Source organism: Phaenicophaeus curvirostris, chromosome 1, assembly GCF_032191515.1.
Source record: "Phaenicophaeus curvirostris isolate KB17595 chromosome 1, BPBGC_Pcur_1.0, whole genome shotgun sequence".
In the NCBI taxonomy this organism is placed as follows: domain Eukaryota; kingdom Metazoa; phylum Chordata; class Aves; order Cuculiformes; family Cuculidae; genus Phaenicophaeus; species Phaenicophaeus curvirostris.
Genome location: NC_091392.1, coordinates 63,517,410 through 63,589,498, shown reverse-complemented (window position 1 = coordinate 63,589,498; position 72,089 = coordinate 63,517,410). Strand labels below are relative to the sequence as shown.

General features: G+C 39.6%; 1 protein-coding gene across 1 annotated transcript; it reads right to left on the bottom strand.

Moving 5' to 3' along the window:
• Positions 1-18,745: 18,745 nt before the first annotated feature.
• On the bottom strand, positions 18,746-64,271 carry PKP2 (plakophilin 2). The gene is made up of 13 exons (XM_069859994.1): positions 64,060-64,271; positions 55,761-55,873; positions 52,540-53,234; positions 46,591-46,729; positions 43,321-43,528; positions 38,223-38,400; positions 29,446-29,563; positions 27,802-27,963; positions 26,780-26,953; positions 26,019-26,172; positions 23,573-23,762; positions 22,472-22,559; positions 18,746-20,947 (listed from the first exon to the last, which is right to left on the bottom strand). The coding sequence occupies exons 1-13, from the start codon at positions 64,253-64,255 to the stop codon at positions 20,879-20,881; spliced, it is 2,484 nt and encodes an 827-aa protein (XP_069716095.1). The 5' UTR covers positions 64,256-64,271; the 3' UTR covers positions 18,746-20,878.
• Positions 64,272-72,089: the final 7,818 nt, after the last annotated feature.

Here is a 72,089-nt window from a genome sequence, read left to right as displayed (position 1 = left end):
AGAGTGTGTGTGCATTTGCTGCTTTTTGTTTTTAATTATTGGTAGTAAATATGCTTCAGGAGTGAAATATGTTTTGTCTGGAGAAGTTTGGAAGTGCTTTCTCAGGAGAAAAGTAATTAGAAAGGTTAATGCAATCCACTCTGTAAAACACCTTAAACTCATTTGCTCAGAGTTGTGAAGTAGATGCTTTGTTCAAAAATTATGTCAAATTAGCCCTATGGAAGTCCCGTTACTGTTTCTCAAGTACAGAAAAAAGGTAAATCAAATATACATCCATTTTAAATACTGAAGACATGGTCTGCTTGGAAACATATACAGTGCCCCATGCAAGCCACAACTATTTTACTGCGTGCTTTGTTTCACAAGAAAGTTAGGAGGCTGAAAATTAGAAATGTAGCTTTTCTGTATTAAAATGACAGATCTCCTTGGATAGGCTGTGTAGGAATGTACTTCTAACAGGATGACAGAATCAATACTGAAAGCCCTGACCTACAAGTCAGTTCCTTGTAACAAATGGAGACCATCTTTGGGAACAGTTTCCTGTTGAGGTAAAGAGACAAAGACAAGGGGTTGCCTCTGGCTGAGAAGAGCTAGCTCAGTTTTTGCAGAGGTTTTCAGGACGGCTAATATGTGCATATATAACTGTAAAGGGCCTCATCCAGCTCTTTTTTTGGCTTTTGAATGATCTGTGCTAGTCCATGAGAGGCTGAAGTGTGCTGGGAGTCCAGCCCAGCAACAGTCACACTCTTGTTTGATATCACCAGGGCAGTAAACCAGCTTCTATCAAGGTTGCTCTGGCACAGCAATAGTAACACTCACCTGATGCAAATCACATCCATGACTTTCACTCAACGCCTCCTTCTGCCTATCTGGCTATAATTTGGCTGCAGTTCCAACATGCAAAGTTCTTTGCAGGATGTTATAACCCAGATGTTTCAACCAGAAGAGGCAGAGGCTGGTGCTTAGTGGAAAAAAAATGTTAATTACATATCTCAAAGCTAGATAAATGTGACTTTAAAGCACAAAAAGGCTTGTTCAGGTACTGGGGTGGGCATGCCTCGAATTTGTGGTGACCCTGCTGTCGGTGCTGATGTGGGATGAATCGCTGGAGTGATGGATGTGCAAAAATTATTAAAACGGGAAATGTTGAGTCCTGTGTATTACTTCCCTTTGAGTTTAATAGTTCCATCTGTCATTTCAGTTACAACAGGTTTGTTATCTCTGCAAATAATTTTTCACTACCGAAAGCATAGCTATCCTGCTGGGGTTAAGGCAGAAATTTGCAAGGAACAGAGGTAACTTCGGGGCTAAGACAAGAGAAGCTGTTTCTCAAGAAAGCATTTGAGAGGAATTAATGCTGCTCCATGTGTTTCTTAATGATTGCTTGAGCCAAGATCTTCTATGTTTTCTCAGACTGAGGGACAGCAGCATAAAAGATCTGCATTTGATTCCCTTGTTCTATACACTCAAATTTATTACTTCCCTTTTGTCTGACTAAACTCAAAGATATATGATATAGGAAAAGCTCCTTGGCATAAATACAGAAATACATTTCAGTCTGAGACACAGTGAGAAAACTATAGAGGCAGATTTCTTGATTCAACTTGAAATCTTAATATTATTGTTTCACTTCTCCTATGACATCTTTACAGGTGACCTTAATGAGTAATATTCTGTTAGCACAATAAATGCATTCAGCTCAGGTATGCTGGTGAAGGGCCTGGCCTTAAGCTCTCCTCCCTCAGTTGTGATGTGCTAATAAGACAGCAGCCCAGTACCTTTCCACAGTTTCCTGTTTGCATTTTTTAATTTTGTACAGCATTCTTGGCTTTTGAAATGGGATTTATTTATCTTCTGTCTCTTCTAGCTGAAAACATGAAAACACTTGCGCTGGGTTGTAATGCCTTTCCCAGTAACCCTCTGTTTGGCTACACCTTTCCACGGTTCGAGACCAGATGAACTTGCCTTGGCTTGAAAAAGAGGAAAACCCATCTCCCTGATCTCAATCCTTCTCTCCCTTTTCTCCCGCAAGCTCTTCACCATGAGAAATGAGGATTGTCCTCTGCAAACTCAATGTGGGCTACCCATCCATGGTCTGCCTGGCTAAGGGGCCTTCTTCAAAGTCATGCTGGCTGTAGTTATTTCTTTCCTTTAACTGGCATTTTGCGCTTCTCAGAATCAAAGTTTACATACAATTTACAACCCAGCCAGGTTGCCTGTAAAAGTCCAGTTGCTGTTATGTTTGTAGATAAACTGCTTTTATTTCCTCAGCAGTAATATTGCAAGTCGAATAGAGAACCAGAGTCAAAAGTGTCTTTTTACTGGCTTAATTCCTCTCTCTCCTCAGTTATACATACTTGTTTTGTGGGAAACAGAAGCATGTTCCAACAGCAGCAGCTCTGGCCCCACTAAGTTTTTCTCATTCCCCACAAAGACTCAAATTATCAGTATCAGCGGAAAAGACTGTCAAACTGTCTCAGGGGAGTTTCACCTATCAAAAGTGTTGTATAACAAAAAGGAATAAGAGTATCTGGTTAAAAATGTGTTTACTCTAGGCTGAATGCATTTTTTTCTTTTTCTGTTTTCTTTTAATGGTGGTATTCACAACTGGAATAGGGGTACTTGCAAATGAAGCAGCAGACAATAGTCCTTAACTTTTGATTGGTGAACACTGATTTTACTGTCATAATTCCTCTTGTTTTACTTGGATGCCTACTCATCAGAATCAGAGACCCTGTGAGATCCCAGAACAATACTCTTACTTTGTTATGGGGTAGCTTGTCAGTTTTTATTTCCTAAATATGTTTCAAGTTACGTCCACACCCTAAATGCCTTTAATAGTTAGAGTCTGTTATGTCAAGGCTACTAATCTTGATGTCAAAATGCTCTTGGGTTCAGCTCATGTTCACTGGAACTGCCTTATGTGGCTACATATCCTTTTGCAAAATTCCTGGAAAAGTGATGAATGCGTTGGTGATTAAGAAAGCACGTGATTCCACCGTACTGAAGAAACTAGGACTTGTTCAAGGAAGGGTGGGGGTTAGTGGTACTTTGTTAACCAAATGTTTCCATGAGAAGAAAGCTATTACCTCTGGAAATTTGCTATTTGGCAGCAAAGGAGTTCTGATTAATTGTTCTTGGCAAATTGCTCCTGGCAGCATTGAGAAAGGCTCATGAACAGGATTTGGTCCGCCCAGTCCCTCCTGCAAGTGTTCTGGAAGTATTTAGTCTCTGTTTGTTTTTTTTTGTTTTGTTACCTTGAGCCTAAATATTTATAGCACCATCTGTGAAAGAGGGATTGGCTGATCCTATCACACTGAACTGTAGAGGAACATGTTGGTATGTGCTCTGTAGGCTTCTAGGATATGTGAGCAACAGAATTTTAACTGGGGCTCTCCCACCCCTGGAGTGTGTCACCTCTGAGGTCACTGGGGACCTGCATGCATCTCTGATCCTTTTTATTTTTTTGTGTCCTCTTTGGTTTTGGTAACACAAAAAAGAAAAATCTAGAAGAAGAAGTTATATTTTGTTCCGACCAAAATATAACTTTATTTTTCAATATCTTCAAATGAGATGCTTTTTCCTTTTCTTGTAAATCTTAATTGAAACATTTTTCAGAGTGTCTGAAATGGTGGTTTCTTACCTGATGCTATTGAGATGTGTTTTATAAGAGAAATCACCTTTTTTTTTCTTTTTTTTTTTTTTCCCAGGACAAATGGGTTCATCCGAATTAGGATTTGCTCTGCACGGGGAATGTGGGAGTGCATGTCCAGCAAGTAGGGAAAGCTCTGCAGATTTGAGTGGAATCAGGGGTACCGAACTGCTTGTGCTAAAACAGGCAGATGGGAGCAGAGGGATGCAGCTCTCTTCTCCCTCCACCTGACATGCTAAGGAGGGGCTCCTGCAGCCCAGGCTTACAATGCTGGCTGGGAGTGCCTCTGGTTTCCCCTCCATCAAGCGTCTATCATGTGAAGTGTTGGTTTGTTGGCTATCCTGTATTTCAGGAGAGCAGAACAGCCCTTGGAGCTGTGTCTCCTCTGCAACACAGCTCCAGAGGAGACAGTGGACAGCAGAGCAAGAGGCCTTAGTGTGGGTCTTCTTCCTCTCCTCCACCCTCTGTCCATGCACCTGACTTTGCTGCAGCTGTTGCTGTGGCTGCCGTGATAGGTAAGGGAGCAATAGGTGCAAGGTCCTGGCAGCAAGGCTGGATCCTTTCATCAACGACTGCTAAAACATATTGCCCTCAGCCTGCCAGGTGTGGCAGCGGGGACAGTGCCAGGTGAGTCACTGCATGCTCCTTGATGGCACTTCCTAGGTGGAGGCCAATGCCTTTTCCTCCTTTGAGCAAAACCAGTGTGTTGGTCCCAGCAGCAATGAAGGGCTGTGCCTGGCACGGGCGCCTGGGAGGAGGGTGGCAATGCTCTCCTCCTGCTGTGGGGATTTTCTTTACAGCTCTGAATTCACAAGGATGTGTTAGTTTCTCATACATAAACTGTGGCTGCCGTAAAGCACAGGAGAGACTTTCAGTGGAAGTTACATGTTAAAAACCAGAGTAATCCCAGTTAAAACAAGGTTGAGGATGGGTGTGGCTTTCCTGTCTAGAGTTCAGCTGGCCAGCTGTAAACGAAACAGCTCCAACAGCCTTTTATTCCTAAGTGTAATCAGATATCGCTCAGCAACTGTAAATACAGCGTGCTTTGCAGTGCTAAATCCCAGCTATAGACAAAAGACTCAGGGCAGTGAAACTGTTAAGCAATTCTGGTGCATACAGCACAGAGATAACATGGAATTACGGCCCCATGTAAATATGAGCTTTTAACTCCTCCGTGCTCAGGCAACTGTGGATTGTACCTTCTTGAGCAATGTCCACCCCCTGTTCCCATTCCACATCTGAAATGGCTGAAGTCTGCACAGCTAGGTCAGGCTGCCCTTGAGTGCTTTCTCTGTTTCATTCTTCTAAGGCTTGTTTAAGAGAACTGTGGGGGCACTAGGGAAGTGCAGTAGCACCAGTTAGTGATGTTTTAGGCACCAGAATTTCAGATTTTCTCCTGAGTGGCAGGTATAGGTGAGGGGAAAACACACAGCCTGACAAACAAACCTTTCTTTTAATGAAAATCCAAATGCTGATTCTTTTTTTCTCCACAGAAATTATCCTAGCAGGTCCTGGCAGTAGCAGTAGTTCTTTCTTAGGTCAGCTTTTGGCTTGGACACCTACGCTTTGCTCAAGACTCAAAAAACTAATTTAGTTTCCTAAAATCCTGTTGGCTCTTGTGGGATGACTGCTCTGACTAGGGAATAGCAGTGCATAGCCTGCCTATGTTTGAGATACTGTACTCTTTTGCAAGTCCTCAGCTAACACAAAGTAAGAGCTTTCTTTGGCCAGTGGTTCAGAACACGAGCTTTAATTTACCAGGTAATATTCAAACAGCTTAATTTTGTGGCTTGCATGTAGTACACGCTACTGCAGCTCTTCCAAGATTAATGAAATAATGGACTATGATATGTATCTTTATGGCTTGTTTGGTGGTTGTGTTCCTGACTCAGCAGGCAATCTAAGAGGATGCTTCCTGAAATTAATTACTTTTGGGGCAATTAACATCATCCATGATCGAGAAACAATGCAAGCAACAAGGCTTCTGTTTTTTCTCATCTCCCTGGGCCCTGAGTCAAATAGCTTTAAGCAAGAGGAGACTTGAAAAGGATGACTCCTCTTGTTCTCTGAAGGAAAGAGGAAGGGGGAAGCTCATTCCAGACTTTAACATATGAGATTATGACCCACTTTCCGGCTCACCACATGAACAGAGCATGATGGTGTGGTATGACAGGCATGCACGCAAACATTGAGATATTCTTTTCCTGGAGTGCTTGTCTTCTGATTAGCTAACACTGCGTTTCATGGGACCTGTCTCAATCTGTTGTTCCTTGAAAGACCTGAGCTGCAGGTGTGGCGTCATAGACTGTCCAACAATGAGACTGGCTGTGTACCTGCGACAAGACCTAAGTACCTAAAAGGTCCTTAGGCACATAAATAAATTACAGGAAATAATAGTAAGAAAGAGGATAGCTAAGAAACCCACTTACTGTCGTGGTCTTCATTTCTCTTGAGGACTGCAGCAAGAGCCATCCTCCTCTGATGAGCAAGGTGCCCGTCAGGTGAAGCATGTTGGAGCCATAGCCAATGCCAGATCGAACTGTGTCAGAGCGTCTACGGGCAGAGCCTCAGCCTCCCCTGGCCTGGTGCCACACATGCCTGACGCTTAGACAAGCTTCCTGGAGAATCACAAAGGCTCAAAGGCGTGAGGCAAGGGTGGTGAAAAAGAAGATCTGAGAAGGAGGTATTGAACAAATGCCAGAATTGGTGGAAGAGAAGGCAAAGGGAAAGTATAGTAATAAGGGAGGAACCAGCAACCATTTAGGTTGGTTTAAACTCTTGCAAAACCACACTCTGAGGCAGCAGTGACATTCAGATTGAGATATAGGATTTCCCTGTCCTGTACAATGCTGTTGTGTGTCTCTGACTTTGTTGTCCACAGTAAACATCCTTTAGCATATGCTTTGGGCTTTTAAGTGCTGAATAAACTGCTGAATTATCATGTCTTGACTAACCTCGCTAAGGAAGCATTGCAAATACTTGCAGTTTACAACTAGCTGAAAGCGAGTCAGCAACCAGATCAGGCTGGAGAGGCATTCTTGACAAAGAGAATCAAAGTACAATTAACCAATGGTCATAATACCTTCAGGCAATCTCTCTTTGGTTTCATCCATTTGTTTTTTCTCTTTCAGTTCAATTCAAAGTCAATTAAATCTCACCTAGAACCACAGAACATCTTTTTACTCAATGCCCATCTTCTCTTTTTGAGGTTGTGTGAAGATACCGTGGTGATGGCAAATCAGAGAGTCTGCTTGCTTACTGTTACTCCAGTTTAATTTCACAAGGGAGAAGCATTTTTTGAATCTGAGTGACAGAAACCATTGTGAGATCACCTAGTAAATCCTTAGCAGCTAGTGTATTAGGTGATTTCAATCTCTGTTCTTATTTATTGTTGGAATGGAGGTTCATATATCATGTCAGAGATTAGGATGGCCTGACTGATCTGCAAATTCCTGGCTTGCCTTTTGACCTCTCTAACGATAAGCGTTATGCTTACCATCTTGTGGTCCTTTTGAACCACACCACTTGTCCTGGCGATAATTGGCTATCTCCAGAGATTATTTCCTTTTAAGTATTTTAGTATACATTTTACTAGACCCTGATAACTGTAATATATACTTTATGATATTGATGATTAATTTATTTTTCATCGAATATGTCTTGTTTCATTTGTCTGCTTTATCTTAGCAAGATTTTGCATGTAGCTCAAGGGTTCTCTTAGAGAGTTGAAAATGAGCTTGCATTTGACTTGACCAATTCTGATTTAATACTGGGACTAAAAAGAAAGCAGTTAGGCCACTGAAATTAGTAGAATTCAAACTTCTTAGGTGGCTATATAGCTGGATATGGAATCATAGAATGGTTTGGCTTGGAAGGAATCTTAAAGATTATCCAATTCCAAGCCCCATGCCATGGGCAGGGACACCTTCTACTAGATCAGGTTGCTCAAAGCGTCATCCAGCCTGGTCTTGAACACCTCCAGGGATGGGGCTGCCACAACTTCCCTGGGCAACCTGTTCCTGTGCCTCACCACCATCCACAGTAAAAAATTTCTTCCAAATATCTAATCTAAACCTCCCCTCTTTCAGCTTAACCTGCTATAGGCCTCGCTGGAACAATTTTCTTCATTTAGTTTTTCAATTTAGAGCTGGAAAAGCATATAAAGCTCAGGTGAAATAAAAGTACGAAGAATTATTTGATTAGCACAAACTCTAAGACAGCATTCCTTGCAACAGGAAACAAGAAATATGAGCAGATCTCAGCTTCTGCAAAATAATTTCTGCAATGATACAAAAATATAGAGCTGAAATGCTCTGTCTGAAGATCTGATCATTTTAATTAATCTGCCTTCTTCTGTTTTGGCTAAGCTGGAAATGTAGGTTTCTTGAATGCTTAGAAGATGGTTTTAGTATTGTCATTAAAGTAGCTACATTTGCACAAAGCATTAAATGCTTTGAACAAGAATGAGAAGCAGTTTGCAGTCAGGATCTCCAGACAGTACTTAAAAGAACAGTGGGATTCTATCCTCCCTGGCAGGCAGACCTGCCTGGCTGTGTGTTCCCAGGGGAGAGCAGCAGAATCACAGCACTGGCAGGTTCTCACCATTGAGGGTAGTGAAATGCCACACTGACATTTCAGTGACAGCCCCAGGTACAGATTTCTATACTGGAGCTACCTACGAAGACAGCATTGCTTTTAGGCAACCTCCCTTCCAAACACACATACACATGCATGCTTTGTGGGAAAACTTGCTGGCAGTCTGGAGAGCCAGAGGGTTGCTCTGACACATTGACACATCCCCGGTGCAGTCAATGTAAATTTTTTTCCCCCCTGGAAAAGTTCAAAACTGGCATCTAGGTGAACAATAGCCTCTTCATCATTTCACACATTAAAAGAATCCATTTTCTTGTATTGTTTTTCTGATTCCAAAAGAAATACATTTTGGAATGCTATGCTTTCATTTGTGATTATTATTCTCATTATGAAAAGGATGTTCTGAAATACAAAGGGGTTGTTTCTAACAAGGGGTTCTGTGCCCAAACTCGGCTAGAAAAACCAGCTATTCTAGTTTACCTGAGCTGTTTACCTTTCTAACACTCATTTGTAATATGAGTGAGAAACAAGGCCTTGTCGTTTTTCTGTATTTGCATTTTTTTTAGATGACAGATAATTTGCAGAGCTGGTAGGTAGATCCGTCACTGCTGCTTTTGTCCTTGTGGAGTGGATTTAAAAAACAGTGTTGTAAATGTGCCATGTTCTCACTTTTCTACAGGTAACTTTTGGCACGGGTCTTTATTTTGTGGTCGTAAATGTACTGCAGACATGTTTTTATGACAACATTCAATATGTAGCAGAATCTTAGCTCTAAACTTGGCACCTAAATGCCTCCTTCCAGGGTTGTGTGGATGGGTTGCCAAAGTAATTTATCTTCAGCATTTATCTGTGCATCTGGCCTGCTTTTGGAATGGGATGTGCCTATGCAGTGTGAAATGAATTTACAACTGAAACACAATGTTGAAATGTAATAAATTAAAGCCTCTAGCCAAATGAAACTTGTGATTGCTATGTCATGTTCAAATGAGAGAATGTCTTGGGCAGGTTCAGCATTCTGCCAGAGTTGCAGAACTGCATAATTATCCTGTGTGGTTTTTAATATTGCTAAGAAAAATAAAGTGCACTGATCTTTAGAACTACAGCCTGCTGCCAATAAACAGCTAGCATATAAGTGTTTCAACCAGATGAAGTATTTGTGAACAGAAAAGCAGGATCTAAAATTGCTGTTGCCAATACAGGCTGAGTTAATTGTAATGTAGTGTGAATTCTTGTGGATATAGGCATTAGACTGTCATTAAAATTAAACTCTTCCTCTCTGTTCCAATGCACATGCAGCATATGCTGGAAACATGAGAGGACAGACAAAAGTCTAAGTTTTCTGCTGGTCTGTCCTAACTTCCAATGCTTGACTTTTTTCCTGTATTCCTGAGTACATTCTTCTTATAAGCAATGTACGTAAATTTGTAGAGTCACACACAAACACACATATATAGAGAGACAATGGAATTCAGTGTGCCTGAATTTCACACCTTTCTAGAAACGACCTAGGCAGTATGAAAACTCTCTTGGCTCTGAGCTAGCATACTGCATGGGGATGCTCCTAAAATAAATGTGTGGGAGTTGCTGAATATATTTCACCTACATTTGTATGTCAGAAATAATGAATCTCAAACAAAATATATTTGATAGTTGTTTGACCTTGAAGCTTGAGTAACACCCAACTAACTCCTGAAACTGCTGCGCTCATGGCAGTCTGAGTGCTAATGAACACAGGTAGTGCTGCTCTTTGTTATCAAGTTTGTTTCAAAGCTAGGTACTGAGTAATCTTCAAGTATAGGTGTGTGAACCTCATGAGGTCCAACAGGACCAAGTGGAAGGTCCCACACCTGGGTCAGGGCAATTTGCAATTTCAATAAATGATGGCGATGATGTGATTGAGAGCAGCTCTGCGGAGAAGGACTTGGGGGTGCTGGTTGATGAAAAGCTCAATATGAGCAGCCCAGGTTTGTGCCCTGTCAGCCCAGAAAGCCAACCGTATCCTGGACTAGATCAAAAGAACCACGACCAGCAGGTCGAGGGAGGAGATTCTGCCCCTCTGTCCCTCTATTGTGAGATCTCATCCGGAGTATTGTGTCCTGGTCTGGAATCATCAACATAAGAAGGATATGGAGCTGTTGGAACAGGTTCAGAGGAAGGCTACAAAGATGACCAGAGGGCTGTGGAGTGCCTTCCACGTGAGGACAGGCTGAGAGAGTTGGGCTTGTTCAGCCTGGAGAAGAGAAGGCTCTGAGAAGACCTTATAGTGACCTTCCAGTACCTAAAGGGGGCCTACAAGAAAGCTGGGGAGGGACTGTTTACAAAGGCTTGTAGTGATAGGACTAGGGGCAATGGGTATAAACTGGAGAGGGGCAGATTTAGACTAGACTTAAGGAGGAACTTCTTCACGATGAGGGTGGTGAAGTACAGGAAGAGGTAGCCCAGGGAAGCTGTGGCTGCCCCATCCCTGGAGGTGTTCAAGGCCAGGTTGGATGGGGCCTTGGGCAGCCTGATCTAGTGGGAGGTGTCCCTGCCCATGGTAGGGGGTTGGAACTAGATGATCTTTAAGGTCCCTTCCAACATGAACTATTCTATGATTCTATTCAGCAGCCAAAGTCAGATCAGGGAGATAGCAAGCACCAAAATTTTGTCTGTCCTAACTGTAAACAAATGGTGTTAAGTGGCAGATTTATCCATATACTTGTGGTCTTTCTGGTCTCTTGAAAAAATTCTCCAGGTCTTTGGTCACATGAGACACAATTGTGTAGTTTTCCTAATCTTAGTCTGAGGCTGAGTCCAGGATGCAGGGCTGTCTGCATCAACCTTGTTTATACAGCTGAATGCAGGCATGTTAAGCTTTAGTACAGATGGGTTACCTACACATTTGGAAAACCTATGGTTTATATTTTTAATAATAAGAACATCCTATATGTTATTAAAAAAATACTAACCAAATGCATTTCAGTATTAACTAATGCCTGCACATTCTATAACTGTAAATTACACAGATCTTCCATTTCTTATTTCTTTCAGCAAGGATAAGAAGGTGATGTACAGCCTTGTGTCCACATGTACTTTATGCTCAGGAGGGCTCCTCAGAGTCCATTGCTGCTACAAGACATCAGTAAAGAGCAGCTCCCTTCCAAAGTGATGTATCTACTGAAACCAGAGAGGACTATCAAAACCCCAAAAAAGCAGCAGATTTTCAAGTTAGTATACTACCACATAACTACATTTTTTAGTGAAACATTTGATTGATGCTGCTATTACTGCCTCCAGCTCCACAGGGTAAGTGAGTATTGCCAGGAATGGTGATTGCTTTGTTTCTAAATTGAAACATTACAATGCTATGGATATTCCCATTGCCCTGAAGAACAGTTTTGGTAGTATCTTTGACCTTTTTTTTTCCTTTTTTGTGGCATACAGCTCTGCACATTCATTTCATATTCATATGGGCTCCTATCAGGCACTGAGAATATTCCACTTGGCGCAACTATGGTCCTTTTAATAAGCTTTCTCAAAGTATTAAAAGGCTGCTTCAACAACAACAAACACACACATTAGTGCTTTGTTGAGGAAGTGGCACAGATTGTCATCACTGGAGAATAACCTTAGGTGGACATTTTAAAGCAGAATGGAGCTATGTCCCTATGGTATTTGAGATGGCAAAAGTAAGGCTGATTCACTGGCTGCTCTTGTAGGGAAGACTGGTTGTTCTGAAGGGCACAAATTTCATAACAGGTTTTATTGATGCCAGGACTCTCTAACTGATGTGATAGGTGAGCAACAATAAATACATTACCTTTATGTGCAGGAATTCAGTAAACTTTTCAAGAACAGGTAAAACTCGCTGGTCCTTTCCTGTAGCACATTCTGAACCATAAGATTTATACAGAGCACGAGGTTTGAGCACAGTGGTCAGGTTGCTATTTCCTCTGTACTTTTGTGTATGTAGAAGCTTAGGTATGCAATATTAAAGGGTAGTTTTGTCCTCAAGTGGCAGTCTGTGATGTTTTCTTAAAGTGCCTACGTGCTTTAGGAGTAAAAGTCACAAATTTTATGTGACTCATGATGGCAACGAGGCTTCTTAAAGCCTCAAACATCTTGAAAAGAAGACTCCAGGGCAAAGTTTTCCCGTGTGACAAGGTTCTTGGTGATTCCTATACACTTACTTCTGATTATTCAATAACCTTTTATTTGGACTCTGAAGGGTAGCAGGAATCTCAGTTTTGTAAGGCCAGGACTAACTCTTGTTTAGTAATTAGTGAGGGTTAGTTCATATATTTTCACAGAACTATAACTGTCAATACAGCATAACCACAGAGATATGGGTCTTTTAGCAGTTACTCCTTAGATTTTTCATCAACTAGAAAGGAAACATAGGATTTACTTTGTGAATAAACCCCCACCAACTTCATTACTGCTGTTGGAATAGAAGATTACTGTGGTGTCCTGCCTTGGGGGCATAACAAGTAAATTATTTCAGTATGAAGTTCTTTCACATGATATCTTAAAGACGGGCCATTCCATCCTGAGCTGTGGGATCTATTCTTTCCTTCCATATTGTTCAGCATTTAGTAAGTGATGGATGCAGTACAAATTTCACACGTCTATTAACTGCTAACCAAAGGCTCAAATATTTTCTCATTCTCCTTACCTAAGTAGGAATTAGGTGTCTAAATATGATTAAAATGTAGGCTCAGCCTCCATGGCCACTTGATTAAACCATCAATTGTTTATACCTAGGTTCCCAAGTAAGCTAGAATTTCTAACTCACAGCTGTCCAAAAAAAAAAAGCCAATTAAAACTGATCTCTAATTTGTATTAATTACAAAACTAAAAGCAAAAGCTCCACAGTTTCAGATGAAGTGGACTTTACAGGAGTTGGAACTGACTTTGATGTGGGAGCAGAGATGGGACTGCTGGATTATTTGTGCTCTCAGCTGTGTCAGTGAGATGTCATCCTCAGAGACTGTCTGCTAAGCCACAGTAAAAATTCTTTGTATTTTATAGCATGTTTGCAGTTTTCAGCAAGCCTGTTGGACAAAGAGATTCTAAAAATACCCAACGTTAATTAATTTATCTTGGAGGGAGGCAGGTGAAGAATAATAGTGTGCTTAGTTTAGGAGGAGAGTTATTGTTAAGTCTCAGAAACAGAAAAAATGTTGGGAAGAGCTTCACAGAAACCCTCCTTTTCTTTTCCTCCTCATCTTCCTCTTCTTACCCTGAAATAACTATTGTTAAATGACATGAATGTAGAAATTAAACTCTCCCTCTCTGATCAAGATGCCTCTGCTTAGTGGACAGCAGCGCATATTAGTGTAACTATAGGCTATTTCCTGTCCTTTTTCTGAAGGCAGCAGGTCATGCTGGGGCTTTGCTTGCAGCCAGAGCTAAACATCCTGGGGGCTGCCTGGGATGAAGGAAAGAAACCTTGACAGTGACACTGTTAGCAGGCAGGAGAGTGTCATCCTGCCCAAACCACAGGGTCATGAGAATTTAACAAGAATTTCATGTTTAACTGGAAATATGTTAAAAGATTGCTTTAACTTGAGATATTACACTGATTTTTATTTTTTTATTTTTTTTTTTAGCTGAGTGTATACAGAGAAAAAGTCCTAGCTAAGGCCCTACAACCAGACTGCATGAGCGGAAACAGTGACAGAGCAAAATATACCTCTGCTGCAGGTGGTTGGTATAAACTCATGAGATAAGGGACCATTGTCCAGGGCTACAACTTATTTACCTTTGTTTCCTTTCCTGGCTGGGAATCAACTAACCGCTGTTTGCTGATGTTAATGGAAAACCTGAGAGCAGTCATGCACTTCCCAAGGATTTTGCCAATCTCAGTTAACATGACTGTTTGATCGATGCTGCTAAATGTGTTTTTCCTGAGGAGTGGATAGCAGCCACTTGCCTCTGTGCTGCTCGGAGACCTCCCAGGCTACCACGCTGTGCCCACCCCGAGTTTGTTCAAACAATCCTTGCCAAAACAGCCATCCCATGGGCCACATGACTGCTCCATAAAGCCCCTCATGGGCGTCCCTGCTGTGTGGTATCCTACCCTGCACTCTTACGGCAGGTGCAGTTTGCCAGCCTGCAGCAGATGTGGCTGTACAAGAGAAAAGCATCAGACCACTGCTGTTTTCTCTCAGCTCAGTGTGCAGGACTTCAGAGTACAGGAAAACACCTGCAGGAACATTACAGCTACACAAAGCATCAGTTATTGACTTACAGGTTTTAAGTATTTTCAGGTTGAGTAGCAGCACCATTAAAAAAAAAGGCTTCAACAATGCTGCTTGCTAATATTTATATACTCTTCATCAGTGTGTATATTATCAGTCCTGGGATTTTCATCACAGCTTCCTTTATTTTAAAATATTCTTTAAAACAGCAATTATGATCCTATTAATAAAATAGCATTTCAAGGTTACACGTATCACATGTTTAAAGCATCTTTTTTTCCTAGCACCAGAAAATTACTGAAGGATCCATATTTTAATTTTCAAAAAGACAGACTAAAATTCCTGTAATCCCAGCTTTCATTTTAAGCACAAAATAGGAGCTGGGTAACACACCTAATCCAACATGCTAGCAAACAGAGAGGGTTGACAGCCCACATGGCCTCCTGGTCCCTTCTTAAGGATAAAGGCTGCCTTTGAAAGCCTCCATTGTCCTCTATGCAATATCATAGAATCATAGAATAACCAGGTTGGAAGAGACCCATCGGATCATCGAGTCCAACCATTCCTATCAAACACTAAACCATGCCCCTTAGCACTTCGTCCACCCGTGCCTTAAACACCTCCAGGGAAGGTGAATCAACCACCTCCCTGGGCAGCCTGTTCCAGTGCCCAATGACCCTTTCTGTGAAAATTTTTTTCCTAACGTCCAGCCTAAATCTCCCCTGGCGGAGCTTGAGGCCATTCCCTCTTGTCCTGTCCCCCGTTACCTGGGAGAAGAGGCCAGCACCCTCCTCTCTACAACCTCCTTTCAGGTAGTTGTAGAGAGCAATAAGGTCTCCCCTCAGCCTCCTCTTCTCCAGGCTAAACAACCCCAGCTCTCTCAGCCGTTCCTCATAAGGCCTGTTCTCCAGCCCCTTTACCAGCTTTGTTGCTCTTCTCTGGTCTCGCTCCAGAGCCTCAACATCCTTCTACGTGGTAACTGCAAAGCGAATGCAAAAATAACCACAGCACAAAAACACTGTATTGCCCACTCCAAATATGCTGTCAAGCAACATCTTTATTACAAAGGGGAAGTTTTATTATGAAAAACGGTATTTCCTCGTTACACTATCTCCTCACTTTCAGTTAGTTTTATTCTATAAGTTTTTATTCTACAAGGTCTGTTTTAATCTGATTATGCATTGTGCATGCCACACCCAAGGTTCTTCAGTCTTAAAAAGTTGCGGGGGGGATTACACTTGTGCACAGTTTTTATTTGGTCTATGCCCAATGTCCAGTTATTTACGTTAAACTCAAGTGTACTCGTGTCCTGGAGCACAGTCCTATTTCCAGGCAGGGTTCCACACCAATACTATGACATTACTGACTTATTTTGTTGTTATTCCAAGCCAAATGTGGTTATCCTGGCTGGGGCCCGTTATGTTATTACCTTTATGAGTTTCAGAAAGTTTTTGAACTGAAAAGATATTGCCCTCTTAGGCAGCCACTAAGAAAGCCTCGCTTTCACTCTTCATTTTTCTGTATTCACCCAGTGGCTCAGCCTTGGCTATTTAGATTCCTGGTGAATACACAGTAAGACATATTTTTGAGGTTCAAAAAATGCCCTTAAACTTCTCTGGAATTGAGGGGGACTTTCAATCTCTTATTTAAGTAACAGGGGGCTCCCAGATGTCTAAATACATGCAAGGCACTAGTGGTATCCTGAGTCTCAGAAAGTGAGAGCAGACTGAGGACTCCTGAGGCCAACGGCTTTCAGTGTGTGAGTAATGGGATCTTGGCTCACAGTCCTACAGCTGATTACAGCCTAGAGTCTGCAAAATGCAGGCAGAGGTAAGAGAGGGCTTTGTGCAATTTTGGAGGGAATATGTGGTCATCATGGAAAGAAGAGCCTAATGACGAGCACTGTGTTTTCAGCTGATGTCCCTGTCCCCTTTCATGGTCACGGTGCTGCCTGCCTAGTGACCAAGGGCATAAGAATGTTCAGAAGGTCCTGATACCTTAGGGGGATTTGCAGTATTGGCTCTAAATTGTAGCTGCCAAGGACACGTAAAGCAAATGTTTGCTTCCTCTTTTTCACGTGTGTGGATATTTAGACTGGTCTGAGATATTACTAAGAATAATAAGGGAATAGGAGCTTAGGGTGAATAATTGGAAAATTTGTAACAAATATTTCGTTCCTAAACTTAAATTATTCACAGTCATGCCAGACACAGCACAGAAGATACAGCTGAAGAATGGATGCAAGCAAACTCTCATTTCTGATCCTGAGCTGAAAAATACCTCTACAGCATGTAATAAAATGGTTTTGGCTCTGAACACATGAAATAAGATAAAATGAGCTTATTTCCTCATCATATGCAAACCCATTAAAATATCCAAAGCATGACTGTAGAGAATGGCAAAGCCCTGTTCTCTGTATACTACCTGCAATAGCCCCCTTGTTGCCTTTGGTGTATTTGAGCAAATCTCCCTGCTGGGTTTGCACTGGGCAGATGCTGTGCAACATCTAAAACAATATGCTAGGTTTAGACTCAACAATTATATTAACACCAGATTCTTTGAGCCTTGTTCTTGATGTGCTGTGATGTTGAGCTCAAATGTGCACTTTCTCCAGTCTGATTTCTGCTGCTGTTTCCAGATGTTAGTCTCACATCAAATGATGCCTTAAGGTCATGTTATCTTCCTCATGGGCTCAGTCTAGGATGTGAGTCAGGAATGTAAACTGAGGTTTTAATCAGTAGCAATTAAAGTAAAAGAATGGGAAAGCAGCTGCTGCTGGAGTTGAAATAGCTTAGGAAACATCAGTCTCATCACTTTGCATAGCTTGTGTGATTCACACTGCAACTGCACTTATTAGGCTGTATCATGAACTGATCCTCCCGCACCCAAGAGGGCTGTGAAGTGATAGTGTCGGTCTTTTTGGTCTTGAACCCTAAAGACAGGAAAACACAACACTGCTGGCCAGCTGGAACCTAATGACTAAGCATGGTAACAAGTAAACAGGCAGGCAGAGATACCCTCAGCTGGTATTCTTGTATCATGGCTCCTGATGGTGCCAGTTCATTTCATGGGTTGAACCTTTCATAATATATAGCATGTTCCTACTCGAAAGAACACTTCCCCTCCCCTGGAAAAAAATAAGAAAAAAGTAACCTAAACCCTGTGGTTTTGCACGATGTAATGCAATATTTTTACATAGCTGAATTCTATTTAGCAAGGGAGGGAGGAAAGACACCATTAATATTTATGAGCAATGACAGTAGTAAAACCGTAGGAGGATGAAATGGGGAAAGGAATTACTAATTCTCTGGCAATGAATTAATGTATATATTCCATGGTATCTACTACAACATTATCCATGCTAATTAGAGTTTCTAATAAAACAATTCAGTGAAAGGTGGTTGTATTGAGTTGTGGTTAAGGAACTATTTCCAGACAGGAAGTCCTGGGGTCGGTTCCTGGTTCAGCCAAAGACTTTTGGATTCCACCCATTTTGTTTAAATTCAAAGTCACAAATCTCTCTGTAAAAGAGCAAGCAGGGAGGTTATATTTCCCAAGATCACAGTGAGGATGATCCTAATTATGTTTGAGATCTCCAGTGGTGATACGGCCCATGGTAAAGTTTATTGGCAAAGACCAATTAAACAGGGGTGAAGGCACAGGATGCCAGGTGCTTTGATAGGTCAGCAGTACTGGACAAAGAGAGCTGTAACAGTTTTTTCATTTAAAAAGAAATTATCTGCCAGAGCACTCTGATGCCAACAGGAGCATTGCACAGTTTGCCTTCAGAAACACTCCCCTGTTGTAGATAAGTCTAAGTCCCTGTACCTAGATTTAATGTAAAAATTAATTTGCCCTTTTAAAGGAAGGGCTAGGGCTTGAAAATAAATTTGCTGCACCCCAGCAAGTAGGTTCACTAATAAAAACAAAGACCAAAGACAGTTTTTTTGCATTATAAAGAAAGCTTTATTATTTCTCTGACTAACGTTCCTTGCTTTCTTTGGACATCTGCTGAAATGTCTTTGGTTGTGTACAAGTAGGAGATCAGTTGTAAAAAGGTGTGTCATTGTTTCTCATCCCTATTTATAGCTTTCAGTTGTTGCCAGGTCTGATATTCTTTGCGACTTCTGAACACTGCTTTGATTTTAAAGGGGCACTGTCAACAGAAACAACCCAAAAAGTCTGCAACTTATTCTTAAGGACTTCTTATGGGGAATTAATTTTTATTGGAAATTAGCTATACTAAAGTAAGGCATTTGAAAATGTCCAGCATTGGGGTTTTTTCCTTCTTTTTTTTTTAAAAAAAAACCAACACCCCAGTGTGGGAGTTTCACAGGACTAAACCAATACTTAAACACTTCTAGAAGCTCCCTTCCTGATCTTAGACTGTAGTTCTGCATTCCCATACTACTTTGTATCTAGGGATAGTCCTTGTATATTAATTTTGCTTACCACTATATTTTGGGCACCAAAAGTAGACTTGTCCAGGCTTCCTGTATTTGTTCATTCATGGCGTGTGCAGCATTACTTGGGTTAACAAGTTAGAAAAAACAGTTGAATTTTAGTTGTGTTTTCTGTCATATTTATAAAAACATTTTCCTCAACATGCGGTGCTGTAAGTTCCCTTCCCCTGTGTTGTTTTTGGACCTGGAGTGTTTTCAAAATGACCTCTTAAAAAAACAATAGTATTTTGAAAACCTCTTACTGGAATGCATTTGATCTGAGTTATCCAAAGCAAATGTGGAGGAATAACAGAGCCATGAAAATGATCTGTGACGGGAAAGCAAGGTTGTTTATTTAAGTCCCCTGGACATGTTCTGTTCTGCATGTATGTGTGGGACTTCCCGAGAACCCTACGTGAACTATGTACAAATACCAGCAGAATTTAGCTCCTGATGTCCAGAAATATGTTTAGACACAGTGCAATGTCACAATCTGCTAGTTATAATTTTCTGATAGGAGCTAGACCTTTGGTCAGGAGTGTTGAAATGAAGAGACTTGATGATCTCCTCTGTAAGGTCCCTACTTGAAGGATTGTTCATCTCTTTCTGGATAAAAACAGCTGTAATAGTTCCTGTGCCAGCAGTTCTGCTTGGGGGTACAAGATGGGCTCCATTCATGAAGGAAGGCTTGAAAATACGTATGCCAAAGTCTTCATTGCCATAAATGTAGCTGAGATCCCCAGATTTCAGAAAAGAAATGCCAGGTTGTGTCAACTGATAAGCCAATCCACAGAGTTTTATATATTTATATATGAATGTCCTATTGCTTTAATGGACAATTTAACTACTGATTTGTTTAGACAAATCTCGCTTACTAAACATATGAGAACGGTTTTTCTAGTACTTCTTTTCCCTCTCTATGGATCACATAAAGGGAACAGCCTTTAGGTGCTTAGTATTTTTTCTCCTCCTCTTACCTATCCCCACTCATGCATACATAGTCCTTCAGTTATCACATTGCATATAATTGCTGCAGGAAGGATGACAATTTCAAGTAAAAGAATATAAAGCAGGATCAGATGAATTCCTTAAGCTACATGACACCTTATCTCTTGTGTGTATGTGTCTATTTCTTCAAAAATAAAGGCATGACTCTACTCCTTTCACTTTATATAGATTAACAACAGAATTTTTTGGAAATGCAATTTTCTTCAAGTAATCACTGAATCACCAGCAACTAACTTGTCAACCAATTAGCAAAGAACGAGAGATCCAAGTTCAGTCCAAAGTGTCCGAAATGTATTTGTTCTACTTAAAACTGTTTCTGGACAGTTAAAAATTCCAACAGCCATGTGAGGGAGGATGAGAGGAGCACGGCATATTGACACATATGTAAGATCAGTTTTATTGCTGTTTCTGATGAAATCACATAGGAAAGAGGCATAAGAACCAGTGAGAACATGACTACAAGCAATACAAAAATAACAATAATAATTTTAACTTCATTGGTGCTTTTATAATGCAGGTAGTGAAACTTCTTGTGTATGCTCACAGTGTCTGGAGATTCTTAGTTAGCAAGTGGGAAGAAACAAAGGAGTGAAAAATTACTGTGTCCTGAGCAGTGCACTTGATGCTTACCCACTGTAGAAAACTATCTGTATAAAAGGCTGAAAAGAATTTGTTGCCAAGCAGCATTTTAAACCTCTCTGTATAAAAGCCTGTTAGATTAAAGGCAGATATCTGAAGCTCTCACTAGTGGTAAACCTGGATGAAATTTCACCTCAGACATCCTGAAGAATCCATCTTTGGTTATTTTTATATTGGTATATACAATGACAACAAGGTGACTAGGGTTAAAAACACAAAACACTTATCATCTCCAGTCATATAAAATCAATCTATTTTTTCTGAGATACTTTCTGGTTCATGATGGCAACACCAACTCCATCAAGATAGTTATATTAGTTGACGTATGATCTCATTTGTCTTCAGTGATGTTATGATCTAATTCAATCTTTTAGTGAGTTATAGGCTTTTGTGGTCCGGGTGTTGATGAAATCCGCCTTCTTAAAGTCGGCCTTTGGAATGAAAGAAACAGAACATTTAATTATCTTCAGGACTAATTCTGCAAGGGAAGAGTGGGTTTAGCTGTCTAAAAGCTAGGTGTGGAATCATGGTAAGGGGTACAGGCAGAGTCCTCTACAGTCAACAGAGACAGAACAGGCATCTCCCAGGAGTAACTCGGCTCAGTCTAATATAGGTGAGATGAATCACTGGAGTTGCTTAACTCTCTCCACTGACTGTCTGGGGAGTTCTGTCTTCTACTTCAATTCTACAGACTCCTAACTCCTAGGTGACTAATGTTAGCTGAGATTAAACCTATCTGAACAGAGTACAGGGCAGTGCCAAAATGACTCAGGATTTTATCAGTCTCATTTGATGAAGTGCTTTCTGTCGCTGATTAGACTGACTTTTCAAAAATGTCTAGACATCAGGTAGCCTCCAGTTTTCAGTTTCAGATTTGCACAGGAACAGCAAATTTTCAGCATTTTTTTAAATTTTGAAACAAATGCGTCTTATAGGTATACCTGAAGTAGCAGTGACTTCAGAAAATTCATGCTGTCAGGGATGTTGCTGAACAGGAAAGTCAGGAATGTAGTTGTAAAAAAACCAAAGTCAATAAAATCCTGTTAGAATGTACATGGGTACAGCACCCTTATTCTTGAATGCAGATTTCTTGTTTGTGGGGCAGTATACAGCTAAGTGTGATGCAAGACTGTTAAAGGATACTATACAAAGTAAAATTTTTGGAGCAAATTTCAACAAAAAAATCTCCAAGTAGAAATAAGCTACCTAATAAATGCTACAGGCTAAAGCTTGAAAAATGGAATTGTTTTATATAGTTTTAAATAGTTTTATAGTGAATTATAGGTGAGAAAAAATTCTGAACAGCAAGAAAACAAGCAATGTAAACAGTTTTAAATTCAGGTTGAAGTCAACCCAGTTGCTTGTTGAAAAAGCAGCTATAAAGCTTCAAAAGAAAAGAAACAAACTGTTCTTTTGGCTGATTCATATTGCTAATTTTTTTTCAATTTTGGTTGTGGCAGTAAACGTTTGCCAACACCATTCCCAGGCCCTACCTTTTTATCTGAATATAAATAACACAGGGCTTGCAGACCATACAAACAAGAAGGAGAAGAAAACTGTTCTGGTTTTAAAGCAAGAAGCTGCCTTGCCCTGCCTTAGCTTTTCCTGGCACCTTAGGCCCTCTGTTGATTCAGTCAGTAATGGGTGGACACCTCCTATGCATCACTTTGCACCATCTGAGACTTCTGGTGGGCAGCAGCAATGTTTTCCATAAACATTGCCAGTGGACATAAAACCGCAGAGGGAGAGACCATGAACACAGATGAGCAAAAATTAAGGGCATGTGTTACTTATGCAGGATTAATAGAAACACCACAGTCAGAGACCACTTGAAATTCAAATGCAGGTTGTTTCTTTAGAGTGCAGAAGTGCTAAGGGCCCTAGAGGACAAATGAGAGGGTTCTAGGTCTGAAAGAACAGGTAAATAAATGTCTTTGCTCTAACCCAGATCTTACCTTTTTGTAAGCGCTGTGCAGATCAGTATGTGACCACAAGGAATAGAGGAGGACTGAAGCAGCTCTACTGGCTTTGCTGAACATATTACTGCAATTTTGTTAAAAGAATGTTAAAACATGTTTAAATTCCTACTTCATAATGACAATGAATGCACAGACTTCAGCAAACATAACCTTATAGCATTTTTCCTGTCTCTCTCTCTCCTCCAAAATGCTGCTTTACTGCGCTTTAGGTATTGTAGTACATTTCATGCTGTCCTGACTGCAGAAACAAATGCAATATGCCTTTCTTATCACTTGTTCTTCAAAACTGGAGAGAAATGAAGTACCCTACAGCCTTCCTGTTAGAATAGCTATCATACTGTTCATATTCAATTGAGGAAAATACACATTAGCATAACAAGCATTCAAAAGGATCTTTCCAGGAGATAAAATCTCTGGTTAGTTAGATTGCATTTAAACTATTCAGAGCCTTGCTAGGCTTCCTTTACTGAGATCAATTTCCTCTTTCATTTGTAAAAAGAGAGAAAGGCAAACAGAATAATCATCCGTATTCACAAAGCATTAATTTTGAGTTAAAATTCTGAGTTAAAATTTGAGTTAAAATTGGTTGCATGTGATTACAAATTTAATAATGATTTAAAGAAACTAAACATCTATTATCTAAAATACTTCTTCATAAATATTTTTAAGTACAGTTCTACCAGCTCTATAGTATGTATTTCTGCATTTTTCTGCTAAAGATTACCAGAGATGTGTCACAAATACCAGGAAACACAGAAACTTTTTTGTGGCGGATAAGATCTGATAGGCAGCCACTATATATATTGGAATATAGATAATATTGTGCCGTCACCTTCTAAAGAACTATTTAAACTGCTGGAACAAGGAAAATTTAGCTGGGGGTGGAGCAGCTGTTGATAAGAACTGTTTCTGTATTTCCATACATTTGCAGTTCTATCCATATCACAGTCACTTGCTTAAGCTGTCCTGTACCTTAAGATGCAGTGTTTCCCCTCCCTAGTTGGCAGAGATTGAAGTTGTTTTTTTTTTTCCCCTGGGAGAAGAGGAAGGGGAGGGAAAGCTTCTCAACCATCTTACCTGTCATTCATGCTGATGGTGATAATCTTTGGTAGGCCATCAGCATTCAGGAGAAGCCGAGCATTGTGAGAATTGCTCTGTGTCAAATTGTACAAGGTGTAGCAGATGGATGCTGTGGTTTCACAGAGAATATCAGATGCTGGGACAGACTCGGGAAGTATTGAGACCAAATCAGGCAAAACTTCTCTAGCTACAAGTTGGAGGAGAGACAAGCAACTTCATTACTAAGAGGTGCAGATTTATCTACAGGTCATACAAGACCTTACTTCTTCCATTATCACCTGTCATGGTGCTGTGTGCTCCCACAACAGAATCACGGTTTCAAAACTTCATTACATCCTCACAATTTAAGGTGAGCTGTGTCTGTACTAAATTGGACAGTATGTATTTTGCCTCTTATAAAAATAGGTTGATACCTAGTGTATTACAGTGAGGTCCCTAGGCGTGTGATAGCAGCATGCTGCCACTTCCCGAGAAACCCTGTGTGTCCTATAGGTAACATTGGGTATTGTGATATACACCAAAGTGAGAAAGGGTGACTACAGCACCATCTTCACTGTTCAGCTTGTCAGTGGTCAGCTCAAGGGTATGCACACACTCAACCTTCTGAGAGAATGTATAAGCTATCTAATGAAGAAGAATGTCCTATTCTGAAGTCTGTCCCTACTCAAGAAACACTACATCACATTGACCACATTGGATGTGGCCTTGTGAGCCAGCCAAACAGCAAACAGCTCTGGACAGCAGCTGCATCCTACTATATACTGTGAGATCTGTGCCCCGTGAGACCAGAGCTCATGAAGAAACTTAAAGCGATAGGTTGTAGCCAACTGTTCCTGCTGTAAGAAGGAGTGCTGGACAATAGTTTGGGGATTTCGGGGTCATTCTCCCTCCTCTAACCAGTGTTTCACTTGGATAGAGTGCTTTGCTCTTCTTGACTTCCGTTCCTCCGGATGGGTGTGTGACAAGACTCATGTATACTGAGATTAAATTAGATATATTTTAGAAAAAGATCTTTAAAACTGGATGATCCACCTGCTATCTAAGTATCAGTGAAAGCAATTCTGTCAGACATTATATCTTTTTATTTTTCTTCCACTGGTAAATCAAGGAAGGCAGTTTTTAGAAAGTGTACATTTGGCAGTGTCTTGGAAATATCTGTGCAGAACAAATCTTATTTTTCCAAGTAATATAGGAAATTTTCTGATATTTTTCAATCATCTAACTTCTAGAGATGTTTTATATTAATTTAATCTCTATTTCATATCAAAGGTTTGTTTTCCTTGATGAATACAGACACTTTATCTAGGAGATAGTATGCCAGTATGCCCTTCCAAATGTTTTCCTTTGACTGAAATTATTTGGAGAATTTGACCTGAATTCTCACATGCTTATAGTCACTTAAAATGAACACCTTTCCACTGAGAAAAGGTTCACCTGATATTCCCCCAGTTCTTCCTACCACAGATAAAGCAAAAAAAATGACTGAATTTGCAAGATGAAACACCTTTCTCCAAAGTTTCATGCATTCTGTCTTTCCTACAGTCTTTTGTGAATTATTTTCCTGATGAAATCCCCACTACTTCTTCTCAGGTTAGTTTCTACTCTTTCTAGGGGATTCATCACTTGTAATTTTTAACACCATGTGGATTATCCCTTTGAAATCAGCCCAACAACATATTATAATATTTTCATTGACAGAGAATGATCCTCTAAGGATTAAACGGTGTCCAGGAGACTGTTCTACAGAATTCTGGAGGTTAATCTGTCCTGTGAACCAGCTGTATACCTGCAATTTCCCCTTTCCTCCTCTGTTAAAGGACACAAATGATGTGAATTTATTTTATCCTGTCAGGAGGAAAAAAATTCAAATATACATTAAACTGAAATAAAAGTACTTAGAATAGAAATGGCTTCTGATGTGAAAATAATTATGACATTTTAGGTATTAGGTCCTCCAAAAATTTTGAACTATTTTGTCTATAGCATTTTCTATCTTTCATTCTCAAAATACTTAAGGAGCAAAACTGGGTGAGCTGCAAACTTCCAAAGCTTTGCGTGTAAAAGAAACAAATAGTATTTTCACTAGAACTGGAGACTTCTCCCAAATCATTACAAAGCTGTGGCAGCAGAGAACTCAGCACTCACCATCCTTTACCCTACTTTAAGCAGAAGAAAAACTCCCTCTCCGAATTTGTGTAGATCCATTATATGTTTTCTGAAAGTAATGTCAATGGAAGTTGATGAGGAATACACAATTCAGAGAAAACTCAAGGTTAGACACTTTCGTAGGCAAAACTCTCTATTTTCAACCCTATATAGTAAGAGCAAGTATCTGACCTAAAACCCCACATTTATTTTCCCACATTTTTGTTTCAAGAAAGAAAGCTTAATGCAAAGATAACAGGGAAAGAAAGCCCAAGACACAATGTTAGTCTGTGCTTACCTATATCACTTTGCAGAGAGGTGTTGCGAGACAAGTTCCTGAGCAGTGAGACTGCTGTCTTCTTCACTGTAGGGTGGCTTACATGCAGCATAGTTCGGATACTTGGAAGGCCATTTGCCTTCTGAACAACAGTCCGGGCCACTGCAAATGGCATCTGTCATAAGGCATGTGGCAATAGCATGTCATTACCATGAATGTACAGCCTCATAAACAACCACAACAGTTTCTCTACATCAATTTAAGCATGTCTAAAGCAGTTTACACCCAGAGCTACATATAAGTTGTGACAGAAAATAAAGGTGATGTAAAAGACATTTAAAGCCCTCTTTCTCCCATGTGCTCTGTAGCCAGCTCCTCAGAACAAACCTCACAGAGGTCATTAGTTTCTTCACCATGAAAGTGATCTCTGGTTGTGTCAGAGCCTTCTTCTACCATTGGAACTGATTGTGTTCCACAAACCCACTTTTTTGTGCTTTTAGCATCTACTTATCCCTCATTGTGCAATGAATAGGCAAAACTCCACACATGGAGAAGTAGAAAGAATGAGAAGCAGTCCCCCTTTTGCCAACCAAGAAATAGCCGTACTGCTAGTTATGATTTTCGTTCCAACGTTCTTCAATTTTCTTGATGACATCTGTGATACAGTGACTTGTCAGTGATTACCTGATCTCAGTGCTTTGGGTCTTTTGCACTTCAGTCCTAAACTCTATGCATTCACATTAAGAACTAAATGACAAGAAAAAAAAAAAAAGCTGACTTACTGGTCCAGTGCCAGCTGTGAGGTTCTGAAGAGCTCCCAGGGATGCTTCCTGGGTATAGTTTCTGGTACTCTTTGCTATTAAGGAGAGATATATCCTAATCAGTGTGGAATGCCAGAGTGATTCAACACCCCTGGGATTGCTCTTTTCCTCAGGTAGTGGGGTGTCCTGCTGCTTCTAAACATGGAAACAGATAATGCCTTTAGAAACAGTGACCTGATATGACTTGATGCATCACAAGCTAAACTAGACATTTTGTAAATCTCTATGACCAGATTATTTGCAGATTATCAAGTTGTGAACTCAAAAGACAATGTGTAAAATTTCAATATTTAATTATACTGCCCACTCTATCAGAAAAGAGGAGTCATGTTTAGGGGAAGCTGCTTCTAATCTCTCAGCCACTGACACTAGGAGCTGAGGCCAAGGAGAAACAGAAATGGCCAGCTAGAGTTGTTACTGTGGATGGAATGGGAGAAGGTAGAATACACTCCAGCAAAACTAACAGATGGAGAAGGGTCATCAACCCTCTTCTTTCAATTCCCCCCTCCCCTGATACCTGTTTTCTCGCCAACAATTCCCAGCTGCCAGAGTATTTGTGATACGTACCACATGGCATCAAAATAAAAGGTATTGAGATAACCTGAAAGCCATCAAGTCATGGAAGTGGCAAGTCATCCTGTACTGGGTTCACTGATGAAACCATCACAGCACCAACTTATTGGTATGGCACTTCTACAATTGCAGTACATGGTACAGATACCCCTTAGATGCTTCAGAGGGGTGAAACTGAGTGGCAGTATTCCTCAAATAATGAAGCAGTGAATCGCTACATCATTTTCACCATCAACAGCTGAACAAGATAATGGATGTCAGGAGAGGCTATCAATAAATTTGCATTTTTAGGGCAAGCGTCACACCACCAGATACATCAATGACAGATTGTTAGGCAGATTACAGCCTTATTCTCCAGAAGCTGCTACAACTGAGTAACAAAATGAAATGCAACTAAACATGTGCTTTACCTCTTTTACTTTTCTGCTCCTTGTTCCAAAACAGCCTGGTGTTTTATCATTGTGAGAAGTATTTCTTCTTTGCATATATATGCTCTGTGCATAGCTCTCAGGGAGCTCTATCTCTAGCTGGTAGGAAAGATTGTGAAGAATGCACACACAGTTTTCTGTGGCCTAAAATAACAAAAGAACAGAAATCTTGAAAGCTTTGGCGTGAGTTGAAGGTACATGTATAGACACAGAAAAAGCTTTCATTTTTGCATCTTCAACAACTAACTGTAGAGCTTCTAATGGTACAGAAGAGCTAGTCTTCGTACCTGTAATCCACAAGACTGCATTTACACTGATAAATTAAACATGCCCTGGGATGTTCCTGAGCACTGAGGCCATCTGGCACACAGGGCTTGCATTTGGAGCAGGTTGTATGCCTGTTGGAAATGATCCTGGGATGTTATAATTCCTGAATTGTGCCTGGGCATTGTTTGGGCGAGTGCTATTTGGCACAGACCAGAAAAGCGGCAAAGAAACTTAAAGAACTTAAGAGTAAAGATGATCACGTACACACCTCACTGCAGCATCAGCAAAAGGTAAGTGTTGTGTCTTTCCTAAGGAAGAAGCACTTTTCTGTTGTTTTAAATTAGATGTGCCTTTCTGGGCATGGCTAAGATCAAGTCGACAATTTCTGAGTGATAAGTCTAGTGACAAAGAGCTTTATTATAATTTCCTTTTTTTTTTTTTGAAAGTAAAGAAGGAATGAATGGTTTTAAGAGTAAATGCACAGGGAGCTATTGGCACAAGTGTAATGCGCTAGATCCTCCCTGAAGCTAATGGCACTGAATAGAGGGAGATGAAGAAGCTCACGTAACTAATCCTAGAACAGAGCTATAAATGTGCAGTAATTACTACTACGCAGCACAAGTTATAGCAGGCACACTAGAAGTGCCTTACAGGCTACAGCTAACCTTCTTCTAAGTGACAGTTGGTCTTTTCACCCAACTTCACCCAGCTAAAAACAAGTGTCTTGTCTAAGCAATATTCAGGGTTCATCTGTAGTCAGCGGTGGTAGAAAGAGAATGAGACGAACTGGCTTCTGGAAGTGTCCATGTCCTCATAGTTACCGGCTCAGGCAGAATGTATAACTTCTAAAAAAACTTAGGAAAATCAATTTCATTCTAAATGATGCCAAGCTCCTTAATTACACTACCACCCAAAGATATTAGGTTTGTCATTTCCTAAGGAGTATATAGCACTAAATGTATAGGAAAGTAACAAGACTAATTTTTTTAAGCTTCTATCTAGCTAGATCCCTGAGACAACCAAAAAGGTAATAGGTAATATCTGACTTTTTAGGTGTTTCAGTATCTCTGAAAGCCGGAACTTTATGTCACACTAAAAATAATAAAAATAAAAGACAGAGGAAGTCTCATGGTCTTTCTGGTGAGTGAAAGTATGTTACTTTTTTAGATTACAGGATGAAAAAACACTTCAGAAAGGTTTTTACTAGACTTTCATCTTTGGTGACAGTTCTAAAAACCCTGGAAACGAGTATAGATTTGCCAGTTACATTACAACTGTTCCTGAACGTTGGTTTTTAAACAAAAAAGGTGCTCTCCTAGAAATTTCCCTTAGGAAAAGACCTTTAATCTCAAAGAATACCTTGTCATTAGGCTCGTGGTCTGCAATAGTTCCTTGAATATAATACACAAGGGAATCAATCAAGCCATCGCATTCTCTCATCTTTTTCCTTCCTTCTGGGCCGGCAGAACTCATGTTTCTGTGCAGGAAGGAATATGCTGGTGAGAAGAGATTTAGGCAAAGATATATCCTTGTACTTCTCTGACATACTTTTCCAGCTAAATCTTAAAAATACTGAAGTTAAGGTTGACTGCTTCCTTTCTTCAGAGCTGTAAGATAATCTGAGCCACTACTAAGTAAAACTTTTACTTCGGTGTACTCCCAGACAAAACCAAATACTCCAGAAAACCAAAGTGTTGTCTTTGGATGGGTAAGGTAAGACCTGACTTAAATCTTCATCTCAAAGCTGAATTAATTATTTTTAAACAGTCAAACAAACTGGATTTTTTTTCCATGATCCCATTTGTAGTTATATTCTTACTCTTTGGAACAGTAGTCATGTCAAAATATCAGAGGAAAGATACCTGTAAAAATTTCCACACACACAAATACCTTTTAACATATACCTACACCAAACTAGTTCTTGATCAATAGACATATGTTCTGAGAGTTTTAGCAACATTTGTACAGTAGCATGTAAAGATAACCCATGTCAGTTATGTGGCCAAGTTCAGGTGGCAGTTCATGGGCTCATGGAAAGGCTCCAAGGGGGTTCTAGCGGCCAGGAGGGGATTTGAATGCAGCTGAACCAGCAGCTTGGAGCAGCAGCTTGGGCTCTTCCATGGATGAGAGGCTGAGAGGCTGAATCACAATGTGGCTGCCACTCTCATTGCTACCAGACCAGCAGGGTGAGAATTATGAAATGTGTGGGGACAAGCAAGAAGAGAAAATACACTGTGCTCAGCCAATTCCCAGCTTCCCAGAGGAATTACTGGCATCTAAGCAGAAATAAAGCTGAAGCCACCAGAAACTGCTCAGTCAGAGAGGAAAATATCAGATGTCTTCTTCAGACGCCTTCTGCTGTTCTGCCACAGTGGCTTGGACACAGCTCTGCATGCTTTCTGCTTCCTCCAGACCCAAAGGAAGCCACCGTTTGCCCAGCTTTCAAGTAACATTTTCTGTGCTTCGTCGTAACACAAGTACAACTTGAAAATGAATTACAAAGTGATTTAAAAACTCTCAAAAAGCCAAACACACGCTTGCTGCTTGAAATTTAGCTCTAAGCTACTGATTTCCAGGGAAGTAATGACAGTTACAATCTTTAAGGTATAATTATTTTTACAACTGAACAACCTGAATTATGGAATGCTGGAATTATAGACCCAGGCCTAATTATTTTGGACTCCTGCAGCTCTGCTGGCCAAAAGTCTGCACACAGTATCACTTCCTGCTTCTTTGTTTAAAATAACATTAAATATAGCCCAGTCTTAGCATCCATCACAAACAGAGAAGTACTTGTTCCTTTAGATAGTTTCAGGGTATTTATTTTGCAAGCTTACCTTACTGACTGGAAATTACAATGGTTTAAAATGTTATTAACAAAAGCCACTAAGGTAGAGCTTTAAACTTTCTGTATCTGATGATTGTAAAAAGAAAGTAGCTTTTTATACACTGTCAATGCAGTTCTGTTATTTTTGCCCTCTGAGAAGTACATATTCAAATTAAATACTAATGCATTGTAATTATAGTTTTACTTTAGGCCATGCTGTTAACAATAACCCCATTTATGATTTCAGTTAGTCTCTCATGGAATTATATATCACAGAATCAAAATTTAGATTCCTTAATATAGTCTACCATAGTCATCACTTTGGAATTTAATTTTACCTTTGTATGTCACATTCAAGGCATGTCATCCTTCCACGTATTTATGGTTATACTGACAGAAATGTACATGCTACAGCCCTTCTAGTGCATAGCAAAAATAGTTTCTGAGGCACACAGGCCTAAAAATACTTCTAAAAGATAAGAGTGGAATTTCCCTCACCAAAGACACTTCAGCTGAGACAGTATTTCATTTTGTCACAGTATGGTATTTCAAAAATCTCTTAACTTGTGACAACTATGATCATGCTGAATGGCTGTGCAAGAAGTCATCACCTGGCCTTGTTGTGGTGGAGCACACAGCTTTATAGCTCAGGAGACAGAGAAGAGCTTAGAGTAGAGGCACTATCCTGTTGTGCAGAAGAAATGGGTTACTGAACTCTCTTTCATTAAGAAACTGTTCATCCAATCAGAAATATTGGTGTCTGTCTATATGCACGTATGTATACATACAGTCGCTCCATTCTCCACCTTTCCCTGTTTTCTTATCACCACAACATGGACTAGGAAGGGAAGAGCTCCGTCTCTCTGACCCAATTGCAGTTGTAACCACTTTACACTGAATAGGGTCAGAGTTGTTCTGAAGCCAGGGAAGAGCATTTCATGAAATAACTCAGCTGACAGTTTAAGCTCATTTGCTAATCAAAGGTTGAGAAACGCCCCAAAATAAAAATATATTAGATGATTGGGGAAAAAAATAAATGTTTCTGAGAAGTGTCATAGAAATGTAAATTAAAAAAAGAGAAAATATTTTTAAACAATGGTAAAATTTTGCTTAGCAAGTTGCAAACCTGACTTAATCTTGGCTTCCCAAGATTTGATTCCTGACAACTGGAACAGCCGCCTCTGAGCTCAGGAGTTGGACTCTTTTATAATGGAGCTCCTGGAGGCCTTGAAATGCCCAGTGCTTGGGCAATTGCCATGGTTGGGCTGGCCCAGTATGTGGCTCATGTAAACTCCCGTGGTGAGACTTCATGGCTGCCCAGAAAGCTTCAAATCTGCTGTGCAAGTTTGTTTTATTGGTATTTAATCAGTACAGAGAGACAAATACAACTGTAGAAAAAAGGATCAGCTGGAGTCAAGATCATATAAAAACTCTCCTACTATGTAATTCCTCATATCTCTACCCTGTGCTTCTATTGAATGGTTAGGAGACTACAGCACTGGGAAAAGGCAGCTTTAAGGAGATTGCTGCTTGTAGGGGTGCTCTCCTTTGAATGACTCAGAATTTGTATTTTAGGATTATCAAACTATTAAGAATCTTTGACTTTCGGCATACTTAAATATGCTAATCCTGGTGACATGCCCAAACTATACCACATGGATGCATTATATCTGTCTACGTGCCTCATTTATCTCACCCTGTAGTTGCTGCTTCTGTCGTCTCTTGCACATATGCACAGTGTAACTGTATTTGTAACCCGAATAGCCATTTGCCTATGGTTCCTGCAGTGTTTGTGAATGATCAGCTAATTTACTATTGGGAAACACTGTTTTCGTCCAGAGATATGAGGTAAATCCAAAGAAATGTAACACAGTAAAATCAAGAGTGATTTTGAAAGAAATAGTATGATAACGTGTTCATTCAGACTGCAAATGCCACCCAGTGAAAGGGATACTCTCTCTAAGCCAGCACTAAGTCACACACTGGCTAACTCTGTTAGAAAATGTCTTTGCACTGCTGTGAATGATCCACACAATTGATAAGAAGAGAGCTTTTGCTTCTGATATTCATCCTGCTAAAACTGGTAATTCAAATTTAACTCAAATACTTGACAACAGGTTCCTGAAGTAGTTTGGGAAATTATATTCCCCTCATGCCTTACAGAGTTTAAAAATGCAACAGGGAGGGAAGGGTATCTTGGGATCTACTTAAAATGCAGGCTCTAAGCTGCAAGCTGCTTTCTGGAAATTCCTTTCAGGAATTAGGGGAGCAGATAAACTGAAGAGGAGGCAAGTGAAGATAAGAATGGATGAAAATAAACTTAAAGGAATGGCAATGCTATACAAGAGATCTTGGTTCAAAGACTTGTTATCATCAGTCATTTGTTTTACACTCTCTTAGAAACTTCCATTATGAAATTGAGCTGACATTACACTTTTCAACACACAGGGAGAGCTTTGGCTTCGTTTCTCCTTCCTTTCTCTCCAGGGCAAATGTAAGTAGATTTTTAAGTAGCCTCCTGGTCTGAAGTGCAATGACAGTACTTTCTGCATCTACAGCTTTCCACTGTCCTTGTGGGTCACTATGTAATTCACAAAGAGCCTAAAAGATAGCTGAGACTGAACAAGCACGAAAAATTATAGTGAAAAAGGAAGTGCTACTTCTGTTCTGCTGGTTGGGGCAGCAGGAACAGAGAGGTTAGTTGTCTTTTCTGGAGAAAATTGTCTAGAAAGCTTTAAAGAATTAGGATACATAGGGCCACTGGATGCTCCAAAGCAATTAAACAGGAATAAAACTCAGCAGTTGCAGTGGCTAGCTCCAACACTTAAATGAAATGTTTTGCAGAAGGGAATGTGATGACTAAACATAAATTTGGGAAATACAATACTTTTGGAAACAGGTATTTCAAGGTAAAAATGGAACAAGATCATTATCAGCTTTCAAGGTATGATACAGAAAGCCTTCTACTAAGGAAGAGTCCTGCCAGAAATTCATTTCCATACAAAAAGAATATACAAACCCATGTATTCTCCATGATGTTGGCACCTTACCCTTTCAGACTCAGAAGAGGAGTATGGAGAAGGAGGCTAAGTGCCCTGAAAATTTCTACCCATTTGTATTGGAACTGGAGAGCTACTACGTGTATGACTCAGGCAAAGGAAAAGTGACTTTCCTTTAAAATCTAACAAGACTTGTCTACAAAAGTCTGCAGTACTCCTCTAGATAGCTTAATACAGCAATTTTATTTGTTCAGCGTTTTGTCAGGCAACCAGTGAAGCCTTTTGATTCGGCTAACTCTGCCTGTTCAGGGTAGAGTGCTTTTTATCATATTTCAGGACTGAACAATACAATTACTTAGTCTAACTGCTAATTCAGAACTGTGTGGTGTACACAGCTTCTTTTTATTTTGTTAAGTTTTGTAACCTGTGATTTCTATAAAACTGTGTCAGAAGCAAAGGTTTAAGACAAATTCCAGACCTAGAGATGAGGAGTAATAATGTCAGACTTCCTTATCAATGACTGACACAAACAGCTGAGATTCAAGACTCCACACAATACTTCTGACAATAATGGGTTAGCAGAACAGGGTGTGGTCTAGTCATTCACTCATTCCAGTGTTAGTATCTGCAATACTAACTGCTAAATGTGGATTCACTTCCTTTCCTGAAATTCTGACAAAGAGGATGAAAAAAGCTTTAATTCATTAGTTGATATCTGCATGGCACAGCATATATGCCCATGTCAGATGACAGCATTAGATTTGGACTGTGGGTGCCCCTTTTAGTTAATAGGTGCATGTAAATTTTTGAAAAGAAGTTTTGGCATTCTTCTATAACTAAGCACTGTACTATGCATAATGTATTGCACATCAAAGTACTGTTTTTCACCCTTAATAGAAGCTGCAGGCTATTGACTTTATCAACATGCAGAACAAACATGTTAGTATTACAAAAGAGAAGACTAATTACAGATTTATATTCTGGCAAATATATACACTCTTTAAACATCTTTATTAGTAACATCATTCCCTCAGTGCACAGGTTTGTTTTACTTTGTAGTACGATCTTTTAGTTTTCAGCATTTCTTTGTGCACCTTTTCTTTTAATAATATATAAAGAAGAAATACTTCCAGTGATCTAATTTGGGAAATGTTTTAATTTCCAATGAAAAGGCTCAAAGAATTTTAAAAATCATGGATATTTGGTATGCGCAAATATCGTAAGCCTCATTAAAAACTATTCTTTGCTAGGAAGTGTGTTGGCAATCCTGCAGATCAGTTTTCTGTGTGACTTTTCAAACCTTTCTTCTTCTAATTATAACTTTCAGTGTTCAAGTTCTTCAAAAGGAGAAGGGCTAGAATATGGGCATTATACTTCTAAAACAGGTAATGTATCCTAGAGTGTCTAGATAATGGCAGTTTGAGAGACTGCATTAAGGCCGCAGAGCTAACTGCAGATCTGGAGCAGCCCCACTCACCAGCTTTCTGTACAGAGAATGCTCCTGTATGTTCAGAATATGCTTTTATTAATTGAAAACAATTTGGCTACTGTTATGCCTTATTTGTCACATATCAAGTTGTGTTAAGTTGCTGCAGCAAGCTCAGGATGACTAATACCATGCCGAAACTAAGAATGGTCTCGTGTCCCCATTGGCTGGCTCATAGGGAAGAAAAAATTCCAAAGTCCAAATTCAGGAGAGCAGCAGGTTGTGCCATCACAGAGGGCACAGACAACAACCACATTGGTTTCTGTACAAGCAGAGCTTGGGCTAATTAATAAAAAAAAGACAATCTGCTTCATTTCATAGACAACTCATCTGGCAATAGCCAGAGAGATTTTATTATGAGTAGCTAACATTTCTCTGTATTTGCTTTTGAGCCACCTGAGTATATAAAAGTTAACGATTACTTAAAGATGAAGTTAACAAGTAGTTAGTGGGCTGAAAGAAGATGCTTTATTTCTGAGTATTTTGTATAGCTAGCAATTAATTTGTCTTCTGAAACCATGAGTCGATACTGAGCTGTTTACACAGTAAAACTTCACGCAATACAGATACAACTACTCTGCTATAGGACATGTTAGCAGAGCAAGTAAAACTGGGTAGCTTTCTAGTCTCTAAACCTCAAACTTATTTCCTTGTGTGTTATTAAGAGAGTTTAAGACTGAGGCCATGCCTCTGCACTCATATATTCCTCATGAATTATTTCAAAGTATGTCCTTTCAAGCATTTTTGAATGTGTAAACAAAAGAGATGCATCTCTGATGCTCATATTTCTACTTACTAAACATGCAATGACTGAACTCACCAAGGGCCACAGTTTAACAGACCGCTATTTTTAAAGGTGTTTTTACTAAAGATGTGATTTTTATACTCCTGTCATTGAGGGATGAGTTTACCGAGGCCTTTGCTGTTTCTCTGTAGTAGCTGCCACCACGTTCATGAGGCTATTAGCTGACTGCAGTAGTAAATACACAACTGTAAATCTATTCATTCACCCCACAGCTGCAGCCTGGCCTTAATTTACTTGAATTTGTTAAAAAAAGTCGGACAGGGCTCACTTTGGTTTGAAAAGTGGCTTTTTCCAGGTTAAGTAATCTTCTTATCAGCATCTTTGTCAGCAGCTGAAAGCTGAACAATTCTCTGTACTTGTAGGTACCACATCCCCTTTCCAAGTCATCTATTTAGATGAGATGTGATTATGTCTCGAGATTAGCTCTATGTATTTATCCAAAGGGTCCTTGGAGATGCTATTGAGTGTAACTCTAGCGGTGGTTTATATGCTCAGTAGAAAATAAGAGTGACTCCGCCACTGCTGAGCACGTTCTGCTTACTGCCCAAAAGACTGCTTCCATGCCTGGTAAAGTTTTGAGGACTCAGGTATTATAACAGGTGAGCAGAACTTACCCAGCACAAATGGCAGGAAACACTATAGTCCTATTAATACCTATTAATTAATTAAGTCCTATTAATACTGCTGTACATGAAGATGACTTGCTTACTCTCTTGAAAGAAAATTCCAGGTACATAAGCACTTCAGTTGTCCCACTGATGGACCTATGACACTAGAACTAATCTGTCAAGTATGTTAGTCTTTTGGTAGCCCAAGTGGCCCTTAACAAGGTGATAAAACAGTAAAGTACAAAGGGAAGAAACTGAGACAGAAAGCTGACAAATCTGGAGTTCTTATGGGAAACGCTAACACTCCTGTGTGTCTGAACCTGAGACTGCCCAAAGGAACTGCCCACAATGAGTTACCCAACGTAAACAGCATTACCACTGCTTGAACAAAATGCACATGACAACAAACTTCTGTTGAGGCTACTCTGAAACAGAGATATGCAAACACACTGCATTTTCTTTACTCTTCATTGTAGACTCGTTTCTTGCTTCTTGTTTACATAGAATCAAATTCTCTAAATGGAGGCATGTGATGATAAAAATCCTATTACCACGTATAACTGTTTTGCTCCAGCATGGATAAGAAATTATGTTTCAAATGAATAAACCTCACTGATTTACCTGCTGTAGTCTAAGACTCTTCATGGGGATTTGCACTGTTACTTTTCAACAAATGCAATCATAAATCTGTTCTACTAGTCAGAATTATAGAAACATACTCAAGCTATGTAAAAGAGTTAATTATTTTGAGTTTGTAGGCATGTTTTTATGTGGCTCCATTGGATAGTCACTTCTTATGCTTCATAAATTTTAGAAATTAAACCAAGGCAGGACTTTTAAAAGAAGAAGGTATTAACAAAGTGGTTACAAATTATACTTCTATGGGTCAAAGTACTTCACATCCTATGAACTCCACATCCACTCTTACATTCGTACCAGCAGATCATACAACTTTATACGTAGACTTTAAAGGTCACCATGCTATATATTCACTGGTACACTGGTCTCCTGCAGGAGTGCATAAGACAGTCTGCTGGGGTGCAGGAAGGAAGTATTTTTGTACAATTAATAAATTAAATTGTTTCAACAACTGCTTATTAGTGAAGGACCTCTTCGACTTCAATGCAGCCATGCACTGTAACCTGGCCCCTGGTTATTATCTCCTGTTATGCATATATTTAGTCTGTGATGTACCCACCAAATGAATATAGAGGAGCCTTGTGAAGAAAGCTGTTTTCATTGTATTGAGCAGGAATTCTTCTTGTCTGATATATATGAGGCCTTTCAAAATATGATCTGTATACAAACTCTTCTTTTGGAGGCCTCAAAGTTCAAGGTAAGCAAGAAAATAAGCATGCTGGCCTGTTTTATCATCATTATTTTTTCACATACCTATAGACTGAGTGCTCACCTCAAGCATCCTGTGGCATTGTAGAAGATATCAGGGTCAGTTAAAACACTTGACTTTGGGTAATCTCGGTCTGGCCAGCCTGAGTAAGGGATCAGAACAGCTTCAGTCAGCGTCTGCAGGGCTTCTCTAATCAACAGGTGTTTCAGCTGGTCATTGGAAGACAAATTCCACAACAAACCTGCAATATCCAAAATAAAATCAGAGTGGCAAAAAGACTACCCCATAGTTTAAAATACCTAATCTCAAACTCCTTGAAGTTAATGAGTGAAAGAGCCTGCCTGACACTTGACATCCTGAAGAGGAGCAGAAAGGGGTGATAAGAATCCACTAGCCCTGATCTGAGAACATGGAAACAGGGCAAAAAAAAAGGGGCACAGTTATCCATGTAATTAAAGTCAAATCTCTATATAGTAAGCCTAACTACTGACTGAGAAAAAACCAAATCTCAAACAAATCTCAAATATAGTCTTGTATAATTTATTAGCTTTGCTTATGTTCTATTCCAAAAGATGATAATTCTTTTTAAAATAGAAAAAGATACGTATTTCTGGTTTTCACTACAAAGGCATTCACTGTTTCCCCAGCTTGCTGCTCTAAGTTTCACAAACCTCCTCCTCCTCCAAACACTGGCAGAGTATTAGTCAATGCGCCTTTCATCAGTTCACAACAAAAAAAAATGTTTCTTTTGTATCTCCTTACTGTTTGAATTTAATTACAGCTATTGTGAACAATAGTAAAATCAAAACAAAAGCCAGCCAGAAACAGCTCATTCCTTATTCTGGGATCAGCTCTTCAACCTCTGCATTAGGGGATAAAAGGAAAAATGTACTTTCCTGAAGGATAAGTAATGCTTATTGGAAATCAGATATGCAGTCCAAAGGGCACTGGTAAGGAAAGCAGGTTCAGACAGAATGGCATAAATGCAAGGCACAAGGACAGAATATAATATTAAACGAAGCAAGTGCATTTTGAATTATAGACAGACACCTAAAACAGACTTGTCAGAACAGAATTTGACACAACACTCACACAATTTTCCCACAAAAATCTCACTTTTACCCATAGGCACTGTCTCACAAGGATTCTCTCAGTGGCATGCTGGGTGTGGATGACTTTGTTCACATTAGAAGATGTCTTTAGGAGCAGATCCTCTCCTTGCAGCTATACAAAAATGTATTCAGAAGGGCACAGATTTCCCATAGATGGTTATTTGGGAAAATAGATGGGGTCTCCTTTAAATTTATAATTCTTTTCATGACAGTTTGGGGTTTGCTCTAATCTTCCCTGCAGGAAAAATGTCTTCAATTTCTTAGATTTATTTGTCATGCTAACAAGATCAAGAGGTTAGATGCTCCCCAGAGACTCATCTGGCTTACCTTCAAAAGCTGGGTTTTTTTTTTTTCATGCCACAGCCATTTTACTTTCTGTTCCTCAGTACGCTCTCCAAATACTACAAAATGTCATTCCTGTCCTGGCTCCTGCTCATCTCCAAGTTACATCCTCTCCTACTGTTCTGGATTAACCTCATGCCTTTCTTAAGAGATCTGCAAGAAGTTTGTATGTCAAACCAAGGACAGAGTCTATGGTGCCCTTTCTCTACTAGTATCGATGGTTTTATGAAGCCAGCAAATTCAGTAAACCTCTCCTTGAAAAGGTCTCATTTTCCCCAAGAAGATGTCCTATAAGCACAGAAACCGGACAGAGAAACCAGGCAGCTCTTCTGCACATGGGTATTGGGTAAACGCATCCATGGAAACTTTCACACCACTGTCATAAGCACAATATCACTTCAGTGGGGGCACTGACTTGGTGCTTTTTGTGTGTCCTCCCAGGATGCACAAACTGTGAGGCAAAACACAACACTTGCTATAGTCAGCATTCATCTCCATACGTTTTCATTGCTTTCAGTCTTTTTGTAGGATGATACAAAGCACAATGCACGACTATGCTCAGACTGTATCGCTCAGCATAGGTCTTGCCCTGCATCTGCATTTCTGTGTGCTTCTGGAAGCATTTACAAATGGATGAGCTGCTGCAGGTTCTTATGTATGGTGAAATCAATACAGGAAATCACATTTTTGATCTTGGGAGATCTTTTCCCTACTTTCCTGTTATTGTTTCTTTTGGTTCTTCTCTTCACAGTGAAAGAAAGAAAGAGGAGGGAGGGCCAGTACAACAGGTCAGAAGAAAAGATAGGTCATCAGAATATTCTTTGAATAAATGATACAACATGGCTTAATGTTAGGCAAATGTTTGTCTGTAGTAACACTGCTGGTATTAATAAGCCAGTAAACTTCCTAAGGCTGAGATGTACTTATCTCATGTGCACAACAGATCATATTTCTGACACGTAATGAGAAAACTTGTGTGTCTCAGAGTTTTAACTTCTCTGCAACAACTTCCTTATCTTCATGTATTTTTGTCACGAGTGTTTTAGTACCATGCTACACAGTAGTAGAAATAAAAAAAAGCTTTCTTTTCCTGATCTTAGACATCTTTATTAATGAGTACCATGTGCTTTCAATCCATGGCCAGGAGTCTCACTTCTCAGTAGAGTCCAGTGTGACATTATCAAGTACCAAGATTATTTCACTAATCTCTTATGGGAGAAGACATACAGCTAATTATCATAACACACATTTGGAAGTCTCTAATTCACAGTCAAAGTACGCAAGTAACAGGTATTATGTGGAAAGACAGATGGGATTCTCATGCTGAGCAGGTGGATGCCCAAAAGTTCTGCATTAATCTTTTCCTGGAAGTGTTACAACATTGCAGTGTGATTGGATGCATAGATATGATATTCTACTAGTCCTATAGGAAGCCAAAAACAACTGAAGAGGGAAAATGAAACTTACAGGTGAGACATCAGTCAGACAGGAAAAGTGCTGTTCAGCAAGGTTTAACCATTTTGGTAGAAAGGCACTCAGAGGTTTTCACAGTGCTTGGAAAAACCCTTAACTTGCAGCCCTTCTGAGACTACACAGTCAATCTGTACAGGACAGTAATTACAGAGTTTCCTAGATATTGCTGTACATGTCAAGATCACCTGGATGCACTGACCGTAGTAACCATTTGCTTAACAGTTACTGTCTACCTCCTGTCAGCAATCAGCTTCTTCCCTGCATTTGAAGTATAGGCTGGGAAAAAGTGTGGCTGGAAACAAAGTTAATATTCTCCTAGAAATTTGTTCAACCAGACTGCCTTTTGCCCTGAAGGATCTTTGCAGCTTGCTATGGAGCTGGAAGAATTCCTCAAGTGATGGCAAAAAGTATGCGCTGGTGCCATGTTCACCAAGGGACCCAGTATATTTCTTCCTAATAGCACATCTGCTCTAGACAAAGTGAGAAATACTTCTCTTACTGTTTTTTAAAGCCATGCCTTGCGGTTGATAGACATGAAATTACATCAGAATATTTTACTTTATACAAACTACAACATCCTGCTCAATATTGCTTACATATTTTGTTGGTGTCTTACATGTTTCATAAGTAAATACTCATGTTCAATCACAGCAGTAATTGCAGAAAGAAGTTGTCTCCTCATTCAGTTTCACACAGGGAAAGGGAAAGACAGTAAATACTCATATAATCTACCCTGCACAAACAAAGTTCTTGTCAGAAACTATGAAACTGCTAGCAAGAAAAGAGTATTAGCTTTCTGGTCACTGTACTGACTAGCATGTAATAGCACTGACAGACAACCCACTATGCAGTAAGTTACTAAGTGACCCAATTCTGCATCTGATGAATGTGAAAACTTTAAAACACTTTAATGTTGTAAAGCTGTAGAACTGAGCCAAAAGAGGTAACAATACAAAGCTTTGTTTTCCAGCCCAGGGAGCCCAGTATTTCAAATACTTAAAAGAATGCAGAATTACAGAAGGTCTCAACATGTTTTTGCTTCAAGGCAGGGTTGCTTGACACCTTCTGTATCTTTTCAAGCACTGTTATTTTAATAGCTTGTGTTCCTGGTATCTTTAAAGATAACTTGAAATAAATCTCCATTCATTTATTCATAAAGTTTTCTTCCATTTATAAAATATAAGCTTGCTCTTCCTTTGCATGCTAACTAGAATGAATGTGTGTCACAAGCAGATGACTTCCTAGAGACACACTATGGTCAAACAGGAGTGCAGGGACAAAGTGGTGAGCATTTCTTAACTTGCTGCTGCAAATCCAACAGCGCAGTAACCACAGGCTTCATTGTGAGAAATGGTGGATATTTCCTCCCAGCATTCCTTCTGCTACACTGATGCACAACAAGAAGTGTAAAATGGGGTTTCTGATCCAAAGGACTCTTCTTACAAAATTGCAATGGGCCCTACTTATTTTTAACAGTTCTTCCTCAAGGACACTGGAAGTAAAAGGATGAGGACATAAGCCCTGAATCCAGAATGCAGATCACTCCACTGATGATGCCATATGATCTTTACAGTCAAATGGATGTCCTGCAGGAATTCTCTCCTCTACACACAGAAAAGAAGCACACAGTTGCTGTGCCAGAGTTTTCTGCTTGTCACAGATCTGAGAAGACAGACTCAGGGGTAAATACCTAGTACTGGGAGAGCTCAGAGTAGAAACGTGGGGCAGTAGGGTTTGTTGGACACCCACTCTCTATCGACAGCACCTGATAGTTCTGGAGGACAGTCTTCAACAAGAAGCTCTGTGTACACACAGGCAGCATACTGTCAAAAAGTGACGGCTGAGCAGTAGACAAATTAACTATGGCCCCATGTGCCTCTTGGACCGGTCCAATCACTGCAGACCAAAATAGTTCTACAGAAATTGCTATTTGGAGCCTCACCTTCTGCTCTGGAACATCTAGGACTGTAAGCTTCCTGCAAACAACGACTCCTGTAATTTCTGAAGAAGCTTTAAGATAGGATATTGCAGTTCCTAGATTTTTCTTACTGTCTTAAAGACTTTTCTTGAGTAAGCACGTTGGAATTTCACCCTAAGTGAAAAGCTTAGAATAGGTGACAATGCTCTTGTATTTAGTCACTAAACATTGGCCTAAGTAGACAAACATGTACCTCATATGGAACGCCTGTGTCCTACTTAAAGAAATTCATGATTGGCTGCACAGAAAACACTACCTGTTATTTGCTTTTTAGTCTCCACATCCCTGGTCTGTCGGAGTACCCGGAGCAAGAGTGGGATCCCTTTCTGTTCTGACACTTCTAGTTTGTTGTCATTGTCCTCAAACACCAAGTTTCTCAGAGCACCACAAGCTGCTCGCTGAATGTCCTCATTCTGAACTTCAAGAAGCTGTAGAAGTTTGGGGATACCACCAAGTGAGAAAACCTGTGAGGAAAACAAAACACAGCAGAGAATAGTTAGATACTGTAAATGACAAAGTCCAACTTCCCCCCAGCAAACCTTCAAATAGTCACAGGGACTTTTTTTGTTTACTCCTATTTGAAAGACTCGAAGCATAAATTATTAATCATTTGGACATAGCTGTTAACTTCTGGGCTTTCAGATGAGTCACAGTCAAAATCCACAAGAAAGGGAGGCATCATATTTTAATAATTAATGCAAAAGGATGAAACTAAATCTCTTCCATCTTCACTGCAGATTTGTACTCTGTCAAGATATTTAACTGCTCTGTATTTTAGCTTCCACATTGGTGAAATGGATATTTGAGATTTAAATACCAAACTTTTATCAAATGCTTTGAGATTTCTGGATGTAAAATGTTCTTGATGTGCCAAGTTTGCTTTTTTTCCTGAGTGGCCAGCCTGATGGAAAGACAATATTTTTCTCTTGTTATTTTTTGTGTGTGTCTTGAAAGTTTATTAAATAAGAATACATTTTATGCAGTACTTCTTATCTGTGATATACTGAGTAAAAATAGTGAACTACTACACTTCAAAATGTCTAGTTTACTACTGACCCATCCACTTAACAAAGACTACTCTTCAGTGCCTAATTCTTTAGAAAATGAGGTTTTGGCCCCAAATGAATGAAGAATTAAGAAGATGTTGTTTTACAGAAAATTTATGGACACAAATAGTTCCCAATTTCTATATATTGTGGCAAATGGTAAACCTGATTTGAGCTGTGGAGTGACATAAGCAAGCCTTGGCCCATTTAGGAATGAGTTAACTATGGAAAATACCTTACATTCATGTACAATTGAGGATGGTTTCCTCCAGCATCTCAAGCTGCCATCTGGTTTTATGGACTAACTAATCCTTGTGTAGAATCAACAGCATGTGAAAGACTTAGAAATCTGATATGACTATCCTGAGTAGTCCAGAGTTTAATGATAAAAAGGAGATCAATACGACCGACAGGTGCTGGCAACACAAAAAATGAAATGTAACAAAGCCTTTTGCCCTTTATGCCCTGATAAACTAGACTGCCTGCCTGCCTTTTCTCTGATTCTGTTGTACAAAAGGCATAGTTTCTTGCTGCTGCACTGCTGACCTGATTTCCTCTGATTTACAGTCATCTAGATGCTAACAGAATAAAATACAGAAACATGTATCCTAAGGTAAGTGGAGCACAGAACACACTGAAGGCACATCAACCTATTTTATTACAGTAGATAGGCCCTTTTGGCAGTGATATAATAGCTTGTTGGTATTTTAAAACATCTATGCAGACTTTCTGTTGGTAATTTTAAGTGATTTATAATTACTAAAAAAAGAAGTGGAGCTATTTTGACCTAATGTGCAGATGAAAACTTACAAAAGCTATTGATGGGTCTGTCTAAATTTTCATCAGTAGACAAAATTCATCAAAATACTGTAAGACTACAAGTTCGCAAGAAAGAGAAAAGCCAGTAGACTTACAAACTATCAGGTATTGGAGAACAAAACATTGGCAGACAAAGAAAAGAAACACAAAGTGAAAGGTTAAAAAGAGGAAAGAAGACAATGTCAACGTGAACAAGCCTGATGAGCACCAAACAGAAACGCTCAGCTAGATTACATGGGATAAACAGGAAAACAGAAAGCAGCTTCACGCTGACTACTCCAATTTGAACTCTTTTACTTGTACACTTGCCTTGGAGAGGTTTGAATAAGAAACCACCTTCAAACATTCCATTCTGAAGCTCTGTATTCAGACTGAAGTTAAAGCTGCTAATTGTGCTGGTGTTTTTTTCCAAAGCAGACTTCAATTTACTATGAAAGAAGCTAAAGCTACCAAAGGACTGACTGATGTCTGCTTGTCATTGAACTGAACTGCTTGCACATGAATATAGAATTATTATTAACCCATACACTGTATTAATGCATTCATGCAGTCCTAGCAAGTCCTGAAGCTTGTATAACTTCGCACTATATTCCCAGAGTTTTCTTTTCTGGGATACTTCTGTATCAATGGTGTAAGCATGACAATTAAAAATGAGAGATAGGAGCAATTATATTGTGAGAAGTACTCATTCACTGGTAAAATAATAAAAAGGACGAAGTCTTCGAAACAAAGATAATTTTTATTATACAATTCAGCGCTGAATTGGATGCCCTTCTAAAAAAGGCATAAAGTCCTACAAAAACAGCGAGTATATATACTAGTTTTAAACAAAGAATATAAATCTCGTCAAGGCTGCTCATTATATATTTTTTGACATATTCAACCATGTCCGGAGACTCCCGTCAGGTTATCGTTGCCAACTATATCTTGTTAGATAGTTAAGCATCCTGTCTGGATATCATCTACATATTATTTCTTGATATATAACAGATCTATATGGCAAGATAATTAAACATGCACACCGGCTGCAGCAAAACTTATCAACTACTTCCCACAATATTAACACAAAGTTCAAATTTTATGACTTACTCATAAAGCATGAAAGAACTATCCTCGTTTAGCCTGGAAAAGAGCAGACTAAGTGGGTATACAATTAGCAGCTGTAACACATAAGAAAAGCCTTTTTAAAAGGGACAATAAAAAAGACACTTTTTTTCCATATCTATCATGATAAGATGGAAACTAATAAACTCTCTTTGTGATAAGGAGTTTTGAGCTATACTTTAGGAATAACTGATAAGGGTAGTAAAGAAACATTAACCGTCTGCAGGAGCTTGTGGGATTGTAATCAATGGGAGTCTTCAAAAGCCGGTCATAAATATTTGTAGTTGCAGATGGTTTGGGTGAATTCTTACCCCACATTTCTGTATCTCCTTTCACAAAATGCTAAAAGGCTAGCACTGTCCAATGCCTCCGCATGAATTTAAAAGCATCTGCACCAAAAAGCTTCAGCATATTTTAGTGAAAATATTCAACACCAGTATCCTACAAAGTTTCTTGGACAGTTTGTCTTTTTTTTTTCATGTAGGCACACAGTGCCATACAATAGAGAAAGATATTTGCTCTACCTGATTGTAACTGGCATAAAAATAAATACTTACTTTTCTTCTGGCATCTGCTTTCTGGAAGCACTCATGTTGTATGAAAGTCACTGCAGCAAGAATCCTAGATGTGGCCTGTGTATTTTCACTCCTCAGTATGCTCACTGCAAGCTCCAGAGTCATCTCCCCTTCTGGGCTCCTTAAAAGTTTAGACAGGAGAAATACAGTGAAGTAAGACTGCAGAAAAATTGTCATTTAGTCTGTGAAATCTCTGGTAATACCAAGATTTTCACATTTTTCAAGTCACTTTAGATTTTCTTAGAAAATTATTCCCTTTCCAGTAGCATAAAATATTATAAAAGCTTTAGGAGATGCAAATATTCTGTGGGAAGAGAAACTCATAAATGGAAGCGTTGCAACAATTAGAGGTTCTGGATGAAGCAATTCATGCTTCAAATTAAAAAAACAAAATGGAAATATCAATGGATGAAGAACTAATAATCAAAGAAGTCCATAACTATAGTGTCTTTTACTGATGATGAAGATAGATTGATGTTTTTTCTTAGCAATGTGTTGATTGCTTTTTTATATTTGTTTTCATGCCTTTCTTCAGTTTCTCATTTCCCAGACTATACATATGCAGAGCTCAGTACCTGCTTTTTTCAAGTTTATAGAAGTTATTTGAGTTTGAAATAGATAGGCAAGGCCATTTTCAGGTCTGACAAAATAAAAACACCACTTATTAAATTAAGTTTGTACATCACCTGTGGTAGGATTAAAAATATACATGGCCATTTTCCTCCCAACTTCCAGCATGTTTGCTTGAATGATAATTGGTTTAGAAAACCATAAAAAAAATGGAAAGACAGGTCACCAGACCCATTTTTCACCCACTAAATGGAACATAAAACAATTAATGGCACAATCAGGTGTATTAGCTCTGGGACAGGCGGTTATGTTCCCCAGCTTTATTATTTACTTTTTGTTTCAAATACTCTCCATTTAGAGACAAAAAAAAAAGGGAAGGGTAGGGGAAAGTGGACAAAACCACGAGTATTCTATTGTTTTCTTTAACTGAATAATTATGTAGAACTAGATCCCAGGCTTGTCAGACAGGGAAGTCTGTGAACCACAGTGAAACAAGTAGTCATTAGCAATAACTCTGTACTTCAGAGCTACCAGAATCAGAATGGTTTACTTGATAATGTCTCAGTAAGTGCATCTAAAATAAGAAATTTTGAGACAATTACCTTCTATGTTAAAATAGGTGCCTTGGGAATAAATTGGATTGTTTTTTTTTCTTTTAACTAGGCAGAAATAGGAAATATTATACAACATTTAGAAAAATGAAATACGAAATGTTTTGATACTGAGTAAACAAATATTTCTAAAGCATGCGTTTATCGACTGCACCAGGAGTCACTCAGTTCTTCAGCTCTGATATTGTCTCAATAATGGACTGGCAGAAGTGAAAGAGCATGGAAGTCCAGGCTTGCCTAGAATGAGCTACAGAGGAGCAAGGTAGATAAACCAGGGAGAAATCAGGCAGATTTATCACAGAGAATCTTGCTACAAACACATTGAAATCCAACATTTCTCCTCAAAATATTTATGATGAACTTAGGAGCTCTGAGATTTTTTTCTGCCAGCTACACTGTAATTCAATGTCTGCTGCCTGCTTTTTCTAAGGCAAATGACAATTAGTATGGCTGCAAGGACAGCAAAGAAATGAAGAAAAATTCTGATGCACCTGTCACAAATGAGATTATACTCCTGTGCCCTGACATTTCTACCTGCCTTGATACTTTCCTTTGTTATAAATCATGTTGTTTCTTGTCTTTTCCCCTCCTCTGAGTTAGTGCTCCAAACAATTGTGCTAAATCTATAGGTGCTGAGGCATGTTTGTGCAAGAGAAATGAAATAAAACAGACAGTGTGTTAAGGATGTCAAGGGAGGGGTCAAATCAAAGTGACATAAATCTACGGTTAGTAACCTTAGTGCCCTGGGCACCAGTCTGGCAATGCTTAACAGCACCCAGATTTTTAGAGTTGACATAATTTAATACAAAGTAACTACTAAGTTACTCTAAGTTGCAAGTTGAATACACTGATCAGAAAACTACTTAAAGGTCTTGAACAATAAGTAATGGGGGAAAAAAGGCAGATCGCATTTCTTCTTCTTACTCTTCTTACTTCTCCTAAGTGGAGCAGAAAAACAGGCTTTTCAAGCTTGGGTGTTAGCCAGGTTTCTTAAATCAACAAGAATTTAGTGACCATGTCATAAATGCACACGAAGCATGTCTACTTGCCTGTTAGTCACTGCAGTAACTTTAGAACCTTTTGACCAAATTTAGTCACCTTCTGCAGAGTGACTCCAATATATTGAATTTTAAGTCATTTCAGTGCCTAGCTGTAGAGAAGGACTCTACCCATGCAATTTTCAGGAACAAGATTGCTCTGTGAGCTGATACCTCAAGGGCCACCAGAGAATCTGTGTGGGATCTCAGCCTCAGGACACAAAGGATGTCACAGAGCAGTAAATATCTATCAGTAGTCACTGCCAGGCTGAGAAAAATGCATGCACAGACAGAGACCAAATTTCTAAGAGCTGGGTGTGTAGACTGAGACCGAGATCAGCCCACCATTCACCAGTAATCCCTTCATGGTGGATACTCTTTCATGTCCAAAATCTTTCTCTCCTGTTGTAATACTGCCAATCTAGTATTGCTTGTCTTGGATGAAAAGAACATTCATTAACATTTTATCTGACACTAATAAAGGATTCAATATAATCTTTGACCCTCAATGGTATTCATAAAATTGCAGCACCCTAACTTTGGTCAAAATAGAATCTGATGCAATGATTCCATTCCACCCTCAAATTACAGGCAAACTTAGTAATCACATGGCTGATTAGCATGTATAAGGACAAGAAATGGATATTCTGGCAGTGGCTTTAAACAGAACAATGATTTAAAGAGTTCTGACTACACCTTAATTGCCAGAATCTAACATTTTTTAGATATATAAACTGTGTTGTTTAATCAGCTCTCAGCACATTTAGAAGTCAGATTCTGTATGCAGCCATTTCTAAGGCACCTTCAGGTTGAATCCCTCTCTTTTTTAAAAGGATGCTTTTAACTACTTCACTTTACCAGAAGATACAGAGACAACATCTCTTTTTCCATTTTAATTTCATAGCACAAGCTAGTTCTTTGACAAAAAGTTTGAAAATGCTTTTTTACAATTTCAAATACTGTACACAGCCAGTCCACTACTTGATTTCAACCTTAGACAACTATTTTACATCCTCTTAATTAACCTTTGAAAGACCTAAACTTTGTTTTGCATAAAAAAGTGCAAATTTCTGGAGAAGTCTAATTACTTAGAAAACAGGCTTATCTTCCTCCCCTTTCCTCTTCTTCCCCCCTCGCCCCCACCTTCCATTAGTAAGGAAGCAAGAGGTAAGGGGGCAGTATATTAGGTAATGCAACCTTAAAATCAAAGAGAATGGGAAATGACAAGAATGCGAAAGTCTCTACTGACATCTTAAACTGAAAAGTCTTGTCAGAAGAAATTACTGTACTACTGGTGGAATGATGGACTTAATGAAATATCTCAGATTTGACAGAAAGTATAACCCAGAGGAAAATGTGGTCTATTATCTTTTAAATACTTAATTCTACATTAAACTGTGCAGTAGCCAGGTGTGGATGAACCTGAATGTACTACAACCAAAACAGGACGCCTGCACCAAGCCTTTCCAGTGATGAGAATCACAACAGATGTTATTAAATGTGTCCTTTAGATGTCTGAAAAGAGTAATGATATATGTGGATATCATACACGTTAGTACATAAGCATATTTAACAAATACTGACTTCGGTCAACTATACTGGCTATAGTTTCTTCCTCATCACTTAAGTATCTAGTGGTGCCAATCCTTTGAGGAATTGTACCTTACATGCTGTTTTTCACCATCCTCTTTACCAATACATTTTACAGGAACTTTTAAAAACTCTAGGTAGAATAAAGTTACCCTTAGTCCCCCCAAAACCTAGCTATGAAACTAAAGTAGAATCAAGGATACTAGAAAAGCTATAGGAGATATGTACAAGCAAACCAAGTAGACAGAAATACTGAAATAAATGAAAGCTGTAAATGTCTGCAAAAGGAACTTTAGAAGCTTTCACAGCACTTCTACTTGTTTTCTTCTGTAGTTTCCAGCAAAAGCTAAATTTTAAACCTGGCATTTAAGGAATTAAGCTGTCAAAACCACTTCACTAGGGCACAAATCTTCCACCCAGAGTTCAGCATGGTCTCAAGGAAGCCACTTGCACAATGATTGAAATTAGATGTTTAAATCTGCAGATATGAAAACCACTTTGGTTGATATTTGTGCAGGGAGATAACCAGACTCCAGAGTCTGCACCTGCAAAAGAAGAACCTTAATTGCTCCTATATAAGATTAAATATCAAAATTGCTAGCTGTGCCTCAGAAACACACTCAAGAATGTGCTTAAAGTTAAGTAAATTTTTAAGTCAATGGGATCTATTTCTGTAAATATTCTTTTCGTGAAACAAAGTTCTCTCGGGTCCCTTTTTTCCAACATCACTGCTGCCAAATCTTTATCAATTTGTGAGCTCTCAGCTGTTTTTTTCTAGACTTTCTTGCTGAGAAGACTGAATGCTCAAGAGTCACATCATTAATACCATACCAGATCTTTTAACTCCTGCATCACCCAGAGGTGAAAATTTCAATACAGATGTGGGCACAAGTTCATATATCTTTGTAAATGTAGTCATAACACACAACATGTGAGTGACATCAGAAAATATCTGACCTGTACACAGCAGTGACATCAGATGATGCCTCACCTCACACAGCAGCAAATTCAGAAACAGAAAGGCAGCCTTCAGAAAAATGAACTTAACAGCTACACAGTCACGGAAAAAGAGACATTTCTTAATAACACTGTTAGAAATTACACCATGATTAACTTACATAAGAAACCTTGGGAATCTGTTTATATTATGAAACAACAACAGAAACTGCAGTAAACAGTGTGAGTAACCATCTCCTGTTTACCAAGTGTTTTGTTCTGCCCATTGAACCTTAAGAGCTCTGGAAACATTCAGAATTATTCTAAAATGAAAAAAAAAAAATCACTCCTGCAGGGATTTCAGAACTGATAACTTTTCTCTTTTGAAAATGGAACTCATTTTAGACATTTTGAAGTTTTCTCTAGAAGGGAATTTCAGGAGGAAAAAAATAATTTTTACAAAAAAATTGAATACTTCTAAGATTTTTAAATATTTTCCTTAAGTTTGGGGGCAAGTTTAGGATTTCTGCCATGGAGCTACCAGGGCTCCAAATTAAGACAGTGTCCTCAGAGCACGTAGGATCTCATGGCAGTGAAAACAGATGGGGTTCTGAGATTCAGAGCAGCTTGTATTTGTTCTAGGGATGGATGGTGCTACACAGTTACAAGAAATTTCTGCCTGTATTTTAACTGCAGTTTTTGAAAATTAAAATGTTTCCTTGAACCCATGAAAGATTTTTAACTGGAAACTATCAATCCCCCCAAAGCTCCTTCACTGTTAGATTTCTGACCCATTCTCATGAGAACCAGTGCTGAAATCAACCAGTCTCTTATGAACACAAAATTTGCCATTACTGCGTATTGGGACTTAGGCTGTAAATTACTCAGTGACTACTTCATGTCACCTCATAAAACTGATTAGTTCTTGGCAAAAGAGGGTCACAAACCTGAGCGGGAGCTGTGGAACCTGCAGTATGTATGTACACGTACAATTTTTTTCTCCCTTCCTCTGCTAGAAGTGGATTTTAAAAAGCAAACCCACCTTCTTCATCCTCTGCACTGACATTTCATATACTGTGTTGGCTGATGAACCATAAACTGTCAATTTACTTTCTTTTTTTTTAAACAAACAGGCTCCTTTCAGCTATGACACTCCAGAAGCAAAGCTGATCCTACATTGTGCTTACCCTAGCTGAGATCCATTGATGGTGACTTGTTCACTCTGCAGGAAACCATTTCTCCCCGCTGCTGCCATAGCAGCTGTCAATGGCATCCTCTTCCCATCTGTTTCTGCAGCGACACTGGCTATTGAAGGTGGCTGGGAAGCTTCCCTCCTGGTCTGTGTATTTCTGAAAGTAGTTTGATACCAGCTGGACCTTACAGATTGCCTGTTTTGAGACCCTAAATGGGAAGGAATTGGTGATCTCACTTGTCCCATCACACTGCCCGAGGTCAGGTAGTTCTCTTTCTCCAACAGGTTGGTCATACTGCGACTGTTGCCTGCTTGATGGTACAGAGGTACAGTGGGGCTAGGGTAGGCACAATCAAGGATGGCATCATTAATAGCCCCCATATGGGATTGTCTCTTAAAAGACCGTCCCCTGTTTACCGAATCACGAAGAGTGTAACCAACAATTTCAGACCGAGCATATCTTGGTGGTACAGTCCCGATACATCTTCCACTATCTCCATGCCTCATGGAGAACCCAGATGAAATCCCTCCATTATAGTGAAAATCATTGGAGACACATGCCAGTCTTTCAGGACCTCGTTGGGGTGAAACCTCTAGTCTCCTCAGAGGCTGTCTTTGAGCTCTGTCTTCCATTGTCTTGTAAGTAATCTTTGTCCCCCAGCCATTTGTATAAGAGGATGGTGAGGCCACCTGTTCAAGAGTGCATAAAAGAACAGAAGTCACAGTAAGATCAGAGCATTTAGGATTTATAGCAAAGAAACTAAAAAAAAAAGTAAAGATAAAAATTCTAAGAGCTGCTATCAGAATCAGAAAAAAAATGTGAACACCACCAAAATTGTATATTAAACGGGATTCTGCAATACTTCTTTGTATCTGCCTAACAAAGGCAAGAAAAATTATGGTCTAAACATTAGGAGATGAAGTTTAAGCATCTAGTTTTCTATCATTAACTTACAACAGATACGTAAGCCTATTATGCCTGGTTATTAATGGTCTGTTTATCAATGAAGATTTTAGTTTCAGTTTGAACTCCTTGGTAATAAAAACCTACATCTGCCACTAAAATTAAACTCAAGGCACTCCAATAGACAGAATAAAGTTAAGCAGTCAGGCATTAAAATAAAAATTCTAGAGTGTATGTATATTGCTGTTAACCTTCTTAACATAAGGTTATTTAGCCCTTCTGTGCATCTTGTAGTAGGATCTAGTAAAAAGAGATAGTTCCTTGTTTGCCTAACCTCTTAAAAATGAAGATTACATAACATTCCAAAGACATAAAAATGACCATTTCCCCATCTCAATGGTTTCCTAATTCTGCAGTCACAATTTAAGTTGATTTTTCTTTTCCTGCCTCTAATGGGCATTGACAGTAATGGATCATCATCTTGCTTTATACTCTCCCCTAAATCCAATAAACCCACTTTCTCCAACCATTCTTTGTAGGATATCTTAAAGATTTTTACTTTTTAGGTGCCATTTAGGGCCTCTCCAATTTTCACATCTCTTTTTTATGCTCTAAATTGGACATAATACACTATTAAAGACCTTCCAGAACTAAATAAATCTGGGAGATGATCTAGCCTCAAAATAGAGGGGTCATGGTCCAATTTTTTAAAAATCAGTAATCATAGTGGCATCCAGCCATAAATCATAGCCCAATATATTCTATTCCTACATTGTATTAAAGTTTTGTAGTATTAAAGGCATTTTTCAAGGTAAACTGAGAAGCTCACACGAGTTAATAATCGAAGGGACAGTGCTTAGCAGATAGCAGTCAGACTGAAATCCCTGCATTTCACTGTTGTGGAGTTACTGAGAGTGATAACTGACTCACAAAAGGAGTAAATTTAGTAGGCTGAGGCAAGGTTCATTGGATATTTCTGTTTATTCTACAGAATATCTGCAAGGATATTTCTATCTCTAGTTTAGGGATAAGGAAATTAATGCTTTTGTGAAGTGCTAGACCTTGTGGCTTTTTATAGCTTTCACACAGGACAAATAGTGTCTCTTTTTACCCACTTCCTCCCTCCCTGCCTGGAGCTGTTGCATTTTCTTGTGGCTCCTATGTCACCTCCAGTTTTCCTCTTGTTGCTATCTTCTAGAAAGAACTTTCACGTCTCATATTATGGACAGGGTGATAGGTGACAACAAAGGATAGGAAGACAGAAAAGGAAATGTATTTACGTAAAGGGTTCTAACTCTACCCATTCAGAGCAGGATCTGCTTCATAAACTGGCCATAAGCTGAGCTATTTCTTTTAATGCGAATAAGCCGTTCTTGAGTACTTTAAAATCAAGAAAGAATTGCCCCTTATGTATACAGCTATTTATTAAATATATATTTCTGTTCCTAAGCTGAATCGGTTTCAGTTTACTAATGTTGATCCTGCAGCAGTGTTGCTATTGACCTGTGAGTCATTGGTTCTCTCTCAAATAGGTTCATACCAGTTATGAGGTATGTCACAAACTCCGTAGAAAACCTATTATTTATCTTAGCATTCAAGCCATGAACCTAAAGACAGCTGGTGAAACCACAAGTGAATTTATGAGTAGGCAGTTTAGAAACACTATTGTATTGCAAAGATTGTGCTGCTGAAATTTGAATCTAACACTAAAATATGTTGCACGGTGATAAGGAACACTCTACCTGTCATTGTGAAACTAATGCAATCTGCTTTCCTGTGGTTTTGGATGCTTAATTCCCTAACCTTTTTCACCTTGTTCCCTACTCCTACCCATGTCATTCATTACCCTGCAGGATCACTGAGCTTCCCCTAGCAATCTCCAACTGTTCAGCTGGGTAAGCAGCAGCAAGGCTTCCAGACGCTTTGAGCTGCTTATGTCCTGACTGACCAGCTGCCTGGTGGGGTGGATAAGGATCTGACTTGTCACTGCCTTTGCCTTCGTGGGGTGTTAATACGTGTTTTCATTTCCTACCCTGATGCCAATTCTCACAAACCCAACAGGACTGCAAAAAGCTTGTCTGTACGTCTGTGTTGAATTTAGCCACTGGGCTCAGAAGTCACTGGAAGGGGGGAAACATTAGTGGATCTCAGTTGTAAACACCTCATTTTCTGGAAATCGGGTTTTAAAAAGCAAGCAAGCAAGCAAGCAAACTCTGAAACATCAACTACATGCTATTATTTGTGGTAACAAAATGAATAAATTATGCATGTGCTATTACATTTATTTCTATTTGTTGTTTACTTTTCCTCACCTGGTTTGACTGGTAATATGAGAAACCATAGGGAGTCCTGGGTGCAAAATCATTTTCAATAATCCCCATGTTATAGACACGCTCTGGAACACTGGATGCACGGTGCAAACTGCCTGTAACCAAAGACTAATATTAGCAAGATTTTAACAAAACATGATAGTGTTATAAAGGATGACTTGCAGTATTAGGGAAATGTCCCAGTTTACCCTGCTACTATATGTATACATATGTATATGTGTATATATATGTTGAAAATCAGACAGGGAAATGATGGAAAGATATTGACACTTGGTGTATCACTTGAAAACATTGCTAAGCAAAGCTTTCTGAAGATACAAGCCATTTTTTTCAGTTTCCTATTTATTTTCCTTAGACATATTTATAACTTTTATAAGTCTTGTTGTTCATACGGCTATTTAACGAAAAATGTTTTAACAAAGCAAACTGATATTTTAAATATACCATATAATGATGGATGATTAAGTACCGAGAAAGGGTATCACCAAACAGCTACTAAGAACATTTATTTTCCACTGCAACACTTTGAATATATATGCATGGTTTACATTAGAGGCTGACAATAACATACACAGCACTCAAGAAATAAAAATATTGCAGCTGTAGATTGTAGATGAGAAATGTGTTGATGTGTGATGTGTATATATCTCTGTTACTGTGCACCTTGGAGATACAATTTGCACAATGTATCACTGTAAACAAATAGCATACGGTAGAGAGTGTTTATTTCACAGCTGTCTACCTCAACTGCTGATGTTTCTTCTCCCTTAGGTTCTGGTTCAAAGCATATTGGAGCAGGTGTGGCTTCACCAAAACTGCATTCTTCTTTTAATTAAAAACAAACAAACAAAACAACCAGGAACTTCAGGCTGTTTCTTTTTCACTGATACAATGCATATTCAAAGAAAAAACATTGTCCTACTAATATTTTTTTAAAAGAAACAGATACTGCTGAAATAATTATTCATGAGATTCCTGTGTTACTATGATAAGGTGCATACAGAAATAAAAATAACACAGATAGGTTTAATGAGGTGAAACAGAAGTTGGATGCAAGATTTATCTCAAATTGGTCATAAATGGGTCCAGTATGTGCTGCAGAAGTTTAGGCTGAACAGATAACAGAGGTCAATAAAGAAGTTAATTGGCCATGAATTTTCAAAACAGCAAGTATCACCTGAGATACTACAGAAAAGGAATCTAAAGAATAAATCATTAAATTGGTAAAACTGCTGAAGTCTCCACCTCTAAAATTAGTAGAAGTCATACACCCATGGGAATCCAGGGGCCAAAACCATGCAGGCAAGAACCTGCTGGGATTTTTGAAAGCACCTGCTATACGTGTGCTAAATAGCTGAGGCTTTCAGTTTGTCCAGTCAGACTCTGGGCTTCATTACGTGCACATGAGTATCCCTAGGAATTTAAGTACTCCTGTGCCTTTGATCCTTAGTGTCCACAGCTAGTAAAAGGCTTGACAAGGATGAAAATAAACAAGAGACTCATTTAACAAGAATAATTTACAAATGATTCTCACTAGCATGTAGCTACGTGGATGGGTCCATATAATACAATACAATATAGTAGGAGACTGCCATAATTTGAGGTTTAATTCAATCACACTTTGCAGTTATTTTGCTTATTTAATCATACTTTCCAATTCCTTCCTTTTGGCCATGTGAGACAGATTTAAACATGTATTAGGTGATTTGTTAAGACACATCCTCAGTAACTTTGCGTCATGAGAGTGGAATGATGCAGCTTGGTCAAACTCATGATTTGGATTGTAATAATTCCTTCATGACATTACCAGGTTATCATAGCCTAAAGGTTACCCAAGCACATGAGAAAGCAGCAAGAGGAAACCATTATTTTATACTGCAAAAAATCCAGCCAATGTACACCAACATCCAAAAATTTACAAATTCATATAAATCTCTCATTTGTGTGATACAACTCCCATATCTATGTACTATTTCAGGTACCAAATAAGGCTCCATTTTAGCCTATTGCTTGTGCCTGCTTTTTAAAGATTCGCTTTATTCAAGGCTGCATATTAAAAAATATTCATATAGCAAGTCTTTAAATACATATGCATATACATTTCTGTTTCTTTAGAGTCAGTATTTTTTGTCCAGTTTACTTAGTCAGAAATTACTCTTATTTATCTACTCATAAGATAAAGATCCTCTGAGCAAGTAATCTGCACATGTTTTAGGTAACTCTAAACTCCCTGTCTTTACTAAGAAAAATGTCAAAAAAAGATAGAAAACCTAAAAATAAGAAAGCTGTCCATGAACTAGTTGAGGATACATTTCTAACAGCTCGCTCTTTGCAAAAGCAAAATATAGCCAGTCAGATGTTGCAGCACTTATTTATCTTCAAGTAGTTCTCTTTTTTTAACCTTCAGTATCCCCATGAAACTGTCAGTAAACATCTTTCTCTTTCAGAGACAAACACAGTAAATGTTTGCTTACAGAATTTCACTTTGCATTTACAGTTTCTCTTGCTTGCTCTTACCACACCAGTAAATTCTTTTGCCAGTATTTTACCTGTAGTTTTATTAGGCAGACATAACACGTATATATTTTTACTGTGTGCTGTTCCTCAGTGCTAAAAGCTAGAGTGCAACCAAAACACTGTCTCCTTCCAATAGTTATGAGATGAAGAATAGATGATCTGATCAAAACTTGCCTCTGTCAGTGAGGTTTCCTTCAGCTTATTTTCACCATAGTACAAAAACATACATGTCTTTCTGACCTCTCAGATTTGTTCAGTGTTACATAGATTAAAAAATCATTAGGCAAGTCCTTACACACTCAGTGCATTGCTAAAAAAAAAAGCCACAAAGGATTTTTAAAAAAAAATTATTATAGGTTCATTTATTGTTAGAATTAATATTTTCTAACAGTGAGACTCAGTGTTTTATGTCGCACAGAAACTCTTCAGAAAATATGCACATGATTCAGTTACTCATCCAAACGGGACAAATGCTATTTAAGAGGCCAAAGGATACCACACTTGATTTCCAGCAGCTAGTCAAGAAAAGGATGGGTTTCCTACAGGCACTGTGTTGTGTCTGTCAACTCATGTGGATATTTTGGAAAACTCAGGCATCTCTGACAGCAGCAGACACCCATGTGTGGGCAACTGAGTGGAACTGTTTATCACAGTCTCCTCTCTCCCCTGTCAGCATAAACTAAAGCAGCTCAGGAACGCTTTGTGTGTTGTTAGTGAATGAGGAAAACTAAACCCCTTCACTCTTCTCCATGCCTAAAATAAAAGCTGTACAAAAATCAGCTGATATCACAACAGTTATAAGAAAATTTTGAGATGTGACAAAATAATTACACTGTAAGGAGGGAGACTGCACAGATAACAGGGAACCATCCCATCAGTGTCCATATAGGCTCTTCTTAAGCTCTCTTTGTTTCCCTGGATGTGACAGGTCCAACATCTCCAAGGGCCTTAGAAGTTCCTCCCCAGCAATCACTGCATATGGCTTTAGACAGATCAGTCTTGGCTTTCAAAAAAAACAGTGACAAGATGCATCTCTAAGATATATGAAAAACACAATTATCTTCCATTAAGGAGTTAGGTGTATCAAATCCCCTGTAAACCATGTAGTGTTAACTCTCAGCTCTGAGTCTTTTTCAGCGCTTTTGTATTTGAACAATGAAAGCCAAATTTTCACTTTAAACCTCCCACTGCAGGCATCCACGTAGCTGTACCCTATACGCAGAAGTCTATTAAAGGCTGTGGTATTCTCAGGCATCCTGAGTGTCCACCTGCTGAGTATCCATTATCCACTCTTGCTCAGGGCAGGTGAGTGATTATAAACACAACATGGACTCAAAAGTGTTTCTGTACTGTCATCTTTTAATCCTTTTTCATACTCTACCTCTCACAATAGACTGAGATGGTGACATTTAAGAATGGCATATGAAAAACTTCTCTGAATCACTTCATCTAGAGATCAAAGAGCCTTCTTTTTGACCATCCTCCTTGATCGCTGCCAGCACATGCCTGGTCTCAAAGGAGTTTTTCTAACATTTTTTACCTTCTGCTGGTCAGTAAATTTACACAAGTGTTCAAATTTAGGAAAAAGATTTCTTTTGGCTCAGAAACCAGAGGTCAGGAATTTAATGAAGCCAACAAAAAGTGGAAGTCACTAACAAAGAATTTTTTCTACTTTCTTTTCCCACAAAGATATAAACAAAAAAATCACTAAAAAGTGGTTAACATTGGTCAGAATTCTGCAGAATAGAAGGCTGAGGACAGAAAACTCTGTCAAACTCCTAAAAGCAAGTTTAACAGAAAATGCTACTAAGAATTTTAGAAATCAAGAAGCATGAAGAATAAACAGGCTCTGATTGTAACCATGTTGTATCTGATGCTGTTGATTTGGAGATTGCTTAAGTCCAAGTTCTGTATTTTATAAACACACTTTGTTTCCAAAACTCTGCCTTAGAGAAATATCTAAACAAATAACAGTGTATCAGGACATTTAATATTGTATGATATATCCTTCAGTTCTGCCCTCATTTTTTTTTACAATGTAACTAATAAGGATGTAGAGGAAAGTAGACTTTAATTCAGGAATTACTTTAACTGAACAAAAATACTATGAACGAATTTAAAAAGCCAACCAAAATCCAAATGGAACAAGATCAGAGGCATGTGGACTCAAACAGAACAGTTTAATAGACTCCTAAAGAGGAAATACAATAATCAATACTGTTGCATCACATGTGATTTGAAAAACACCAGTTAAGTTACATGATTCTGAATGCCATTTTAATTTGATAAGGCTGAACTATCTACTGTTCCCTTTCCACCTTTAAGTAGCATTCAGATATTTCATGTGGCTGCTTGAATTCTTCAGAATTTTTCAGGCTGCATGATCTTTAATTTATAAAGGTTCAGCAACTGATGAATAGGAAAAGTTACCATTGTTGTTAAACCACTTCTTGAAAACCTATTAACAATGTTTGAGAAGCTCCTGAATGGCGTTTGGGCAGTACTTGACTTCAGTGATTTTGCACCTGCTGGAACCCTCAAAACTGAGGATGACCTGAATTCCTATTACAAAAAAATAAGAAGAAACATACCTTCAAAAAGGGGAGAGAAGGGCATAAACCAGCAAACAACATGGGGACAGGAGGTAAAAAAATGTTTTCCATTAAATATAATGCTGAGCACTTGCAGACGTCTTTTATTTGAAACTTTATGGAGAATTTATGCTGCCTTCCAAAGTATTTTTTGCAGCTTCAAAGCTTCCAGTCCCAGTGGAAAATGATTGTACACAGATGATACTGGGCAAGACCTTTACTACCACCGATTTTTCATATCCAGTGGTTATGTGCTTGGCTAATTTTAGGTATGTATGCGAGTCGTCTGATTAGGTATGCGCTAAGTAGCTTGCTGAACAGGGTCTGAAATACTCCTTCAGATAGGACAGTTACATCACAGGGGCCTGCTCTTGCTCCTCCTCCTTCTAAATCTTTGTATCGTTTTCCCTGCAACAGCAAACAATATTGGACCCTTGATGAATGTATCTAGAAAACTGTTGTATGTCAGATACAGCAATTTTTTTTTTGCATGTGAAACAGCGCATAATTTTTAAAAGTACCCTACGTATAGGAATTCAAAGGTTTCTCAAAACACAGCCAAATTTTGAGCGACTCTATGAAGAAAGTACCTTGGGATACACTGATATATATGCATATTTTTCAGGAAAGTCAACATGTTAAATAAATGATTTGCATTCTAGGTATCTGAAAGACAGATAGATGAAGAGTTATATAAAAATACTACACATGCATACATATATATATATATACACACGCACATATATAAATATATGGAATACATTCCAGTTCTGTTTATTTTTTCTGAGTTTTGCGGTGGGTCTGAAAAAGGGAAGGTGAGGTGGGCACAAGAATACATCTAAAAGAAGGAAAGTTAATTTTATGTATCAACAATAAATCAAACAGACATGACATTTGCCACACTTGGTGCTGAAGCTTAAAAGTTTTGATGTCTCAGAAGTCAAATACTGGACCTTTGGAAAAACAAAGCAAACCAAGGCAACTATGTCCAAATCCATCAGGTCTGTTAATATATTCCAGAGAAGTTAAGATGAGTTAAAAGTATGGGAACTTTGTCTTCATAGTGTTTTATGCCTGGTTTAGAAACGTGATGTCAGGTTCATGACATAATTTCATGTATCAACTATTGCTTAAAAAGCTTTCCTGGGCTCCTTACTGAAAGAAAAGGATATCAGTCACTCTAAAAGTGGTTACAAACCTTATTTAAATGAGAGCTGCTGCCCTAAGGACTTGCATGTGTAGATGTACATTGCACAGCTGCATTTGCCTGTTTATGTGATGTGTATACCTGTTTTCTAAGCAGAGTTTGTCCATGTCTGCGTTGTGTGCATTTTTGTCATGAGGTGTTTTTTAGATGGAAGCCAGATGAAGCAGAAGGAAACATTCCTCTGCCTGAGAAGATAGATGAGCGAAAGATGACTGGCTCACAGCTTTTTTGCAAATGAAAGGCGTCAGCTACTTTATAAAAACGGGATTCATGTTCATGGTAAAGATGCTATTTTTTTTTAAAAAAAATTTACTTTGAAAATAACACACCTCTGACGTTAATAGTTAAGACTAAACCCCTCAAGCAGCTTGCCTTGAACCTTCAGCTGTGACAGTCACCTTGTGGGTGCCTGATGCTGCAGTCAGACTCTGAGAACAGTGCAGACCTTACTGAGGGATCTGTCCTACTGGCTATAAGGTCTTAGAAGCAAGGATTGATTAACTTCAATTTGTATCTTGCACATCAAAGAAATAGGTAAATACAGGTGTGGCAGTGTTATCATATCATGTTTCACATTCATGCCTTTCCTACAGTTACTTTTCCAAACTTCCTTTTAGCTCCTCTTTTTATTTATTCGCGGGGGGAAGAAGGAAAGACATTTCCTACTTTTCTTCCATTTTATTTCACAAATAGGGCTGGTGGGTAAAGCTAAGGTATTAAATAAGGTATTAAACAAGCACAATAAGCGGTTGCTGGATTAGGAGCATTTGGGCTCGATTCTTCCCTCGGGCAGCGGTGAACCGTGAGCAGCCCTGGCTGGGAGAGAGAAACTTCTGACTCACGTGGGTGGGGAAAAAAGAAAAAGAGAGAAAGAAGATGTGACACAGCCAGGATTTTCTGTCAAACCCATAAAAGCCAGTTCCCAGGGAAGCCTTGGAGATGTGGCTGTTGCCTCCCGGGGCCAGCTCGGGTCTCGTCCCAGGAATGATTTTCCAGAGCCCCTTCCCAGACACCCGCTGCCTCCAAAACGATCTCATGTTAGAAAGAGAGATGCAGAGGCAGCTCAGCCTTCAGGTTTAATTGAAAGTTGAAATAGAAAGCATGAAAGCTTCAGTCACATAAGTTGGGTCACTTGGCAAGCTTGAGTTTTCAATCTGAGCTAAGAGGCCACACCAGAAGGTAGGTTAGGCTGTGTGCTCTTCACCACCCCTGGTCCCCATGGTCATAGAATCATAGAATCACCAGGTTGGAAGAGACCCACCAGATCATCGAGTCCAACCATTCCTATCAAACACTAAACCATGTCCCTTAGCACCTCGTCCACCCGTCCCTTAAACATCTCCAGGGAAGGCGATGCAACCACCTCCCTGGGCAGCCTCTGCCAGTGCCCAATGACCCTTTCTGTGAATTTTTTTTTTCCTAATGTCCAGCCTAAACCTCCCCTGGTGGAGCTTGAGGCCATTCCCTCTTGTCCTGTCCCCTGTCACTTGGGAGAAGAGGCCAGCACCCTCCTCTCTACAACCTCCTTTCAGGTAGTTGTAGAGAGCGATAAGGTCTCCCCTCAGCCTCCTCTTCTCCAGGCTAAACACCCCCAGCTCTCTCAGCCGCTCCTCATAAGGCCTGTTCTCCAGCCCCCTCACCAGCTTCGTTGCTCTTAGGCGCGGTATTACTTGTTTCAATAAAATCAGTCACCTGAAGGAGCAAGAAATCTCTTTTCACACCAGGGGAGCTAACTTCAGAGAAGTGGATTTTAGGTTTGGGAAAGCACACGTTTGATTCAGGTTCACACGTACCGCCTAAGTACGCGATCCGAAAGCCCAGAAAAGTTTATTTCACCTTCAAACGCTACCATCAACTTCATTCCGCAGAAGGCAATTCTTTTTAAGTGTTTAGAAAAAGGGATAAACAAAGACAACTGAGCGAGGGATAGAGCCAGCGCTCGCCTCTTGTAAAGCAAAGAACTCACCGCCGTGCAGGGACCCGCGGCTCCTCCTGGCCAGCGTCTGCTGGACCTGCCGGTGGATGCGCAGCGCCTTCTCCTCCCCGGCGCGCTCCCCCGCCAGCCTGAGGCGGGCGTCGGAGGGCAGCGCCAGGCTGGAGCTCTCCAGCTCGCCCAGGATCTCCTGGCCCAGCACGGTGCGGATGTAGCCCGGCTCGGCCATGGGAGCAGCCGCGCTCCGCTCCGCTGCCCCGCCGCCAACAGCCCCGCTCCGCCCCGCCCGCCGCGCAGGTACCCGGCGAGGCCCCCGCCCCGCGCCGCCGGCCCCTCCCGCGCCGGGGGCGCCTCCAGCCGCGGGCACGGAGGCTCCGTCCCTTCTCCTCTCAACGAGGGAGCCTTCCCGCCAGCAGCCCCGCAGCCCCGGCCACCCGAGGGGAGAATCGAGCCCAAGCGCAATCCGTCAGCCGCTTATTGTGCTTATTTTCATACCTCGGCCCTATTTGCGAAATAAAACGCGGCTTGCTTTCTTCCCCCTGCGAATAAATAAAGAGTAACTAAAAGGAAGTTTGGAAAAGTACCTGTAGGAAAGGCGTGAACGTGAAACATGGAACGATAACGCTGCCACACCTGTATTTACCTCTTTCTTTGATGTGCAAGATACAAACTGAAGTTGATAGAATCATAGAATCATAGAATAACCAGGTTGGAAGAGACCCACCGGATCATTGAGTCCAACCATTCCTCCAACCATTCCAACCATGCCCCTCAGCACCTCATCCACCCATCCCTTAAACACCTCCAGGGAAGGTGAAGTTAATCAATCCTTGCCCCTAAGACCTTATAGCCAGTAGGACAGATCCCTCAGTAAGGTCTGCACAGTGCTCAGGGTCCGACTGCAGCGTCCGGCACCCACAAGGTGACTGTAAATGCCTGTGACTGTAAGAGCTGAAGGTTCAAGGCAAGATGCTCGAGTTGTTTAGTCTTAACTATTAATGGCAAAGGGATGTGTTATTTTCCAAGTAAATTAAGAAAAAAATAAAAGAGCATCCTTACCATGAAAACTTCAATCAACTTCAATCCTGTTTTTATGTACGAAGATATGACTGTCTTAACAGGATATATATCAACTGACTTACAGGCTATATAAACCCTGTTGTTCAGCTCTCAATAAAGAAGCTGTCACCTTTCGTTTGCAAAAAAAAGCTGTGAGCCAGTTGTCTTTAAATTTATAACCATACTTCACACATCTATCTTGTCAGGCAGAGGAATGTTTCCTTCTGCTTCATCTGGCTTCCATCTAAAAAACACCTCATGGCAAAAATGCACACAATGCAGACATGGACAAACTCTGCTTAGAAAACTGAGGTATATGTATCACAAACAGGCAAATGCAGCTGTCCATACAAGTCCTTAGTGCAGCAGCTCTCAGTTAAATAAGGTTTGTAACCACTTTTAGAGTGACTGATTTCCTTTTCTTTCAGTAAAGATCCTGGGGAAGCTTTTTAAGCAATAGTTAGATGAAATTTTGTCATGAACTTGACATCATGTTTCTAAACTAGGCACAAAACACTATGAAGACAAAGTTCCCGTCCTTCTAACTCATCTTCTCTGGAAGACCTGATGGATTTGGGCATTGTTGCCTTAATTTACTTTGTTTTTGTAAAGGTCAAGTATTTGAGTTCTGAGACATCGAAACTTTTAAGCTTCAGCATCAAATGTGGTGAATGTCATGTCTGTTTGATTTATTGTTGATACATAAAATTAACTTTCCTTTTTTCAGATATATTCTTGTGCCCACCTCACCTGGTCAAGACCCTGCCACTGGGGGCTGGTGCTCATCCCCGTCCTCTCCTGGTGTCCTGGAGTAGCAGAGTTCCTGGGAGGGAGCTGTGTCGCCTTGTCCCACACCTGCCAGGAGAGAGGGCTCCTGTGGCACACAAACCTGTGAGAACAAACACACACACACTTTAAACATAGATTGTCCTCATGTACCATCCCTTATAGATAACTTTGCATTGTTAGACTAGGTCTGATACAAAAAACCTGAGTCTGTGCCCATTAAATCTTCTATTTAACAAATTAAGAAAATCAACTACAATCACCTTCACAATAGTTCCCTTCTGAGCTGACACACAGCTGCTTGCAATGTTGCCAATGTTCAAACCAATGTGGCAGACTGTTTTCTAAGAGACTTGAGGATCTCTGTTGCTTCTGCTTTCACATCTTCAAGTGACAAAAAAATTGGATTCCTTTGAGCGTTGCATCTCTGAAAACCTCAGTGAATAACTGAAAAGTTTCCATCACAAATGTTTCATAAGAAACTTGATGTCAAGTTGCTCTTCAGTCTTGCACACTGACATTTTCCTGCTGAGGTTAAGAAAATGTCTATATTTGAAAGTGTATCCACTTGTACTGAATGAAGTGGTCGAGTAGAGCCTTGTCTCACTGTGACAGGCTAGAACATGTTCTACAACCATCTTTTTGTCTCACCCTTCTCACTCATGTTTCTTGAGCTATAGAGTTAGTCTTGTCTTTTTTATGTCAGATATCATTTATTCTATACTTCTATATTTTACACATCAGTGCTTTTTGTGTGCATGTATGTTAGTTTCAACCTGAAGTGTAAGATGCAAAACTGCATTAAATATAGTGATCCCTGGCTGTTAAGGTCAAACTTTCAGACAGGATTGTTTCAGGGGAATGTAGCGCTGCTTGTAAAGGAGGTTTTCCTGCCCTGTGAGGTTTTCCAGGCTGTTATGAAGATTTGCAGCAAGATGAATCGAAGCCACCTTCTGCCCGTTTAGTTGTAAACTAAAGGGAATTGCGCAATTAAAGGCTGAAAAAAACAGACCGGCTCTGCCCCTGCAAAGGTCTGTGCCTGCCTGCACCATCAGGAGTGTCTTCTTACACCCTGAAATACATCTCTGTGAATGTGAGCTGGGGGAGGGCTGAAGTTCTCGGACTGTCTCAGAACACAACTTGAAGTGGCTGTTTAAACAGTCTGCACTTGGTTGAAAGAAGGCGAAAAAAGGGAACATGCAACGTCTTGGGGAAAGGCTTTAGAAAAATAAGTAGATGATCCAGGATTGCATTAAAAAAAAAAAAAAATCCCTGCCAAGCTAATGTAGGTATTTTAATAGAAAAGCTGATGTTTCTTAAAAGCAAAAGAAAACTAATATAGCTTTAGACACAGTGGGACTCAAAAAGAGCTGGTGTATTTTTTTTACCAGGGCTTCAGACAGCAGTGAATGTACAGGGTGACTGGGTAGCAACAGGAGCAATCCTTGTATTGGGGTATTCCATAACATAAGAAACTGGGGCACCTTTATTCTCAGAAAACTCAGGATGGGGAGAAGGAACTGATTCTACGCTGAGTAGTACAGAATCCTTTTCCTCCTGATTTACTCTTTGTCTCTCTTCCATTTTTTTTTCTTTAAGAGGGGGAGGGACCTCTGGCCTTTCTCATCACTTGGTCTGGGTAATGTCATCCCCTTTTGTTCTAATGTGACATATCACAGGAGAGGTCGTGTTAATGATACGTGAGAATAGTTTCACTATAAGAGAAATGGAGTGACACGCTCCTTCCTTATAAATGGGGCAAGGTCATGTATGGGAGCAGAAAGGTTAGAGATAAGCTGTGGGGATACCAGCTGGGAAAGAGGAGCAGAAATTTATGGAGAGGAAAAAGTTGGAGTTATTGGGCAGAACTACGATGGGCAGGGGAAAAATGTAACAGAAAAGAAGGATAAAAAAAAAAAAGAAAGAAAGAATGGGCAGGATTAGGCAGGAAAAACAATGGCGAAGACACATCACAGCTAGGAAGGAATGTAAACTATGTTCGAAACTATGCTCAACCCTTTTGCTGACACACAGTCACAAAACCATTTCCAGTAAACAATAGATAGTGCATTCTAAGCACGTATGAGTAAAGACTACTGAGGAGATTAGAAAATAGTCTAAAAAGTGTGAAAGATTTCCCCTCTTCTTTTCCCTCTCATCTTTCCATTCCCCATCTCCAGCACAAACATGAGTTCTGGATGGTTTTTATAGTTTAAACCAATTTAGTTTCATGCAAAAACCTGACCTGCAATGGATTCAACATTTAGAAAATACTCTTTTAAAAGAACCCTCAGATGCCACTGACACCCCATTTCAGTTTACACACTCTTGGCATGTCAGCATTGCTTCTGTTGAAAGAACTGTTGAATTGTTATTAACTTTATTTTACAAGTATGTGCATTTATTTATGCTTGTGAGATCCATGGCAAAAGAAATGACAGTTTGCTCAGGGCTTTAAAATCTTTTGTGAGATTTCTGAGATAAAATTCTCTCCTTGTAACTAGGAACGCTGACTGGAAAGTTTGGGGTGATGGGGGAGGGGAGAGAGAAGAAATTTTGCCTGTACAGCAATTCAGACAATGCTTATCCAAGAACCGAAGTAGAAATGAAATAAGCTTTTTCTTACCTGAAGAAAATAAGAAAATATCATGTAACTGATTGCCCCATCAATAGCAATCACTTGATATTGATTTACATTGGATTAACACCTCTTCTTGACTGAATTGCAAAAGAGTTTTGGGAGGGAAATAATTTATTAGTTACATTTGTAGATGCAAAGCAACATAGCTGGGACTGTCCCTGAAATGACTGCAACTTGTGATGAATAAATGCTTATTAGATTTTTGAAAAAGGGATTTAATTATGATGCATCTAGTGACTAAGGGATGAGGAATCACACAATAACATTTGTGTTCTGTCCAGCGTCTGACGGAGTCAAGCAGAGCAGACACCCAGGTATTTCTTTTATAAGACTTATTCTGACTAAATGTGCTTGGCCGAGACCATGCAACCTTTCTCCATCAGAAATTCCCCCCAATTAACACTTATGTTAAAGTTGTGGTGGTTGGTCCGTCCTTCTACTCTTCTCTCTCTTTCCCCATCCCCTCTCTGTGTTAGAACTTACAGAACAAGATGAGCTTGTACCCTGGAAACAGATAATTTTCAGTTGCAGAAACCTTAGCAGAGGTGGGTATAAGTACAAACACTGAGGTGTTCAGTTTGAATGTGAAACAGCTTGGCAACAAGGGCTTAATCTCAAATAAACACAAAATTATTCCTATGTGTATCTCTAGGACCAAAATGAAGATCAAGTGCTCTTCACTCACGATATTTTTTCCGGTTTTTTTTTTCTTTAAATTTTTGATCCTACGATTGAAGGTGTTATATGCAAATGCAGGATAGTCAGGAAGAGCAGGACTGTTTCTACATCTGTCCTGTTCCTTCTGGTTTCATCACCCTGCCAAGCGACCAGCTTTCCCCATCAGCAAAACCCCCGCAAGGAGCGAGAGGCCACACTGCCACCTCGTGTTCCCTTGCTGGAACGTCACAACCCTGCCTGCTCCCTGCCACTGCTCCTAGGGAGCTAAAACTTGCAGAGTAACCAGGAAGGAGTTAACTCCATCCTTGAAAATCTGAGGTGGGTATTTCATTGCAATTTTGTTTGTCGCAGGAGACAGATCTGCAGTTCCATCCGTCTGTATTTTGCACCAATACTGATATCTTGTGTTTTCCCACAGACATATACGTCTTTCATCCTAGCATCATTTCTATAAGCGGAGAAAAAGAAGATAGTCTATTTTGTCCTATAGGATAATTTGAAGTGAAGATTTTTTTCCATAGCCAGTTGGGGGAAAAGTATTACTTTTGCATTGGCAAAATGAGTGTGATAGCAGGGCCCTACCTGACAGAGATGTGGCAATAAAAGCAGTAAGACCTGTGATAAGGACACTGTCTGACCTAGAAAGGGATCAAGGAAGTGGCAAATTGCCTAAAGGAAGAAAACACACGTGCACACAAACACACACACACACGGTAACAATGATCTGCCCTGGAACTTCACAAAACTTCATTCGCTCCTTTTCATGAAGAGAGCATGCAACTGCTGGTTTTGCAAATCCAGGCCATAGCCTAGAGCTGACTAAACGTCCTGACTTAAGAAATGTCATAACAAAACTGCCATATGGCAACAAGCTTTGATTTATGTCTCAAGACAGCCAAGGGCTGCAGGAATTCAGGTTGGTCCTGAAGCCACAGATACCAGTGACTCATCAGACATACAGGTTTTTGTTGTGTAGTAGGACAGAACTAACTTACATCCTGACCTGGGTGATAAAGCAATGTTCATTTCATCAGTCTAGCCTCAATTTATTTCTTCCTGCAGCTGGAGGCATCGGCTATCTAGCCCACCTACCCCAGGGAAGCAGCTGACGTTGGCTGATGTTGTAGCCCTCAGGTAAAATCTCTGCTTAAGCCACAGAATTTTGGAAGAGTTTTACATGCTGTCACTTCCACATAGAACTTGATCTGATGGGAATGGGATGATGTTGCTACAGATCTGCTAGAATGCATTGGAATGCATGCAGCCAGCGATGTTTTTGGGCGCTATGCCCAGCACAAGTTGTGGGGTTAGTTCATACTGATATATGAAGTAGATAGAGCAGTCCTCAAGAGAAAAAAGGGTGTGCATCTGTGGCTGCCCTTGTGTACCAATGACATCTGTATTTCTTTATGATGCTGTAAAAATGTTTTGATGCAGTGGATGAGACGGCAGCAACAGAGAGAACTGAGATAAGGTTTTTAACAGGCCTGAGTATGAATCACCCCTGTGGAGATTCCCCAGCAGGGTTCAGGTCTGTTTTACTTGTTAGTGAGCTCCTTTTTGCACTGCAGGTAGCGGAGAACCTGTATGCACAGCTCCATTAGGAAGATATTTTTTCAGTGAGCAAGAGCATAAGAGAGAGGATTAGTCTACATTTTTTGTCTCCTTACAGACCCTTTGAGTTCTTAGGCAGAATGGGCTGTAAACTGTGAACTGGAGGGAGTAGAGGAAAGAGAGAGGGGCAGCAACTTCTGGGGAAAGGTGGTAACGCCTATTCTGTCCTAGCCAGTCAATATCTTGTGGATAACATTCCCTTGATTGTTCTCTTCTTCCACGGTTTGTCACAGCAAGTTCAAGGCTTGCTAGCAAAGCAGGCAAAACTGAGCAGCAAGGAAGCATGGGCAAAGTTGGTAATGCTGCATTTAAGTGTTGATAAAGTAGCGGTGCAGCCTGTCCATATATTGGCCTGTGTGCTGCCTGAGTACTTGCTGCACTATACAACAGCCCGTGCCTAAGCATTGCTCTTTTGTTCCCATTTCTTTTCTTTCCAAGTGCCTGTGTTCTATTTCATCCTACCATTCCTAGCGTCTCTCTTTAGTAATCAAGTATGATCTTTTTTTTCTTTCATCTTCTTTTTAGGCTCAGAGATGCACATAACCAGTTATTGGAACAAAGGTTGTGCTCTGCATCTGTCAGTTCTTGAGTCATCTGGGCGCTGAGGAGGCAGCCAGGAGAGATCTAGGAAGACATATTCACATAGTCTTATCAGATGCTATGCTAAAAAGAGCAACAATGTAATGTGACTTGTTTGCAAGGTTTGAAATGAAGGGAATGAATCAGAGCTAATTCCAGTAGGCTGAGATCACTGCTTTGAGTAATACACTTATTCAGTTGTGTCAGGTGTTGTTTTCTATGTGTTAGCATTTTGGTCATTGTAGTGAATGAACATGTTGAATATGTAGGTGGAAGTATAAATACTCTTAGACTGTTTACACAGGAACACAACACCAGTGTTTATTGAAGCTGTTATTGGATGCAGTACCATTTAGAGCCTCTGAATTTTATCGGGGCACTCTTTTGTTAAGGGCTGCATGTGAGAGAATTGTGTCTTCAGCGTATGGTACAAGTAAACAATACATCCAAATGACTGATGTCTCATCTTTGTACTCAAGTTGGGGATGGAGGAATTAAATGTTGTCCCTGTGGAAATGTGGCAACCCAGAAACTGAAAACATTTTTAGTCTGTGGATTCTAATTCTCAGATGTATGAGATGTTGTTGCCAAGGACAATGGTAGAGCACCATTTTAGAACACTCCTTTTTCTAGTGTTAGTAGAAAGGCCTTTATTGATCCCATATTTCTCCTATCAAAGCATCTTCTGAGATAAAACTAAAATTTT

Coding starts and splice junctions, on each gene's coding strand:
- PKP2 (XM_069859994.1), bottom strand. CDS start 64,255: ATGGCCGAGCCGGGCTACATCCGCACCGTGCTGGGCCAGGAGATCCTG. Junction 27,964..29,445: donor ACCACGAGCCTAATGACAAG/GTATTCTTTGAG, acceptor TTGTTATTTTAG/GCCACAGAAAACTGTGTGTG. Junction 23,763..26,018: donor CTCTCTGCAAAGTGATATAG/GTAAGCACAGAC, acceptor TCCAACTTGTAG/CTAGAGAAGTTTTGCCTGAT.